Source organism: Leptodactylus fuscus, chromosome 3 (assembly GCF_031893055.1).
Source record: "Leptodactylus fuscus isolate aLepFus1 chromosome 3, aLepFus1.hap2, whole genome shotgun sequence".
NCBI lineage: Eukaryota > Metazoa > Chordata > Amphibia > Anura > Leptodactylidae > Leptodactylus > Leptodactylus fuscus.
In genome coordinates this window covers 103,280,746-103,352,834 of record NC_134267.1, presented here as the reverse complement: position 1 = coordinate 103,352,834, position 72,089 = coordinate 103,280,746, and the positions used below count along the sequence as shown (strand labels likewise).

The 72,089-nt window shown below is 44.2% G+C and overlaps 1 protein-coding gene across 1 annotated transcript; it reads right to left on the bottom strand.

The window, feature by feature from the left end:
* Nucleotides 1–25,241: 25,241 nt before the first annotated feature.
* Nucleotides 25,242–70,843, bottom strand: LOC142197638 (amine sulfotransferase-like). The gene is made up of 6 exons (XM_075268107.1): nucleotides 70,684–70,843; nucleotides 65,543–65,751; nucleotides 47,695–47,821; nucleotides 43,860–43,954; nucleotides 26,796–26,976; nucleotides 25,242–25,372 (listed from the first exon to the last, which is right to left on the bottom strand). Exons 1-6 carry the CDS (start codon nucleotides 70,841–70,843, stop codon nucleotides 25,242–25,244), a joined length of 903 nt encoding a protein of 300 aa, XP_075124208.1.
* Between the last annotated feature and the right edge of the window lie 1,246 nt (nucleotides 70,844–72,089).

Below are 72,089 nucleotides of genomic sequence, written 5' to 3'. Positions count from 1 at the left end.
TAGTGTGTTAGTGACATGCATTAATGTTGCTTCGACTTTAAACAGCAAGACATGAAACGCAGACACAGACAAGCTGCAGTGAGAGGAAATCCCTTCTCCCCCTCTGCAGAAGTTAACTCTTCAACAAAGAGGTGAAGGAGACCAGGACAAACAGGTCAAACAAAAATGAAAAAAAAAACCTGAATTTATTCAAAAACAAATATTGGAGAGTGTTCTTAATGTCTTGGTGGCAAGTTTACTAATAAAATTTTCTTTTGGCCAGATGCCAAAAGACCACACCTAAATTCAGGCGACTCTCATACCCTCACATAGTCTCATTCAAGGAGTCTTAACGTCCATGAAACAAACAACATACGATCATACAATAAATAGAACAAGAAGTCAAGAAGATACCTTATCTTATACAATAGCAACAACTGATTTTTTTTCCCTAATTGGCAACAGCACAAACAAACACGCACTACTCAACTCAAGTCTGTAAGTATAATTTTTCCACCTTAAATCAAAACAGCAATAGCCAAATCAAACAGTTAACTCCTTCCTGCTGTCAAGACAAATTAATCAATCTACATAACATAACTTCTAAACCACTTCTGATCAACATACAGTACATGCAACCACATCCCACAATAATATACAATGGTACCAAAATATGTTACAGACAAACAGAGGACATACAAGAATAAAAGAGACAGATAGAACAAAAGATATACATCAGAGTATACAATCCACCTGGGGTGAATGCCTTGTGGTCCCTCCAATGAACTGATAGGAGCAGTACTCTCTACCAAAGGAAAGCACAGTGGGGCATTGCCCTCACTTACCTAGGATATATGCGTTCCTCTGACAGAGAAGCACCCCCTCAACACCCAGTCCACAAAAGGGTTAATTGGCATGCCCGCATTCTCCACCAAGTTGATAGAGTAGTCATTTATCTTACCCCAGGACCGACCACGTAGACCGTATAATCAGACATTAAAGACAGATACATGAGTTAGACTTCTGTGTGTCCGGACAGAGCTCTGCCAAGTTCCACCTAGATTTGGTTTATTTTATAGTAAGTATTATCATTGAGAATTAACCAATACAAAAATATATCAGAAATCAACCAATCAGATTAGATCAAAATTCCACCAATACAGTTATGTCAACAATCCTAAATTGTCCAATCATATACTGACAGATACAAGACATCCTAAAATAGTAATATATACGTGACTGGTCAGGCATCATGCAACCTGGCCAAAAATACATTCTTTTAATATTACGCAAAGAGGAAATTTGGGGGCTTTCCACTAAGTCTGGTTTCTATCTAATTGTACTGAAAATGATACATATTAACAGTTCTTTCCTGATTTCCGAGAAATGAAAAATACAACAACATCTGAACATCTAGTATCCTCAGGGGTGAACCTGCCCCTTTCGCCGCCCGAGGCGAACGACAGAAAGCCCCCCCCCCCGGAGGAGGGGGAGGAGCAGAGGGGGCTTGGTGACGCGAAGGGGGCGGGGCTTAGTGGGAGAGGACCTGCTCTGTGCCTGAGCTTGAGGGGAGGCCGCTGGAGCAGCGCTGCTCCAGCGGCCTCCCCAATCCACCGTTCGGTGCTAAGCCAGTCCAGGACAGCTTGTCCTGGACTGGCTTAGGTAAGCAAAAATGCCGCCCTCCCTGGGGCCCTGGCATAGCGCCGCCTGAAGCGGTCGCTTCAGGTCGCCTCATGGGAGGTGCGGCGCTGGGTATCCTGTTGCTTCACAATCTGGCTAACTAACCGGTACAAAGGTTCAGTTGTGGGTTAAAAATGGATACTACAGACAAAATAACTGCTGTGTGTACCAATAAGAATACACATCAGTTGAACTACTCTAACAACTCCGTGGTTAATCCCGCAGCACTTTAGCGCGGCGTTTCCGGCCTGTGGGGCCTTAGCTTATGCTTCTCCCTTCTGCTCAACTTACTTCTGCCTTTGGCTCTTAAAACCGCAGCAAAATCTACAACAAAAAAGCAGGTTTTTTTTGCAACATTGGTCCTCAGTCTAATTTTATATACCGCCAATATTAATCTAGAAATATGCAATTAAATATTGTGAAAATACTAAAACATCAACACACTTAGTTCACAAACTGAACGAATAAAAATTAAAGCAAACTTATGACAATGTCTAAATATCAAATAAATGTAAAATACTACAATACCTAGAACATCTATTTAATATTCCATACAATGGAAACTGGAAAAAAAATCAGAATAAGGTGGAATTAGAGAAAAACTACATGTGCACCACTTTCTTACAGGACTTTGTTTTTACAGCGTTCACTGTGCTGACAAAATTACATGTCACCTGTATTCTATGGGTCAATATGATTGCTGGGATATGAAATTAATATAGTTTGTTTTCATTATTTAATGCCTTAAAAAAAATCCAAAAATTTATTGCAGTTGATATGTTCTGTCATATTCTGACATCTGTAACTTTTTTATATTGCTGTGTACAGGACTGTCTAAGAATCTTTTTTTTTGCAGGACCAGTTATACGTTTTATTTAAGCCAATTTTTTTGAATGTTTGATATGTGGACTGCTCTTTATTCAAATTTTTATGAGAGGAGAAACCACAAAAAACAGCTATTTGTTTTTTAAATTTTTTACAACGACATTTACCATAAAATTATTTTTATAAGTTTGTAGACCAGGCATTTTTAGACACAAGGATACCTAATGTGTATATGCATCAAATCAAATCAAAGAAGCTTTATTGGCACGTCTGAATAGATATTTGGCATTGCCAAAGCAAGTAAAGTAGGAGAGTTGGGTTTGGGGGGGTGGGGTAGATGATTTGGGGTCTAATAGTCTTTGGGGTCTCATCTTCTCCTTAGTCGGTGGCAGCTGGACACGTATTGGGCAGCGATCCCCACACTTGACTCCTCTTCTCCCAGTAGGATGTAGAATTTCTTCTTCTCATCATCCAATCAGATTAAAACAAGTCGGAAGAGCTTTATTGGTGCCAGAGGGAATGGTTGGTATGCCGGGGGGTGTTGGGACATGTGGGGGTGGGTAATTGGGGGGGGGCAGAAATGTCCAGGGGTGAAAGGGTGATTAGGGGTAACAGTCCATGGGCATTCATCTTATCCTCATTTGGTGACAGCTGGACACATATTGGGCAGCGATCTCCACAGTGGACTTCTCTTCTCCCAGTAGGATGTAGAGTTTCCTCTTCTCGCCTGCAGCTGTGAAGTCTGGGATGTGGGCAGAGAGTCTTTGGAAGTACACGGCCCTCACAGCTGAGTATTTGGTGTAGTGTAGCAGGAAGTGAGCCTCGTCTTCTAGGGCTCCTTGGTCGCAGTGTTGGCACAGTCTGTTCTCCCATGGCTTCTACGTCTGCCTGTGTCACCCTGTTTCCATCTCCAGGCTGTAGGCACTCAGTCTGTACCGGCTCAGGGCCTGTCTTTGGTATTTTTTCCAGGTAGGTGGCCATGGTGTAGTCCCTTTGCAGTGATTGGTTCACAGTGTGTTTGTTGGAGTTATTTATTGTGCTTCTCCAATCCTCGATGTACCGCTCTTTGTCGCTCTCAATGGCCCCTTTTATTTGAGCCTTGTTCAGGGCATGTTGGGGGTTCTGGCTTGTCAGGTGGATGATTCTTGGTTGGGGGAATCAGGTTTGCTCAGGGCTCTGTTGCTCAGCCAGGTTTGGTTTTGGTAAGAGCCAGGACTACTGTCCTGTATGTGTGACCAGAATGATAGTGCCCTCTTCTGCATGGTCAGCCATAGGGGGAGCTTGCCTAGCTCTACCAGGCATCCCATGTTGGAGGTGCTGTGATGGACATGGAGGAGGTACTTGCCGAACTCTAGGTGGAAGGTCTCTGTTGGGCTGGAATCCCACTTTGACTGGTCTGGGTAGGTGGCTGGGCCCCAAAACTCACTGCAATAGAGAAGGATCGGGGCGATGACTGCGTCAAATATCTTCAGACAGAACCTCACTGGTAGTTTGAGGTGGTACAGTTGCCTTCTGATGGCATAGAAGGTTCTGCAGCCTTTTCCTTTCAGGGTTTCTATTGCTGCTTTGAAGCTCCCTGATTGGCTGAGCTCCATTGTGGAGCAGATTGGACTGTCAGGGATCTTTCACTATTTATATCACACAGTATCTGTTTTATAGCAGACATGTGATATTATCACAGGTCATAATAGCATTGCATGGTCACTATAAAACTGTGCGATGTAAATAGTGAACATTAATTGATCAAAATTGTACCAAATGCAGTAAAAAGTTGTTTGTATCATTAAAATCTCTGCAAAGCCCCATTTACACAACCGTATTTTGCTGGTCGTAACTGCGCACAAGTGTGGATCCATACAGTATTAAAATTAAATTGCTGTGTTGGGTGTTGAGTTGCAGTTTAAGCACTCGGTCTCTAAAAGGTTCACCATCATTGGTCTAGCATATGACAGTTGCATTTGTTTAAGTTGCCATAATGCCATATGTTTTAGGGCCCCTTCACACGGAGTAAACGCGCCGCGCATTGTGGCGCGTTTACGGCGCGTGTACGCCGCGTACACGCGCCGTAAACGCGCCACAATGCGCGGTGCGTTTACTCCGTGTGAAGGGGCCCTTACTCAGTATGACTCCCTTTGATTAGTGTTCATGCACATGGCTTTTTTGTATATTACCGCTGGAGTTACCTCTGACGAAGCCCTGATAAAGGCGATACTGGTGGGGACAGCTCCTACACTTCCTTAGATGTATATCTGACAGTGTTTACTTGGAATGATGAGACGAAGCTAACGGACTGGGTGCGAATGGGTTTGGAAGAAACAAGGGAAAAGGGGGGTAACAGATCAAGAAATTAAAGGAATCATTGTTATCTACTCACTTGGTGCTTATACTTTAAAGCCGGGGTCCTCAAACTTTTTAAACAGTGGGCCGGAGGCAGAGCAGGTCGCACAGACATCAGGAGCGGTGCCCTCCAATAGGTAAAGTGAAGTGTGCTCCATGGCCTGGCCCGAGCTCCCCAGGAGCTTCATTATAAATGCACGCCTGCCGGCGTTGTCAGCGGGGCCAGACAGAAGTGCTTGGCCGCATGTGGCCCGCGGGCCGCAGTTTGAGGACCCCTGCTTTAAAGTGTGTGCAGACCCTTCTATCTATATATGCCTTTTCTCCCATTTACGATATGGGCACCTGTCATAGTGCTTTGGTATGCTTCTATCCTTTGACACTATCACACATGCTTAGGTGTCTCCAGTTCTACCCATGACCCCTTCCTTACCTAAGCTACTGGCGCTCATTACACTGTACCCTTCATATCATACAGGCACGTGCCTTCAGTTTTAGCACACAGTCACTTTGGATCTATACACTTGTGCGTTTGCACAAGCTCTATCCCACTGGCCCCATCTTTTTTTCCACTTTTCCCCTTCATGATTTGACCAGAATTAGCACTGGGAATTGCTGTCATTGAATTGTGCAAATACCTTCACGTGGACACCACGTCTCAGTAAGTAAATTCAATTAACATATACTGCTGCTTTTTACTTAACACACTTGAGGCTGATGAGTAATGCTTTTTTATTCTATGTCTAGCATTCTTAGTATTCTTTTTTATGTGTATTTTTGTGTTTACTTAAAGGGGTATTCCCACGTCGCATACTCACCAGTCTTCACTGCTGTAAAATCTTCTTTCTTCCTGGTTTTTTGCATCATTTGGTGGGCGGGGTTTCACATGCAACCTGCCGTTTAGCTCCGCGCCCAAATTAGCGTGTAGCTCCGCCCACCCATATTGGACTATGAAGTACAGGCAGGAGCAACTCCATTCTGTGTTACATACAGAGACTGCCTGTCTCTGCCATAATGAACACAATTGAATTAGCTAGCCTGATAGCTGGGAGAACAGAAGACGTTCAGAAATGAATGTAGCTCCTCTCCCCTACCTGAGTGCAGGATGTAGGTCATGTGGTGTAGACACAGGAATAGCTAGATACACAGGCTTGCTCCCTGCACTTAGCTCCTCCTCCCTCCCCCCCTGAGAGCAGGCAGCTACATCACTTGACTTTTGAGCAGATAGGTAAAGGGCTGTGTCAACAATGAATTGAATAAAGTAAGATAGTGGACAAACAAAGCAGTTTTGCTGAAGCAGTGTATTTAGGAAAAGTCTTACATCCACATTAACAAGTAGTATAGATAGGATCCTTGTGATGGGACAACCTCTTTAAGACACACCCTGTGGGTGTATCCCAGTTTGTCATTTACTATTTAAAACTGTCTTGGACTACTATGCACTATGCCTATCTACTATACACTTGAAAAAGGTGCAGCTTTGAGCCTCATAATCCTTAAATGGAAGAAGTTTGGGACTACCAGAACTCTTCCTAGACCTGGCCGTCCAGCCAAACTGAGCAATCGTTGGAGAAGATTCTCTGGTCTGATGAAAAGAAGAATTAACTTTTTGGCGTTAATTGTAAGTGGTATGTGTGGAGAAAACCAGCCACTGCTTATCATCTGCCCAATACAATCCCAACATTGAAACATGGTGGTGGCGGCATCATGCTATGTGGGTGTTTTTCATCTGCAGGGTCAGGATGACTGGTTGCAATTGAAGGAAAGATGAACGCGGCCAAGTATAGAAATATCCTGGAGGAAAACCTCTTCCAGAGTGCTCTGGACCTCAGACTGAGCCGAAAGTTCACCTTCCAACAAGACAATGACCTTAACCCCTTAAGGACCAGGCCATTTTTTGGTTTCGCATTTTCGTTTTTCCCTCCTCACATTTCAAGAGCCATAACTTTTTCATTTTTCAGTTCACAGAGTCACATGATGGCTTATTGTTTGCGGGACAAATTGTACTTTGTAATGGCACCATTCAATATGCTGTGCAATGTACTGTGAAGCTGGAAAAAAATTCAGAATGAGGTGCAATTGGAGAAAAAATGCATTTGCGCCATTTTCTTATGGGTTTAATTTGTACAGCGTTCACTGTTTGGTACAAATGACATGTTACCTGTGTTCTACGTGTCAGTACGAACGCGGTGATACCAAATTTATATAGTATTTGAAATGTTTTGATACTTTTAAAAAAATGATAAACTTTGCAAAATAGAAAAAAAAAATTGTGTCATCATGTTCTAACACCTGTAACTTTTTCATATTTCCATGTATGGAGCTGGTTGTGGTGTCTTTTTATGCGGGACAAGATGACGTTTCTATTGATACCATTTGGGGAAAGATCTGATGGTTTGATCACTTTTTATTCAATTTTTTATAAGAGGCAAAGTGTTGAAAAAAATGCTTTTTGGCTGTTTTTATTTTTTTTGCCGCTACGCCGTTCGCAGTACGGGATAAATGTTTTAATATTCTAATAGTTCGGGCATTTTGGAGCGCGGGGATACCTAATATGTTTATGTTTAATGTTCTTTAATTACTTTTATAGCTAATCTAGGGAAAGGGGGGTGATTTGAACTTTTATATTTTTTTAATTTTTTTAATACTTTTAAAAACTTTTTCTTTTCTTCTGTTACATTTATGATCAGACCCCTTAGGTACCTTGAAACCTAGGGGGTCTGATCGCTCATACTATTCACTGCAATACTACAGTATTGCAGTGAATAGGAAAATCTCAGGACTTCTATTAGACGATGCCTCTGGCATCGTCTAATAGATCTAGTGCAGAGACAAGCCTGGAAGCCTTCAATAGGCTTCCGGCTGTCATAGCAACGGATCACCGCCCTATTGTGACATTCAGGAGGGCGGTGATCGGCGAAACATGGCGGCGCCCATGCTGCCGGCGCCGTTTACACACTGCGGTCACGTTTGACCGCAGTGTGTAAAGGGTTAACAGCAGCGATCGGCTCGGGCACCGACCGCTGCTGTTAGTGGCAGGTCCTGGCTGTATTATACAGCCGGCATCTGCCGTGTATGGAGCGAGCTCAGCGTCGTGTAGGAGGGGGCTACTGTAGACTTTCATGCTGTGTGGGTAGGGGGCTACTGTGGACCATTTTATGCTGTATGGGAGGGGGCTACTGTGGACCTTTCATGTTGTGTGGGAGGGGGCTACTGTGGACCATTTCATGTTGTGTAGGAGGGGGCTACTGTGGATCTTTCATGCTCTGTGGGAGGGGGATACTGTGGACCATTTCATGTTGTGTGGGAGGGGGCTATTGTGGACCATTTCATGTTGTGTGGGAGGGGGCTACTGTGGACCAGTTCATGTTGTGTGGGAGGGGGCTACTGTGGACCAGTTCATGTTGTGTGGGAGGGGGCTACTGTGGACCAGTTCATGCTGTGTGGGAGGGGGCTACTGTGGACCAGTTCATGCTGTGTGGGAGGGGGCTACTGTGGACCAGTTCATGCTGTGTGGGAGGGGGTTACTGTGGACCAGTTCATGCTGTGTGGGAGGGGGCTACTGTGGACCAGTTCATGCTGTGTGGGAGGGGGCTACTGTGGACCAGTTCATGCTGTGTGGGAGGGGGTTACTGTGGACCAGTTCATGCTGTGTGGGAGGGGGCTACTGTGGACCAGTTCATGCTGTGTGGGAGGGGGCTACTGTGGAGTATACAGGTATAATCCTGTGTGGGGGCCACTGTGGGCCAGATTGTACTGTGTGGGGGGCCACTGAGGGGCAGATTGTACTGTGTGGGGGGCCACTGAGGGGCAGATTGTACTGTGTGGGGGGGCCACTGAGGGGCAGATTGTACTGTGTGGGGTCCCCTCACTATGTATATCACACAGTATTTGTTTTATAGCAGACGTGAAATTAGTACAGGATGTAATAACATTGCACGGTAACTATAAAACAGATCCTGTGCGATGTAAATAGTGAAAATTAATTGTTTAAAAGTACAGAATGCAGAGACCTTTACCTTTCAGTACAAGATCTGTAAAGCCCCAGTCACATGACTGTAATTTGTGGGTCCGCAATTGTGGACCCACAGAGTTTTAAGGTTAAATTGCCGTGTTGGCACTCCGTGATAATTTATTTGGTTTTGGGTTGCAGTTTAGGCACTCGGTCTCAAAAAGGTTCGCCATCACTGCTGTAGTGGATGGTGAGATATGGAGCCTGAAAGTCAAAAGCTCTAAACATTGTTACCCTTTTGCTTGTCTGTGTAGTATATGTGTAATGTCCCAGAATGGCCATTATCTCTGTATACATTGGGCCTTCGTGTGCCACTGGCCAATTCTTTGCATAAGGATATTAATTAGTGCTGTCACATAAAATAATAGAGTGCAATGACTTCCTATTGACATTACATTATACTACATTAGCTTGAAAAAGGTTTATTGTGTTGCTGCCACCTAATGACCAAAATGACATATTGATCTGTCACATGATCCTTCCAGCTAATGGCATCTGCTGATGCCTCTGAAGGTTCTAGAATCTGCTAGATTTGCCCTCCGCCCTCCTAAGGAGAGTGTGAGGTTCCTTCAGTAGTGAGTAGACAGAACAACATGGCCTCATCATCTCTCCCCTCAGAGGATGAGCCCCTCAGACTTCTACTCTGATTCTACTTGCTACTCTGCTCCTCCATTGTATTGTTCAGCTGCCAAGTCTTCTCCAGTAGCCCCGGCTGAGATCCTACTAATATTATAAATGTGAAAGTTTTTGGATGTTTGGATGTTTTTTCCTCAATCACGCTAAAACGGCTGGACGGATTTCCCTAAAATTTTCCAGAAACATAGTTATTCCTTGCGATTGAAACCTAGGCTACTTTTCATGCCGCTAAACAACATGGCTCCTTAGCAGGACAGTCCCAAAAGTAGGACTCCTAGCCCCACACACACACTTCCTTGCATTTCCGGCCCCAAAATACCTCCACACTCCATATTGTTGCCTCTACGGTAGCCCTAACCCCACTCCATCACATTTACATGTATTTCCACACCTTACACACTCACATAACCCCAAAAACAAAGGTCCCACTCTGCCACCGCCATCTTCTCTCATCAGCCACGTGCCACCGCCATCTACTCTTATCAGCCGCGCGCCACCGATTGGCCACTCACACCAACTGCACTTCACTGATTCACTGATGACGCCACACGCACAGTTCCCGCGCAGAGCCCTCACACAGTCTGGCCCGCACGGCACACATCAGACCGCAGAGCGCACACACAGTCTGGCCCGCACCGCCACTCAGCCCCGACCCGGCAACTTTCCATTTCAAGTTTACCATCTACCACCTGACCTAAAAAAAAAAAAATCCAAAAATACAAAGATTTCTATAGCAAGATTTCTCAAATGCTCTGACAGTTTCACATGTCTGTCTCCACCCAATTCTCCAAACACCGCAGACGAAGTCGCGGGTAAAAGCTAGTGTTCTATAAAGAGTTGCATCCAAAGGTCAAATCTGCTAACCACTGATCCTGAGGATGACCTGTGCTGGATAGCTGCTGTGTTCAAGAGTCCTTTGTAATTCTTTGTAAGACTTGGGCAAGCTACTCTCCTGTCAACCAGTCCACGCCAGAAAAGCATCTTGCTCTCACAAGTATTTCTGAGCCAGAGGAGATAATCCTATGTCCAGGGCCCCTTTACCTGCTCCAGATCTTTAATGGTTCTGCCAGCCTGGGCACTATACTGTCTACAGCCACATCTCCATGCTGAGCCAAGGCGTGAAGGCCTTTTCTAGGCAGAAGTATTGTACTTAGACTGTGTATTTCCTTAATGGTCATCACCCCTAGTAACAGAGTATATTGTCTGTTCCAAGCAGAAGTTAGCATAGGAGAGTGTGAACAGACCATTGCACGTATCTTTCACTTTTGTACCACTTATTGTCCTGACATCTGAAGTGACTTTTCCTCTGCACATCTATATCTGGATTACAGTTGTTTTATTTGCCTGCACATAGCCCATGGGTATCTCAGAGGAATTTAGGGTTGTGGGACACCAAAAACACTAGGGTTGCATATACTCTGCCACGTGACTCTATATACCCAGCCAGCCTAAACGGTGTTACCCCTGCTTACCACATATGCGTGACGTGCTGTAGGCATGTAGTATGTTAGCGATGTATAGGAATTCCAGAGCTTTGACTCTGTGCTGAAACCAAACTCACTGGGTATTCGATTTATATCTGAAATCCAGGCAGAGACAATTACTTTCTTGAACCTGATAATCTTAAAAATTAATAGTGGCAAACTAAACGCAACAATAGATAAAAAAAACTACAGTTACGAATATTGAGGATGCAGCACAATTATAACAATATAGTTGATTTTTTTTTTATCGGAAAGTGAGAGAACTTACTGACAGATTTATTGAAGAAGGCTATCCCAGGTCAGCTCTCAAAAATTCTTATCAACAGGCAAGAAGCATAGAAACATATTCTGTGTATCTAAAACACTGGGACCAGATTTCAACTTGCCAACCTTAAAGGGGCTCTATCATTGGGAAAAGTCATTTTTAACTAAGCCTTTAGAAAGGCTATTCCACACATACCTTTTGTATGTATATCGCCTCTTTAGTTTTTGAATGGGCCCGTTTTTATTCATATGCTAATTAGCCTCCAGGGTGCACCCGGAAGTCTCACCATGCACCCTCTGCTATTCTCTGCTATGTGTGTGAGAGCAAGGAGATGAATCATCATTATCATCAGCCTCTCTGCTCTCATACACATAGCAAAGAATAGCAGAGGGTGCACGATAAGGCTTCCGGGTGCATGCTGGAGGCTAATTAGCATATGAATAAAAACAGGCTCATTCAAAAACTACTGAGGCGGTTTACATACAAAAACTTGTAGGTTTGGAGTTGTTGTCCTGCTGCAGAATAAATGGGGAGCCTGCTGCGATTCCCTCCTGCTTTTGTGTGTGCTCAGCAGGGATAGGAAGAGCCAGTCATGTGTAAAAAAAAAAAAAAAAAAAAAGTAGCTATGCCTACCAGTAGTCACTGATAACTCTACTTATGATGATCAATAGCAGCTTGGGATGTTTTGAGAGTAAATCCTATCATAAGTAAATGTAATAGGACATTATACTGTGTGGAGGGACTACTGTGCAACATTATACTGTGGAGGGGCCACTATAGGACATTATACTGTGTGGAGGAGCTACTAAGGGACATTATACTGTGTACAGGGGTTGCTATTGGCCATTATAATGTGTGAAGGGGCTGGTATACTGTGTGGAGGGGTCGCTACAGGACATTATACTGTGCAGGGGCCACTATAGGACATTATACTGTGTGGAGGAGCTAGTAAGGGACATTATACTGTGTGAAGGGGCCGGTATACTGTGTGGAGGGGTCGCTACAGGACATTATATTGTGGGATTATTAATGTACGGGTTGAGGGTGGGGTTAGCAGTGTAATGGGTGGGTTTAACTCTGCAGGGGCTGGGTTAAGTCAGCTGCTGGCTCTCAAACAGGATCCAACTCCCGTTGTTCGGTTGAAAGAACTGACTCAAAATGACATATCACTACTTCACTAAGTACAAAGTAGAAGATAAGCTCTTCCTCCTGTTCAGTTTTTTTGACAATAAATGAACCACTGGAAAATAGTTGATCTTAAGGACATTTTAATGTAACTACTAGAGATGAGCGAACAGTGTTCTATCGAACACATGTTCGATCGGATATCAGGGTGTTCGCCATGTTCGAATCGAATCGAACACCGCGTGGTAAAGTGCGCCAAAATTCGATTCCCCTCCCACCTTCCCTGGCGCCTTTTTTGCACCAATAACAGCGCAGGGGAGGTGGGACAGGAACTACGACACCGGGGGCATTGAAAAAAATTGGAAAAAGTCATTGGCTGCCGAAATCAGGTGACCTCCATTTTAGACGAATAGTGGATTTCAAATCCGGGTCATATGAGAATGTGAACTTTGTGACTATGAGACAGGGATAGCTGTACAGACAGGGATAGCTAGGGATAACCTTTATTTAGGGGGGAATGTTATTAAAAATAACTTTTTGGGGCTCTATCGGGTGTGTAATTGTGATTTTTGTGAGATAAACTTTTTCCCATAGGGATGCATTGGCCAGCGCTGATTGGCCGAATTCCGTACTCTGGCCAATCAGTGCTGGCCAATGCATTCTATTAGCTTGATGAAGCAGAGTGTGCACAAGGGTTCAAGCGCACCCTCGGCTCTGATGTAGCAGAGCCGAGGCTGCACAAGGGTTCAAGCGCACCTTCGGCTCTGATGTAGGAGAGCCGAGGGTGCACTTGAACCCTTGTGCACCCTCAGCTCTGCTACATCAGAGCCGAGGGTGCGCTTGAACCCTTGTGCACACTCTGCTTCATCAAGCTAATAGAATGCATTGGCCAGTGCTGATTGGCCAATGTATTCTATTAGCCTGATGAAGTAGAGCTGAATGTGTGTGCTAAGCACACACATTCAGCTCTACTTCATCGGGCTAATAGAATGCATTGGCCAGCGCTGATTGGCCAGAGTACGGAACTCGACCAATCAGCGCTGGCTCTGCTGGAGGAGGTGGAGTCTAAGATCGCTCCACACCAGTCTCCATTCAGGTCCGACCGTAGACTCCGCCTCCTCCGGCAGAGCCAGCACTGATTGGCCGAAGGCTGGCCAATGCATTCCTATGCGAATGCAGAGACTTAGCAGTGCTGAGTCAGTTTTGCTCAACTACACATCTGATGCACACTCGGCACTGCTACATCAGATGTAGCAATCTGATGTAGCAGAGCCGAGGGTGCACTAGAACCCCTGTGCAAACTCAGTTCACGCTAATAGAATGCATTGGCCAGCGCTGATTGGCCAATGCATTCTATTAGCCCGATGAAGTAGAGCTGAATGTGTGTGCTAAGCACACACATTCAGCACTGCTTCATCACGCCAATACAATGCATTAGCCAGTGCTGATTGGCCAGAGTACGGAATTCGGCCAATCAGCGCTGGCCAATGCATTCTATTAGCCCGATGAAGTAGAGCTGAATGTGTGTGCTAAGCACACACATTCAGCACTGCTTCATCACGCCAATACAATGCATTAGCCAGTGCTGATTGGCCAGAGTACGGAATTCGGCCAATCAGCGCTGGCCAATGCATTCTATTAGCCCGATGAAGTAGAGCTGAATGTGTGTGCTAAGCACACACATTCAGCACTGCTTCATCACGCCAATACAATGCATTAGCCAGTGCTGATTGGCCAGAGTACGGAATTCGGCCAATCAGCGCTGGCTCTGCTGGAGGAGGTGGAGTCTAAGATCGCTCCACACCAGTCTCCATTCAGGTCCGACCTTAGACTCCGCCTCCTCCAGCAGAGCCAGCGCTGATTGGCCGAATTCCGTACTCTGGCCAATCAGCACTGGCTAATGCATTGTATTGGCGTGATGAAGCAGTGCTGAATGTGTGTGCTTAGCACACACATTCAGCTCTACTTCATCGGGCTAATAGAATGCATTGGCCAGCGCTGATTGGCCAGAGTACGGAACTCGACCAATCAGCGCTGGCTCTGCTGGAGGAGGCGGAGTCTAAGATCGCTCCACACCAGTCTCCATTCAGGTCCGACCTTAGACTCCGCCTCCTCCGGCAGAGCCAGCACTGATTGGCCGAAGGCTGGCCAATGCATTCCTATGCGAATGCAGAGACTTAGCAGTGCTGAGTCAGTTTTGCTCAACTACACATCTGATGCACACTCGGCACTGCTACATCAGATGTAGCAATCTGATGTAGCAGAGCCGAGGGTGCACTAGAACCCCTGTGCAAACTCAGTTCACGCTAATAGAATGCATTGGCCAGCGCTGATTGGCCAATGCATTCTATTAGCCCGATGAAGTAGAGCTGAATGTGTGTGCTAAGCACACACATTCAGCACTGCTTCATCACGCCAATACAATGCATTAGTCAGTGCTGATTGGCCAGAGTACGGAATTTGGCCAATCAGCGCTGGCCAATGCATTCTATTAGCCCGATGAAGTAGAGCTGAATGTGTGTGCTAAGCACACACATTCAGCACTGCTTCATCACGCCAATACAATGCATTAGCCAGTGCTGATTGGCCAGAGTACGGAATTCGGCCAATCAGCGCTGGCCAATGCATTCTATTAGCCCGATGAAGTAGAGCTGAATGTGTGTGCTAAGCACACACATTCAGCACTGCTTCATCACGCCAATACAATGCATTAGCCAGTGCTGATTGGCCAGAGTACGGAATTCGGCCAATCAGCGCTGGCTCTGCTGGAGGAGGCGGAGTCTAAGATCGCTCCACACCAGTCTCCATTCAGGTCCGACCTTAGACTCCGCCTCCTCCAGCAGAGCCAGCGCTGATTGGCTGAATTCCGTACTCTGGCCAATCAGCACTGGCTAATGCATTGTATTGGCGTGATGAAGCAGTGCTGAATGTGTGTGCTTAGCACACACATTCAGCTCTACTTCATCGGGCTAATAGAATGCATTGGCCAGCGCTGATTGGCCAGAGTACGGAATTCGGCCAATCAGCGCTGGCTCTGCTGGAGGAGGCGGAGTCTAAGATCGCTCCACACCAGTCTCCATTCAGGTCCGACCTTAGACTCCGCCTCCTCCAGCAGAGCCAGCGCTGATTGGCCAAATTCCGTACTCTGGCCAATCAGCACTGGCTAATGCATTGTATTGGCGTGATGAAGCAGTGCTGAATGTGTGTGCTTAGCACACACATTCAGCTCTACTTCATCGGGCTAATAGAATGCATTGGCCAATCAGCGCTGGCCAATGCATTCTATTAGCGTGAACTGAGTTTGCACAGGGGTTCTAGTGCACCCTCGGCTCTGCTACATCAGATTGCTACATCTGATGTAGCAGTGCCGAGTGTGCATCAGATGTGTAGTTGAGCAAAACTGACTCAGCACTGCTAAGTCTCCGCATTCGCATAGGAATGCATTGGCCAGCCTTCGGCCAATCAGCGCTGGCTCTGCCGGAGGAGGCGGAGTCTAAGGTCGGACCTGAATGGAGACTGGTGTGGAGCGATCTTAGACTCCGCCTCCTCCAGCAGAGCCAGCGCTGATTGGTTGAGTTCCGTACTCTGGCCAATCAGCACTGGCCAATGCATTTCTATGGGGAAAAGTTAGCTTGCGAAAATCGCAAACTGACAGGGATTTCCATGAAATAAAGTGACTTTTATGCCCCCAGACATGCTTCCCCTGCTGTCCCAGTGTCATTCCAGAGGTGTTGGCATCATTTCCTGTGGTGTCATAGTGGACTTGGTGACCCTCCAGACACGAATTTGGGTTTCCCCCTTAACGAGTTTATGTTCCCCATAGACTATAATGGGGTTCGAAACCCATTCGAACACTCGAACAGTGAGCGGCTGTTCGAATCGAATTTCGAACCTCGAACATTTTAGTGTTCGCTCATCTCTAGTAACTACGTATTTTTTCATTACAGATTTGACAGTACAATATTGGCTCTCTTGATACACATATACAACATCTAAAAGGTGAAGCCTTATGTAAAGTTATTTGTTCTATATAAATTGGCATTTTGTACACGCATGTATTATAAAGTGGTCTTCAGTGTAAAATGGGAATTACACATCTTTTTTTTATTAAGGACTGCATAGGTGTAACATCTCTGCCTGTTCAGGTCACTGCGCCACCCTCTGCTCGCATGTGGCGGTGCAGGAGGCGTGTGCAGTTTAGTTCCTTGCTTAGAGTTTTTGGATACACTGTGAACACGGCTCTAGTTCTTTAATTGAATTTACACCACACCCATCTTCTGCCCTTGTCTGCCTCTGTCCATGAAGTAGTTAAATTTGGTCCTGCCCTGTGATTGACAGCCTGCCTTCCTGTCAGGTCCAGGGCGGGTTCATCCAACCCTATTTAGTCTTGGCTCACATGCACACTGGTGGCTGTTATTGCCTCGTGCTTGCTGGCTTTCTCTTGCTGTTTAGTTACTTGTATTCTTAATCCTGACCTTGGCTCTTCCTATTGACTACTCTTTTGGACTTCGATTTGACACTGCATTGCTGGACTGTTACCGAACCCTGGCTAGCTGACCTCGCTTTGTTGTGTTCGTCTAGTCTGCGTTTTGTGTGTCACATATATAGGAAGGGATCGTCTCCAAGTTGCCGCCTATTACATAGGATAGGGCCTGGCAAGAGGAAGGGACAGTGGGGGGCTTCAGCTTAGGGCTCACTGTCTCTTGTGCCCCTTCCTCCAGGATTCTCCAGAAGCTACTGGAGAATTGTCATCTAGCAATTCCATAACAATAGGGGACATAAACTGATCTAATTCACCTTTGCCTATTTTCTTGTCTTAGATTGTGCTATCCATGGGAAGGACACTCATATTCATGGGGCACTCTGCTGGCACTGAGCAGAGCCTGTTTGTTTTTAAGGGACTCACTATGATGGAGGAACCTTGGCTGTTAATGTGACCTATACGTGTACACAGGTTTACAAATCCAAATTGGCTACCATTATGATATAGTAATCCTGGTAGGCAATTACAGTGGGGCAAAAAAGTATTTAGTCAGTCACCAATAGTGCAAGTTCCACCACTTAAAAAGATGAGAGGTGTCTGTAATTTACATCATAGGTAGACCTCAACTATGAGAGACAAAATCAGAAAACAAATCCAGAAAATCACATTGTCTGATACTATTTGGCATTGAGATCCAACTGCAGATCTCAATTCCTGACAGCGTTTCAACAGTGATTTGCTCCAAAACTGTACATCCAATCATCGAGTTCTTGATCATTTTAAAGATGGGATTCTCCTCTTTAAAATGCAATTGAAAGCATCAAGATATGTTGATGCAGTCCAAAGATATAGAGCTCCAAAGTGTCCCCCCCCCTCCTGTCTAAGCAAGCAATTTGCGATCTAACAAGAAAGGAAGAGGGACACGGAGCAGTGCAGCAGAGAGAGAGAGACAGAGGGTAAGATCTGACTCTCTGCATAACTTGTATGTGACAGCAGGAGGGGGTGGCAGGGACTCTATTGTCCCTATTAACCCTTCTCCTGCCAATCAGAGCGTATACTATACATTTGTCTCTGATTGTCACATACAGTTATAATGTAATTCCCCCCTGAGCTTTACTAGTGGGGTATTCTTATGTTATACCTCCTGAACATAAACCAACAAACCAGAAAAGGAACTACAGGAATGACGTATAAAAATATAAATTTAATTAGACAACGACAAGAACACATAACACTAATAAAAGGTGACTAATCACCAATTACCATCAATTGACCTTGGGCACATGGGTGGTAAAATATGGGTAAAGACACCATAGAGGGAATAAGAAGTACAATAACATATATAGAGATCAATAAGGAGGCTAATGTACCAAGCAGTCTCCTATAACCATACTAAATATCAGCATATAAAGAACTTACTGCACAAAATACTATATTACACAAAAATAGTGTTATAGCTCCCCCTAGTGGGGTGTCTTGGAATGACACCGAATATATATATATATATATATATATATATATATATATGTATATATATATTAGCTTTTACCCGCGACTTCGTCCGCGGAACCCTGACCCCCTGGGGGACGCACCTGGAGCGGAGCGCAGGCTTGTTCCTTTGTCTTGTGTCCGCAGCGGGCGCTTCCTACAACTGAGGGTCCATGGACCCTCGGGGCCAACCTTGCGGCCCGCTGGAACTGTTTACCTTCTCTCCTTCCTGGCGCCCGCAACCCCCCTTTCTCCCTACCCGCTTCCCCTTGGGGTTACTTCTTCCAGCTACCCCGTGCCCCTTTGTTCCCCAGGAACAGGCCCCCTTCCCCCCCTAACACCATGCCCCCTTCTTCCGTGTTACCTACTCTGGGCCCCCTTTTTCCCCCTTCCTCATGCCGCCTGTCCCCGTGTTACCGACCCCGTGCGGCCCGCTGGAAGTGTTTACCTCCTCTCCTTCCTGGCAGCCGCCACCCCCCTTTCTCTATACCCGCTTCCCCTTGTGGTTACTCCTTCCACCTACCCCGTGCCCCTTTGCCCCCCAGGAACGTGCCCTCTTCCCCCCCTAGTACCCGCGACTTCCTCTGCGGAAGGGTTCCTGGTTTGTGCGACCCACCTTCAGCGCAGGCTGTGGCTCCCCCATGGTGTCCCTTTTGTAACCCCCCTCCTCCCTTTGTTTTTCCAGGGCCCCCCCCTCCGACCCCCTCTCTCTTCCGCGGCACCCCAGATTAACCTTGCCCCCCCTTTTTCATGCAGTCCCCCCCTCCTATGACCCCGCACCTGTGGGGCACCCCTTGTACCCCCAACACCCCCCCCCCCCCGTTCTGCGGCACCCCAGATTAACCTTCCCCCCCTTTTTTATGCAGTCCCCCCCATGGCCCCGCACCTGTGAGGCACTCCTTGTACCCCCAACACCCCCCCCCTGTTCTGCGGCACCCCAGATTAACCTTGCCCCACCTTTTTCATGCAGTCCCCCCCTCCTATGACCCCGCACCTGTGAGGCACTCCTTGTACCCCTAACCCCCCCCCCCATTTAGCAGGCCCCCCTCCCTAAAATAGCCTAACTCCACTGGCATGACATGTAGTGCCCTGGTGTGGAATGATGGTGTGCGAACGCAGACATAGTGTGGCTGAGCGCTAGATACCTGACTGACCTGCAGACTCTGTAGGCCGCAGGCGGTGCGGGACAGCAGGCTTTCTTGACATCGGCGCAGGCGAGCCTGTCCCTGTCCGCAGCAGCATAGGGTGATCTGGCGGCGAGCCCTGCATGTCTCCCTGGTGCACAGCCGTTACAGAGCGCACAGCGACGCCATGTTGGTTTGTTTGCTGTGCGCCCGATAGCTCCGCCCACACAGAGCAGCGCCAGCCAATGAGGTGAGCGGATGAAGGGCCTGGGATGACGTCATCTCAGGTCCTGCAGCTGAAGTGTCTGGGATGACATCTCAGGTCCTTGAGCGAATGCTGAATTGAGAATCACCGTCGGCGGACGTGAATTCCGGTGGAGTACGGGGATACGAAGTAGCCTATTGTTCAATCTGGGACCCAAGGTATGTATGTGTTAAATTTCAGGTAAATTTGTTTGCCTCTTTAGGCGTGATTGAGGAACAAACATCCAAGCATCCAAACACACAAACATCCAAACACACATACTTTCACCTTTATAATATTATTAAGATATATACTGTATATATATATGTGTGTATTACATATACGGTGTAGTCTTATGCAAATAGCAAATGCAGTAAAGAGAGAGTGGGATGCTGAAAAATATGCAGTACCTCCTAATTTATAAGTATTGCCCCATATCCGGAAGGGAGAAGTGTAGGTCTAAGTGACTCACATGTTAATAATAGCCATACCAGAATCACTAAATATAAATCAAATGGTGAGCTTACCCATACTGTCAGAACAAGTGTTCCCCACAATAAAAGTGCCCACGTGCAGCAGAGAGAGAGAGACAGAGGGTAAGATCTAATGCCCATATCTCTGGACTGCATCAACATATCTTGATGCTTTAAAATGCATTTTAAAGAGAATCTCATCTTTAAAATGATACCAGGGACTTGATGATTTTACTTAGTCTTGGAACGATTCACTGTTGAAAACACTATTTGGCATTGAGATCCAACTGCAGATCTCAATTCCCGACAGCGTTTCAACAGTGAATTGCTCCAAAACTGTACATCCAATCATCGAGTAAGATCTGACTCTCTGCATAACTTGTATGTGACAGCAGGAGGGGGGTGGCAGGGACTCTATTGTCCCTATTAACCCTTCTCCTGCCAATCAGAGCGTATACTATACATTTGTCTCTGATTGTCACATACAGTTATAATGTAATTCCCCCCTGAGCTTTACTAGTGGGGTATTCATATGTTATACCTCCTGAACATAACCAGGAAGTTTGTTGGCACTGTGACCTAGACGTTTACCATTGTCTAGGTCGCAGAGCCAAAAAAAAAAAGTCGCACCAAACACTTACACAACATATACATAAAGTCGCAAATAAAGTTTACATTTCACCCAATCCCTGTCCTGTCTATACCTGAGCTTTCTACAGTAAAATACGTCTCTAGTGATATCCGTTACACACTAAAATAATAGTAATAATGATTATCACTAGAGATGAACATATAGATTGCTAAAATTATTATAGGGGGATGGAAAATTAACATTTTATGTTTATATACGTCAGGTGGTTGGTAACTATGGTTTCCTGACTATGTGTTCTAGGCGGAATGGATTATTGAAGACATGGGACGCCGTTAGAGCGCTTAAATGCTTGAAAACAACGGATACTGGTATTTTGAGTGTATTTCTTTATATTTGAAGTTGGATTTGTTATTGATGTTAGGTAAATCTATTTGTTTAATCTGATTTAGTTTATAGTGTTTTGTGTATATTTGCTTGAGTAAGTATTTTTCATATCATTATAGCATTGCAGTTAGATTATATTGTGTTGCATGGATTTGTTTATTATATTGTATGTTATTTATAGTTTAATTATATGTTTATAATTTGTATATGTATATTTGTGTATTTGTAATAGAAAGGGTTAACAGAAAGAGAGGAGTGGTCAATTTAGGTGTTTCTATTTATACGTACCTTTTAACTTGTAGCAGTAGGCCATGAGGAAGGGACACGCTCTGTCCAGAAACGCGTAGCCTTTCAAAATGCTTTGACTTTTTTGTCTACTCCATGTTACTTTGTAACATTTTTATTTTTTTGGACCCAAGAATAAAAGTTATGTTTTAAGAAATTTTCTGACGTGATACCTGGTTTGAAGCTGGATTTTACACCATTTAAAACCTTCATTGTTCACTGGTTAAAGTCCCACCAGTTTCCGGGCTTCCTAGGACCACGGTAATATACAACATTTATATATGCTTTGGTGAGCTGGATCTGCAACTTTCAAGTATCCCAAAAAAAAAAGTTGCACCAAACACTTACACAACATATACATAAAGTCGCAAATAAAGTTTACATTTCACCCAATCCCTGTCCTGTCTATACCTGAGCTTTCTACAGTAAAATACGTCTCTAGTGATGTCCGTTACACACTAAAATAATAGTAATAACGATTATCACTAGAGATGAACGTATAGATTGCTAAAATTTTTATAGGGGGATGGAAAATTAACATTTTTATGTAAAGTCCTATTTAATTTGCATGCACAAAATGGGATGGCGCATTTCTGCGATTTTGGCGATTCTTTAACACCCGCCCCTGTAAATATATACATGTGTGGTATGTATGAACTCCTCACATATTGCAGTTTTATGGACAGTACATTATGTTTGCAGAAAGGGATTTCTTGAGCCGCACTTTAGTGGCAAATTTGAATTTTTGCGCAATTTTTGCTAGCAATCTCTGTTTGCGGCAAAGTTGAATGAAGGTGGTTGTATGTATAAACTATTAAATTGTGTTTTTATATACGGTATGCTGTGTACTCTGAAAAAAGTTAGATTTTGGTATCACAGTCACAGTTTGGTAGGTGCAGTATAGCTTTTTAACATATTAGTGAACAACAGCAAAATCCTGCTTGTCTTCTGTATTCGTGTTTTTGGGAGTCCGAGCTCTTGTTGTAGTTGATGTTTGCAGTACATATAGTATATATACACATTGTATACACCATAAGCTATTATTTTAAAAGTATTTTGTATATGAATCTGAGATTGAACATGAGTTTTAGGTGCAAATATGTGTTTGTGTATTTTTTCAAAAAATTATTTGTGTTGGTCGCAAAGTTGCATGAAGGTGGATGTGGCTATCGATGACCCATTAAGACATTTGTAATCTTCAGGTTGTCTACTTTCAAAAAATATATAGGGTTTAGGGGTTCACTTACTTTTCATGGTGTGTAATCCCTACATTTTATAGGATGATACTTTTTTAACATTTCCAGCTTCAAAGCAGAATTTTGTTCCTTCCAGTTCTAGCGATTTTCTGAAGACACGTGCATGCGGGTTCAGGCCATAGTGATATGTATGAACTCTGCACATGTTGAACTCTTATTTTTAGGAGGTTTGGTGCATTTAATTTTTTGTTTGGTTTCCGCTTTTAACAACTAATATACATTTATTTGCATTTTTTCATAAAAAATTCACTTTAAATCAAAATTGCATGAAGGTGCCTGTTCGTATACAGTACCAAGTGGCATTCTGACAATGCTGCAGGTGTCTACTTTAAGAAAATATATAGGTATGGGGGGGGTTGGATGCTTTTTTAATGTTGCAATTTAGGTTTGATTTGTCCATCTCAAAACTGTGAAAATTGCTCTGGCTACTGGAGGTGCAAAATTTCCAGAGACCCTTGGCAGCGAAAAGGTTAAGCTGAAATCTTGGAAATTGAACCTATATAGAAAATTAAAAAGTCACATATACATATTTGTACAATAACATTGGACAAGAAATAACTAGAGATGGGCAAAAAGATTCCTTACAAATGGTTGCTGCAAAATACATTGCATCGTGAAAATACAGAGGAGACACTGGTCTGTTATGTTGGCTAGGTTCTTGTATCATCTGACATCACTTGACATAATATAAGATTTTAGCTGATGCTAGGTTCACACCTGCGCTCGGGTTTCCATTCTTCAGGTCCGCTTGGGGACCTGAAAAACGGAAACCCAATCCACTTAAAAAGCATTTACCTATGGATCCCTTAGACTATAATGGGGTCCGCTGAGTTTCTGCCCTGATCCCACCCAAAAAATGTGGAGAGAAAAGTCTTGCAAGCAGGAAGGGGGACAGAATTCCCCAGTGGAACCAAGTGCTTGTGTGAATCCAGTCTGAGGAAGTCGGAGCCAGTTTAGGATGTGTTCAAGCTGAGAGAATTATCATCACCGCTGCATGATCCAAAACAATGACTCAGTTTTGCTACTGGAAAACAGCAGCAACAGTGCGATATAATAGGAGGAGAAGTGGAACAAAGTTTCATTAGATTTAATCAATTATAGGTAGTGAAATCATAGGAGTGGAGAAAGGGAGAATTTCTGTGCTATGATTCCGTGACAGTGGAAATTTGAATATACACATCAAGTTTCATATATACTGGACAGTTAACCCTTTCATTGTCAATAATCTAATTTGTTAAGTCTTTTTAGTAATAGAAGGTTTGTTTGGTTTTTTTTAAATACAGTGTCAGATTGATCTGTGACTGTCCACTGTTAGGGGGCAACTGCCTCTGGATATGTTGTCATAGTCCAAATTGGTGACGCAATCATGAGTACTTGTAGAGCAGACAGAAAAACACTCAAGTATTGTAATCAGAATTTTCCAAAGTTTATTACATATTACTTAGCTTTTATAGAGAAATAATGGTTGTATGCTAATTTAGGCATAACAAACTACATCATATAGAAATATCAATTATCAGTGGTCAAAGTACAAAATGGGCATTTACAAACTAGGAATACGTGTATAAGCAATACATGAGTTAACACATGGTTGTCTGTGTCATCCATTTTAGTGTGTAAATGTGTTAGCACAGTCTGATGAAATGGATGCCATGACCTTCCAGGTTTCATGCTAATGGATGACAGACAAAACAAGAGATTATAACTGACTTCATATCTTGTGAACTTTATGCGTCTTGTTATGGCCATCAAGTATTGCGATGTACAAATATGGTAACTTGCATCCGCCAGCATGTAGTATGGAGGGGCAGCGAAAAACTGGTTTTAACTAGATATATTCTAATACGCACATAGACACAAAGATCAACACATTTAGTCAAAATATAAGCCTCAGGGTTACTGGGGAAGCCTCTTATCTGTTACTTCTGGCTATACGCTCAGGGTTAGTGGTTAGTTTTATTTTTCTAAGGAACTGGAATTAACCCCTCACACCACAGAGTATATTACATTGTTTATACTGACAAAGTCCTGTTAGTGAGAAATGTTTAAGGGTTTTTTATTTTGGGAAATAGTGTTTGTTTTTTTTCATTAAATAACTGCAAATTACTATATTAATGGCAAAAAACATAAACAAGCTCACTGACACAGCCTGTTGTAAGTATGGTTAAGGGTTTTTTGTTAACCAATATACATATATTTTTTGTATAAAGAAAAAAAATAAACAAACCCCCCCCCCACAAAGTTTCAGAATTGTTGACAATCACAATTATATAAGCAGTGTGGGAGGTAACAGCAACACTAGTTTGGTTTTGGTGGCACTGCCAGTGGCTGCAAGATTGCTGTGCTTCCTGAAAATGAAGATGAAGTTTTAGACTTAGCTCGCTCATCTTAGTTACAGAAGGATATTGTATCTGATAGTAATGATAAAGTAATAAGATTGCTTTCCATGGACAATGCTAATTGTTAAAAAAAAAAAAAAAAAAAAAAAATTATATATATATATATATATATATATATATATATATACACAGAAACCCTTTACATTACTAAAACCTCAAGACCAAATGGAATTCTAGGATTCAGCTTCTTCTTTGATATTCCAGCAAAACTTAATTGGTAGATCTCCCATCTTCTCCTTGTACATTTGATCCAGTTTCTCACTTTGCGCCACAGTCATGATATTTTTCCAGTCACCAATTGTTCCTACTCAAGGGTATAGAGAAATAATGAGTAAGATTTATTGGAACAAAGCAGAACATAATAGGGAGGGAAGTTTTAGAGTAAAAGGGTAGCAATATCTGCCAAAAGGTCATTATTGATATTTCTAAAATATATATTTATCTATTTTATCTTTTATGTTTTAGACACTCTAGGGCAGGGGTCCTCAAACTTTTTAAACAGTGGGCCGGAGGCAGAGCAGGTCGCACAGACATCGGGAGCGGAGCCCTCCAATAGGTAAAGTGAAGTGTGCTCCATGGCCTGGCCCGAGCTCCCCAGGAGCTTCATTATAAATGCACGCCTGCCGGCGTTGTCGGCGGGGCCAGACAGAAGTGCTTGGCGGGCCGCATGTGGCCCTCGGGCCGCAGTTTGAGGACCCCTGCTCTAGGGGCTCTGCTTATTAATACATACACTGCATTGCTAATGTTAATTCATCTACTTCTATTACAGCCTACATTAGAATCACTGTAATGACTGGCCTGAAAGCCTAGAGTAGGCTCCCAGTTGTCATGGTAATGGGTCACCATAACCCTTATGCATTTCGCCTATCTAATAGGTTCATCAGACGTCAGATACTGCAGACAAAATAAAGTGTAAGACCTACACTTTATTTTATCTGCAGTATCTGACCTCTGATGGACCTTTTAGATAGGCGAAATGCATAAGGGTCATACTAGTTTAGGACAATAGCCTAGCCTCCAGCCTATATCAGATGGCTTGTTTATCAGGAGACCTCGTACCTGGGCTAAATTCCTGGGGGTCCTCTTAGGGACACTTGTGACTGGTTTGCTATACAGTGGGCTGATTTTAATTGGTTGCTCGCTTTATAATTTAGGGGTCTTGATTTAAGGAAAAACAATATATGAACCAGCACTTATTCTTTTTGACACGTTAGGGTAAGGTCACACGGAGTAACGTGCCGCGTGATGTGGCACGTATACGGCGTGTGAGACTTTGTGGGCCGTATACGCTCCCATTGATTTCAATGGGAGCCTGGATCGTATACGCCGCGTTATTTTGCGGCCGCAAAATAACGCGACGGTGTCACATATACAAAGACAGAGAGGCTGGAGGGATTCCCATCTATTGACTTACCATATAATCCCCTTAAAGAAGATGTATAAATTATTCCATTAATGATATGTAGCTACCCACTTCATTCATAGAAGTATCCATAAATGTATTATCATAGGAGTCAGTCTGTGTTTGGTTTAGTTGTTTGCATGGACCCTGTGTAGCAGCGCATACTATGGCTATGGCTATGGTTGTGTATCATGAACCTATAAGCACAGGCTCATAAAAATCTGTGTATGTTTTTCTATGCATTACTGTGTCTCCTTAGCCTTTGCCTTCCTGGCAGGTGTATCTGGGACACTAAACCACCAGCAAAACTTCAGTACTACTTTACCTTTACGTAGATAACTTCCTCTACTGTGGTCTATAATATCTTCGGGAATAAATGAGTAATTAGCAAGTGGATCTTCTTTCATATTCTTAAAACTTGCTTTTTCCAATACAATGTCTATTGCTTTTTCATCAAGTTTTATATCCACAAATTTGCATATTTTCAGCACAGCAGATCGTAGGTCCTAAAATGAAAGCACATATGAGCTCCCACAATGCACACAAAGAGTAGGAAATGTTTGAGGTTTGCAATGTCATACGATAACCAACCTCTTTCAATATGTTTGGTGCCAATTGCTATTTGTTACTAAGAACAGAGCCAAGACTAGCATTAACCCTTAGACGCACCAGGATGTACAGTTACGTTCTGGTGTGCGTGAAAAAACATGACAGCCACACTAGCTGCTGGGTCTGCTCTGTTTCATACAGCAGGGACTTGGCAGCATTGACCGTGATCAGAGATGACCACGGCATCACGGTTACTTTCACTTTCAATTTTATTTTCGGTAATGGGATAGTACTGTTAGGGACATTAAGGGGTCCCCATGATAGAGTATGTTGCTGAGTTCCAAATTAAATATCAGGCCTGAAGTAATTACGCCCATTATCAGGTCTGGAGAAGCCACACACACACAACTGATGGTGTATCAAGTGAGTTCTAATTTAATGGTGCACAAAGGTGGTTTAAATACAATACAGACAAGAGCAGGTTGGACTATTCTAATAACATAACATGGTTGGCATAAAATGATTGGTTATAAGATAAACCTGGCACATGACTATTGGCTGAGGCCTTATGTATTTTGCATATCATTACAGCTTAATGGACTTTGTACTTTGTCCTTAAACAAAGAAAGTTTCAAAAACACTTATGTGTGAACTAGCAGCTCACACTATGTCTATATGCATATATCATGGAAACAGAGATAAGATGTCATGTTGGTGCTAAATGAGTCTCAGTGACCTCCATATACCATGAAGATAAGATATACAAATAGCCAGCTGCGACTTACTTACACAGTTTATGTGTGAAAGGTTACAAGATGACTGACAAAATACAAAGATGGAGGATTTGACTCTAACATTCCCCCATTTTGAGATGGTTGAATACAGGAATCCATATTTAGGTACTTCAGTGACCTAATGTCTACTGCCGGACTTTACCAGATTCCCCTCATATGCTCCTGTATTCTAACCTAATCTCAATCATAGTTCTGGCCTTTTATATCTTGGTCTGCTCATCCTTTTGTATATGTTTTGTATTAAACAAACAAAATGAACATAAGATTTTTACTACAACTTGCTGATATTTACTTGTTTATACTATGTATCGTTCCTAAAATATGAAGTGGTATCTTCTTAACTATATACCTCAAACATTTCCTGTTGCGTCAAAGAAACAGCTATATATGACATGACTTAGGCTAATATGGGGTTATGAGGACATATCCTACAATCTGACACATTCAGATCTTCGATCAAACTCATATGATGTTTAAGAAACTTATTGTCCCACTTCATTGTTAAATGTTCTATGCAGGCTTATCGTCAGGACCATCTGTAACAGCATTATCAGGAGAATCTTCATCGCTTTGTGTGTAGAGACTTTCTTGCAATATGAAGCATGGATACAATTAGGCTCTCCTTCAAATTTCACAGAAGGACTGGTTATCATCAGCATTTGGAAGGGACCATCAAATCTTGTCTCCAAGGTTTTTCTCACGTGTCTCTTTATCACCATCAATCTCTTGGTTCAAATGAATAGGTCCCGCCCACTAACTTAAAATCTGAGAAGGAGAGAAAACTCAAAACTATACATTAGTCAAATGTTTTTGCCAATACATCACATAGTCAGTCAGTACACCATACCACATCTGTAGGAGTTGCCAAGAATACAACCCTCAAAGAAAGTTTGACATGGGCTAAAGCCAATTCTTCTCTTAGGAGGGTACCTTACAGAAAATACCAATACAAGTGACACACTACTTCTTCAGTAGCCGTCTATCTGCAGCCCCGTTTGTGATGGCTTTCTTCACCAGATATGCCTCAGACTTTTCTGAAGATAGATAACTATACACACAAGCACGTACTTATACCATCTCACCTTTAGTAACTGCATATAGTTAACCTGCAATCTCTGGAACGGGTACAAGGGCTCTGGGCCTGGCTCTGAGAAACTTTTCACTTTTTGGCCTACTTTGCATTTAACACATGCCATGCAGTGTCTGTAGTGATGTTAAATCCTGCAGCCGCCCATCCTCTGCTCACCAGGTCACACATGGCTACTTCTAAACACTGCTTTATGCCATCAGTGGGGACAATGCACTCAGTAAATATATTCTCTTACCACCGGAGATCAGGACTTGTACATCCTCTTTTACTGTAGTCCTGGACCATTTTTGGTGCCTCAGTGTTGTAAAACCTGAAAAGAGAGCTAAAAGGGGGGTTTGGGTCGAGTATAATGACCAATTATCAGTAAGGCATATCCCCTAGGCCTCTGCAACTGGGTTAGTGGCAGTGTCTGCCCACAAGTTACCTCTACTTTCCTTCGTATCAGCCTTAGTGTGTGTCCTGACTTTTGACTATACCCACCTGTGTGGGGGCAGCAGGGTCTATCACTACCTGAACAGCATGGAAATCCTTTTAAGCTTAACATTGACCCTACAGAAAGCTCTCGCTTTCCAGATTGGACCATAGTCCCACTATATCAAACACCTACCCTCAGACATTGTACCCTGTCTCAGTGATGGCTTCTAGTTCAACTTCATGAGCTGAGACCCATACAGTTCTATAATGGTTCTACTTGTGCTTGGTTTTACCCTTGGTTTACCTCATATTCAGTGACCATGACATATCTGGTGCAGAATCCACCATCATTCCCAAATCGAGAATCATCTAAAATAAAAGAACTCTCATCAGAGTTAACAATAGATTCATCATTTATTAACCAAATCAGCAAAAGTAAAATTAATTTTAAGTTATCTGACTCTCCTTACTCCTCCCCTGAAACTATTGTTAACAGGTTAGAAGGGACTTGTAGTGCAGCACAGAATGCAAAGCTTACATTAGAAGACATAGATAAGACACACTGCAGCCTGAGATATCCAGCCATTGTCATCTTTGTTTCCAATACAAGATTTATTACCCCTTGTCTTATCATGGAAGCAGCTGCGCTGACTCTCCCCACACTTGTCATAGCTGTAGTACTACATATCCCAGCAGACTTATTTATACAATCCCAAGTAAATTCAGTTCTTTAAAGCTTCTAAACACTCCAGAAATTCATTGAGGTAAGTAAATACTCAAAATATATCAGCCATTACAGAGCAGATATGTGAGTGACTTCTGATTTACTTAGACAGCTATCTAACACCTTGTCGCAAACAATGACCCAGAAACACCACTTTAACTTTGTAGAACTGCAATTTATCTTTACCTGCGTGTACATATTAGGGGATTCTGTGCCCCTTGTGGCAAGATAGTTCACATGTATTGCCTACCCCTATGGGGCCTAATCCCATATCAGAAAGAACATCTGAATAACTTTTTCACACAATAAATCCCGATTGTTAACATTCATGAATTTATAGTATAAACCCATAACAAATATTTATGTTACAAGTGTAAAGCCCATGTGATATATTTGAAACACATACGCACCAATACACACTGAGTACATAATACATGTACATGGTATATCAAGTACATCTCATTTACACCAGAACACACATATATGTATTCAACAATGGAAAGAACTTTTATGCCTCCCTTTCATATCTACTTGTCACCACCCTCTGTGGTTATCAGCATTCAATATCTGCTTGCTGTGGAGACTGAAAATGTAACAATACAGACATGGACAAACAGAACATGTACACATAGCAGACACATGTAACATGTACATATAACTGACACACATATATGGGCCCATTCACTTTTCTGAACCTTCCATATAAACATGCAACGTCACACTGGAGCTCCAGACAGAACAAAACAAATGTCAATTAAATCAAAAAGAACTTGTCTGAACTAAAATAAAAATATTCATATATTTTGTACCGGGATATCACTTATCGTCTCGGGACGGCTTATTCCTACAAATAGGCACAGAGTTAGTTATAATTCCTGCGCAGCTAAATATTGAGGAGAAAACAAACCAAAACATGTAAATAGTTGCCTTCATCTTCTTACCAATTTGCATATTACTATAAAATAAACATAATAATGTTGATCTCATATTTATACCATTTATCCAATTTTTAAAAACATTACCATGAGGGGAGCATTCTCAAAATGGGAAACCTTTCCTGAATAAAAGGACACTATAGACATTCTAGAAATAACTTAATGTCCACCCCCAAGCCTATATACACACATATGTGTATACACATACCTACACTTAACCTGCAGTATCCTCACCACAAAACATATCATGTTTCCACTTTCCACTAACCAACAAACTAACAACACAATGCTAAGTGCCAAGCACATTAACCCTTTAGCTGGACTGTCAATGGATGCTCACTATACATTTCCTTACACTCAAAGCCTTTGTCCTTCGCTTAGGACACCAGCAATCTCTAGCCAAGTGTCCCTGGTTTCCACAATTAAAACACTTCCTGGTTACCCTCTATCCCTGTATCTGTCCTGCCTATTCTCCATTGGTAACTCCTGCTCTTTTAATTTTTTTTTTTTTTTTTTTTTTTTTTCTTGAGCGGCATCTTCTTCTCTCTCTCCCATTCCTATTAGTTCATATGGGGGTATACCCTACCTCAGAGGGTCCCTCCCCCATAATAGCTGATGGCCAGTCAGCCGTGAGCATCCCACTCCTCTAGGGCAATTAAGACAATAGAGGGTCACTTTTGACTCACCTAGTGGGACCTCCCAAACAGTCACTCTGTTTTCATTGAACTAATCTCTAATGTGCATGTTCTGGCGTAGTGCTCAGGGCAAAACCCTCATTTGGTTTCCACAGACTTCACTTTGTCTGTGTCCCTCTATCGAACACCCCTGAATCATTGCACATACTTACTCAGATTCTACTCAGTCCTTAGTGTCCAAAACAAGGACTTTTCAATCACTCAGTACTTCCACTCTCGCAACTCTAGGGATTAAGGATGAAGAATAACTCTCTCTTCTGCACCGCTTTTTACACTCTATAACAGATGTAGCAACCAAATGACAGCATGGACAGTAGACAAAGAATGAGGTATAACATTTCCCACCCCACTACAGACAACATACTATTCAGGTTCTTGCACACTATATAATATGGCATCGATTGTTATAACATATGCAGCACTAATCTTCACTCACCGACACACAGGATCCGGGACACGTAGGAACTCAGATTAGTTATTTGGCAAGAAAAGGACTTACCGTTACAGCGCCGTTTTATTCATCTGAGGTCCTCCGGGCCCGTCTCCAAATCGGTTGGCGAGTGGATCAGTACACTATCGGCTGCACATTAAACGATTATCGATGCCCCACGATGGGCGTCAGGTTCTGTTAGGGACATTAAGGAGTCCCCATGATAGAGTATGTTGCTGAGTTCCAAATTAAATATCAGGCCTGAAGTAATTACGCCCATTATCAGGTCTGGAGAAGCCACACACACACAACTGATGGTGTATCAAGTGAGTTCTAATTTAATGGTGCACAAAGGTGGTTTAAATACAATACAGACAAGAGCAGGTTGGACTATTCTAATAACATAACATGGTTGGCATAAAATGATTGGTTATAAGATAAACCTGGCACATGACTATTGGCTGAGGCCTTATGTATTTTGCATATCATTACAGCTTAATGGACTTTGTACTTTGTCCTTAAACAAAGAAAGTTTCAAAAACACTTATGTGTGAACTAGCAGCTCACACTATGTCTATATGCATATATCATGGAAACAGAGATAAGATGTCATGTTGGTGCTAAATGAGTCTCAGTGACCTCCATATACCATGAAGATAAGATATACAAATAGCCAGCTGCGACTTACTTACACAGTTTATGTGTGAAAGGTTACAAGATGACTGACAAAATACAAAGATGGAGGATTTGACTCTAACAGTACCCCCGCGGCGTGATCACGAGAAGTGTCCGGTTACCAAAGCAACTTATCATACAAAAATCAAGCTCTCATATGACTATAACTGAGAAAGTTATGAGTTTTGAACAGTATGAGTAAAAAACGAAAACACAAAAATTAAAAATGTCTGCGTCTCCTAAGGGTTAAAGAATAACGAAACCATTACATCTTTGGTATTATAGAACACAGAAATTTGCTTTGGCTGTCATATGCAAGAGGAGATATTCATTTTCCATGTGACAGTATGGTTGCAGTTCTACCTATGTTATAACACAGACAGGATCGGGAGCTGCTGCAGCTACATCTATATATCCCAGTTTAGGCTAAGGCCCCACTGGGCGGAAACGCAGCAAAAAAACACAGCGTAAAAAACCACAGAGAAAACGCTGCGTTTTCTGTCGTGGAAAAAATGCACATATACATGCGTTTTCCATCGCGTTTTTCAGTTTTGTGCATATGAGTTCTCTGAGTTTTTCATCGCGTTTTTGCTCGAATTAGCCTTAGCCTCAACCAAGCAAAACAGTGAGTTTTTGTCTGCAGATTTTGATGCTTTTCCGCAGTGTTTTTGCGGCGTTTCCGTAACACATTTATCATGCTGCGTTTTTGCTGCGGTTTTCACACTCTCCATAGAAATCTATGGAGGAAAAACTCTGCGTTTCTGCAACTATAATTGACATGCTGCGTTTTTCAAAAAGAATCGACAAAAATATCAGTCTATATACAGTATGCGTAAAGCCAGTAGAGACATAGCCCAAAAGACTTGCAGCTGGATTTGCAGCAAAAGACTTTACTTACTTTTGTAAGCCACTATAGCCCAGTAACTAAATTTCAGGTGTAACAGTGCATATAGCACCTTGAAAATGTGCATTGGAAAGAACAAAGAGTGGGGGAAAAAAAAGGTCCTAATATGGATATTACATGAACCTACTCTAGTTAGCTCATTTTACTTAATTCTGCAAATATCTCTATTCTATATTCTCCTCTCATTACATAAAATATACTAATTACTAGAGATGAGCGAACACTAAAATGTTCGAGGTTCGAAATTCGATTCGAACAGCCGCTCAATGTTCGTGTGTTCGAACGGGTTTCGAACCCCATTATAGTCTATGGGGAACAGATACTCGTTAAGGGGGAAACCCAAATCCGTGTCTGGAGGGTCACCAAGTCCACTATGACACCACAGGAAATGATGCCAACACCTCCGGAATGACACTGGGACAGCAGGGGAAGCATGTCTGGGGGCATCTAACACACCAAAGACCCTCTATTACCCCAACATCACAGCCTAACAACTACACACTTTACACACTCAATACCACCTCTCTGACAGTAGGAAAACACCTTGAAACATGTGTATTTGGCACTTGCAGTGAGGAGAGCTTGTCACCAGCAGTGAATTTGGCCCTTGTAGTAAGTTGAGGTTGGCACCAACATTTGTTTTGAAAATCAGGGTGGATTGAGCCTCTAACCAGCAGAGTTTGGGCAAATTCATGGTGGAGGGAGCCTCTAAAAACCCCAGTTTGGACCAATTCATGGTGGAGGGAGCCTCTAAAAACCCCAGTTTGGACCAATTCATGGTGGAGGGAGCCTCTAAACAGCCCAGTTTGGACCAATTCATGGTGGAGGGAGCCTCTAAACAGCCCAGTTTGGGCAAATTCATGGTGGAGGGAGCCTCTAACCAGCCCAGTTTGGGCAAATTCATGGTGGAGGGAGCCTCTAAAAACCCCCGTTTGGACCAATTCATGGTGGAGGGAGCCTCTAAACAGCCCAGTTTGGGCAAATTCATGGTGGAGGGAGCCTCTAACCAGCCCAGTTTGGACCAATTCATGGTGGAGGGAGCCTCTAAAAACCCCAGTTTGGACCAATTCATGGTGGAGGGAGCCTCTAAACAGCCCAGTTTGGGCAAATTCATGGTGGAGGGAGCCTCTAAAAACCCCCAGTTTGGACCAATTCATGGTGGAGGGAGCCTCTAAAAACCCCAGTTTGGACCAATTCATGGTGGAGGGAGCCTCTAAACAGCTCAGTTTGGGCAAATTCATGGTGGAGGGAGCCTCTAAAAACCCCAGTTTGGACCAATTCATGGTGGAGGGAGCCTCTAAAAACCCCAGTTTGGACCAATTCATGGTGGAGGTAGCCTCTAAAAACCCCAGTTTGGACCAATTCATGGTGGAGGGAGCCTCTAAACAGCCCAGTTTGGGCAAATTCATGGTGGAGGGAGCCTCTAAAAACCCCCAGTTTGGACCAATTCATGGTGGAGGGAGCCTCTAAAAACCCCAGTTTGGACCAATTCATGGTGGAGGGAGCCTCTAAACAGCCCAGTTTGGGCAAATTCATGGTGGAGGGAGCCTCTAAACAGCCCAGTTTGGGCAAATTCATGGTGGAGGGAGCCTCTAAAAACCCCAGTTTGGACCAATTCATGGTGGAGGGAGCCTCTAAAAACCCCAGTTTGGACCAATTCATGGTGGAGGGAGCCTCTAAAAACCCCAGTTTGGACCAATTCATGATAGAGGGAGCCTCTAAACAGCCCAGTTTGGGCAAATTCATGGTGGAGGGAGCCTCTAAACAGCCCAGTTTGGACCAATTCATGGTGGAGGGAGCCTCTAAACAGCCCAGTTTGGACCAATTCATGGTGGAGGGAGCCTCTAAAAACCCCAGTTTGGACCAATTCATGGTGGAAGGAGCCTCTAAAAACCCCAGTTTGGACCAATTCATGGTGGAGGGAGCCTCTAAAAACCCCAGTTTGGACCAATTCATGGTGGAGGGAGCCTCTAAACAGCCCAGTTTGGACCAATTCATGGTGGAGGGAGCCTCTAAAAACCCCAGTTTGGACCAATTCATGGTGGAGGGAGCCTCTAAAAACCCCAGTTTGGACCAATTCATGGTGGAGGGAGCCTCTAAAAACCCCAGTTTGGACCAACTCATGGTGGAGGGAGCCTCTAAACAGCCCAGTTTGGACCAATTCATGGTGGAGGGAGCCTCTAAAAACCCCAGTTTGGACCAATTCATGGTGGAGGGAGCCTCTAAACAGCCCAGTTTGGACCAATTCATGGTGGAGGGAGCCTCTAAACAGCCCAGTTTGGGCAAATTCATGGTGGAGGGAGCCTCTAACCAGCCCAGTTTGGGCAAATTCATGGTGGAGGGAGCCTCTAAAAACCCCCGTTTGGACCAATTCATGGTGGAGGGAGCCTCTAAACAGCCCAGTTTGGGCAAATTCATGGTGGAGGGAGCCTCTAACCAGCCCAGTTTGGACCAATTCATGGTGGAGGGAGCCTCTAAAACCCCCAGTTTGGACCAATTCATGGTGGAGGGAGCCTCTAAAAACCCCAGTTTGGACCAATTCATGGTGGAGGGAGCCTCTAAACAGCTCAGTTTGGGCAAATTCATGGTGGAGGGAGCCTCTAAACAGCCCAGTTTGGACCAATTCATGGTGGAGGGAGCCTCTAAAAACCCCAGTTTGGACCAATTCATGGTGGAGGGAGCCTCTAAAAACCCCAGTTTGGACCAATTCATGGTGGAGGGAGCCTCTAAACAGCCCAGTTTGGGCAAATTCATGGTGGAGGGAGCCTCTAAAAACCCCCAGTTTGGACCAATTCATGGTGGAGGGAGCCTCTAAAAACCCCAGTTTGGACCAATTCATGGTGGAGGGAGCCTCTAAACAGCCCAGTTTGGGCAAATTCATGGTGGAGGGAGCCTCTAAACAGCCCAGTTTGGGCAAATTCATGGTGGAGGGTGCCTCTAAAAACCCCAGTTTGGACCAATTCATGGTGGAGGGAGCCTCTAAAAACCCCAGTTTGGACCAATTCATTGTGGAGGGAGCCTCTAAAAACCCCAGTTTGGACCAATTCATGATGGAGGGAGCCTCTAAACAGCCCAGTTTGGGCAAATTCATGGTGGAGGGAGCCTCTAAACAGCCCAGTTTGGACCAATTCATGGTGGAGGGAGCCTCTAAAAACCCCAGTTTGGACCAATTCATGGTGGAGGGAGCCTCTAAACAGCCCAGTTTGGACCAATTCATGGTGGAGGGAGCCTCTAAAAACCCCAGTTTGGACCAATTCATGGTGGAGGGAGCCTCTAAAAACCCCAGTTTGGACCAATTCATGGTGGAGGGAGCCTCTAAAAACCCCAGTTTGGACCAATTCATGGTGGAGGGAGCCTCTAAACAGCCCAGTTTGGACCAATTCATGGTGGAGGGAGCCTCTAAAAACCCCAGTTTGGACCAATTCATGGTGGAGGGAGCCTCTAAAAACCCCAGTTTAGACCAATTCATGGTGGAGGGAGCCTCTAAAAACCCCAGTTTGGACCAATTCATGATGGAGGGAGCCTCTAAAAACCCCAGTTTAGACCAATTCATGGTGGAGGGAGCCTCTAAAAACCCCAGTTTGGACCAATTCATGATGGAGGGAGCCTCTAAACAGCCCAGTTTGGGCAAATTCATGGTGGAGGGAGCCTCTAAACAGCCCAGTTTGGACCAATTCATGGTGGAGGGAGCCTCTAAACAGCCCAGTTTGGACCAATTCATGGTGGAGGGAGCCTCTAAAAACCCCAGTTTGGACCAATTCATGGTGGAGGGAGCCTCTAAACAGCCCAGTTTGGACCAATTCATGGTGGAGGGAGCCTCTAAAAACCCCAGTTTGGACCAATTCATGGTGGAGGGAGCCTCTAAAACCCCCAGTTTGGACCAATTCATGATGGAGGGAGCCTCTAAACAGCCCAGTTTGGACCAATTCATGGTGGAGAGAGCCTCTAAAAACCCCAGTTTGGACCAATTCATGGTGGAGGGAGCCTCTAAACAGGCCAGTTTGGGCAAATTCATGGTGGAGGGAGCCTCTAAAAACCCCAGTTTGGACCAATTCATGGTGGAGGGAGCCTCTAAAAACCCCAGTTTGGACCAATTCATGATGGAGGGAGCCTCTAAACAGCCCAGTTTGGACCAATTCATGGTGGAGAGAGCCTCTAAAAACCCCAGTTTGGACCAATTCATGGTGGAGGGAGCCTCTAAACAGCCCAGTTTGGACCAATTCATGGTGGAGGGAGCCTCTAAAAACCCCAGTTTGGACCAATTCATGGTGGAGGGAGCCGCTAAACAGCCCAGTTTGGACCAATTCATGGTGGAGGGAGCCTCTAACCAGCAGAGTTGGTGGAAATCAGGGTGGAGGGAGCCTCTAACCAGCAGAGTTGTGGGAAAGCAGGGTGGAGGGAGCCTCTAACCAGCAGAGTTGGGGGAAATCAGGGTGGAGGGAGCCTAGTATTAGCAGAATTGTGCAACGCTTATGGTGGATGAGTATGAGGATGCGGAGGAATTGGAGAGGTTGAGTACAGACATGGAGTTTCATGTTGGGGTGCTTTACACAGGTGGGCCCAAAAATGAAGGCTCTATCCAGTGGTGGTTCATTTTTATCAAAGTGAGCCGGTCGGCACTCTCAGCTGACAGACGGGTGCGCTTGTCAGTGATGATGCCGCCGGCTGCACTGAACACCCTCTCAGATAGGATGCTGGCGGCAGGACACGACAGCACCTCCAAGGCATATAGGGCAAGTTCAAGCCACAGGTCCAACTTCGACACCCAATACGTGTAGGGCGCAGAGGGGTCGGAGAGGACAGGGCTGTGGTCGGAAAGGTATTCCCGCAACATGCGCCTATACTTCTCACGCCTGGTGACACTAGGACCCTCCGTGGCGGCACTTTGGCGAGGGGGTGCCATCAAGGTGTCCCAGACCTTAGACAGTGTGCCCCTCGTTTGTGTGGACCGGTGAGAACTTGGTTGCCTACTGGAGGAACTGCCCTCCCTGCCGCCAACGTCACATGCTGGAAACATCTCCATCATATTCTGCACCAATTGCCTGTGGCAAGCATTGATGCGATTGGCCCTCCCCTCTACCGGAATAAAAGACGAGATGTTGTTTTTATACCGGGGGTCAAGGATAGCAAAGATCCAGTACTGGTTGTCCTCCATGATTTTGACAATACGCTTGTCGGTTGTAAAGCACCCCAACATGAACTCAGCCATGTCTGCCACAGTGTTAGTTGGCATGACTCCTCTGGCCCCACCGGAAAGTTCAATCTCCATTTCCTCCTCATCCTCCATGTCTACCCATCCGCGCTGCAACAATGGGACGATTCGAAGTTGCCCGGAAGCCTCCTGTATCACCATCACATCATCGGACAACTCTTCTTCCTCCTCCTCCTCCTCCTCCTCCATTAAACGCAGTGAAGCGGACAGATGTGTGGACCTACTCTCCAGCTGTGATGGATCGGATGCTATCCCTAACTCCTCTGTGTGATCTGAGTTATCCCTGATGTCAATCAGGGATTCTCTCAGAACACACAAGAGCGGGATTGTAAGGCTCACCATCGCATCCTCAGAGCTCACCCTCCTTGTGGACTCCTCAAAGACCCGTAGGATGTCACAAAGGTCTCTCATCCATGGCCACTCATGGATGTGAAACTGAGGCAGCTGACTTAGTGGCACCCTAGGGTTTTGTAGCTGGTATTCCATCAAAGGTCTCTGCTGCTCAACCACTCTATTCAACATCTGAAACGTTGAGTTCCAGCGTGTGGGGACGTCGCACAAAAGCCGGTGTTGTGGCACATGCAGGCGTTGCTGGAGAGATTTTAAGCTAGCAGCGGCTACTGTCGACTTGCGAAAGTGGGCGCACATGCGCCGCACTTTCACCAGTAGCTCTGGAACATTGGGGTAGCTCTTTAGGAAACGTTGCACCACTAGGTTGAAGACGTGGGACAGGCATGGAACATGTTGGAGTCCGGCAAGCTCCAGAGCTGCTACCAGGTTCCGGCCGTTATCACAAACGACCATGCCTGGGCCCAGGTGCAGCGGCTCAAACCATATTGCCGTCTCATCGAGGAGGGCATCCCTCACCTCGGAGGCAGTGTGCTGTCTGTCCCCCAAGCTGATCAGCTTCAGCACAGCCTGCTGACGTCTACCAACGCCAGTGCTGCAACGTTTCCAACTCGTAGCTGGGGTCAATCTAACAGCGGAGGAGGAGGCGGTGGCGGAGGAGGAGGCGGTGGCGGAGGAGGAGGCGGTAGAGGAGGAGGAGGAGGGGGGTGTTCTTCTCGTGTCCCTGCCAGGAATGTTAGGCGGGGAGACGAGGTACACCGGGCCAGTTTGGGAAGCAGTCCCAGCCTCAACTACATTCATCCAGTGTGCCGTCAGTGAAATGTAGCGTCCCTGTCCGCATGCACTTGTCCACGCGTCGGTGGTCAAGTGGACCTTTGTGCAAAGCGCGGAACTAAGGGCCCGCCTGATGTTGAGTGACACGTGCTGGTGCAAGGCGGGGACGGCACACCGGGAGAAGTAGTGACGGCTAGGGACGGCATAGCGAGGTGCCGCAGTTGCCATCAGGTCCAGGAAGGCAGGAGTTTCAACAAGCCGGAACGCCAACATCTCCTGGGCCAGCAGTTTAGCGATGTTGGCGTTCAAGGCTTGCGCGTGTGGGTGGTTAGCAGTGTATTTCTGCCGCCGCTCCAATGTCTGAGAGATGGTGGGTTGTTGTAAAGAAGCGCCTGATGGTGCCTTTGATGGTGCAGGAGAAGGAGATAAGACAGGAACAGGGGAGGATGAGGGAGAAGTCAACAAAGTGGCGGAGGCAGATGAAGTGGTGTCCTGGCTCGTCCTCTGGAGTGCATCGCCAGGACAGTCAGCAGTGGCAGAGGCAGAGGCAGTGGCAGAGGCAGTGGCAGTGGTGTGAACGGCAGGCGGCCTTTGTCCTGCCGTTGCTGCCTGCCACTGATTCCAGTGCTTGGATTCCAAATGACGGCGCATTGAAGTGGTGGACAGGTTGCTCTTCTCAGAGCCCCTAATCAATTTCGAGAGGCAAATTGTGCAGACAACACTATATCTGTCCTCGGCGCATTCCTTGAAAAAACTCCACACCTTCGAGAAACGTGCCCTCGAGGTGGGAGTTTTTCGGGGCTGGGTACGAACTGGAACATCTTGGGAGATTCCGGGTGTGGCCTGGCTTCGCCTAAGCTGCTGACCTCTGCCTCTGCCTCTAGCTACCCTTTTTGGTGCTGCACTTGCCTCAACATCCACACTACTTTCCCCGCTTGACATCCCCCCTGTCCAGGTCGGGTCAGTGTCCTCATCATCCACCACTTCCTCTTCCAACTCCTGTCTCATCTCCTCCTCCCGCACAATGCGCCGGTCAACTGGATGCCCTGACGGCAACTGCGTCACATCATCGTCGATGAGGGTGGGTTGCTGGTCATCCACCACCAAATCGAACGGAGATGGAGGAGACTCTAATGTTTGAGCATCTGGACACAGATGCTCCTCTGTTAGGTTCGTGGAATCGTGACATGGAGAGGCAGGTTGAGGGACAATGAAAGGAGCGGAGAACAGCTCTGGGGAGCAGGGACAGTTGGGGTTATTGTTCTGTGAAGCTTGGGAATTTTGGGAGGAAGGAGGACAAGACTGTTGGGTAATAGGAGGAGAGGAGGCAGAGTCTGACTGGCTGCTGGACAATGTGCTGTAAGCGTTCTCTGACAGCCATTGCAAGACCTGTTCCTGGTTCTCGGGCCTACTAAGGTTTGTACCCTGCAGTTTAGTTAATGTGGCAAGCAACCCTGGCACTGTGGAGTGGCGCAATGCTTGCTGCCCCACAGGAGTAGGCACGGGACGCCCTGTGGCTTCACTGCTACCTTGCTCCCCAGAACCATTCCCCCGACCTCGCCCACGGCCTCGTCCACGTCCCTTTCCGGGAGCCTTGCGCATTTTGAATTCCCAGTTAGAAATTGGCACTATATACCAGTAGCAAAAATTGTGGGTGCACGTAACCCCAATATATTCTTTGAATTCCCAGTCAGACAATGGCACTATATACCAGTAGTAAAAATTGTGGGTGCACGTAACCCCAATATATTCTTTGAATTACCAGTCAGAAACTGGCACTATATGGCAGTAGCAAGAAATGAGGGTATTTGTAACCCCAATATATTCTTTGAATTCCCAGTCAGAAACTGGCACTGTATACCAGTAGTAAAAATTGTGGGTGCACGTAACCCCAATATATTCTTTGAATTCCCAGTCAGACAATGGCACTATATACCAGTAGCAAGAAATGAGGGTATTTATAACCCCAATATATTCTTTGAATTCCCAGTCAGACAATGGCACTGTATACCAGTAGTAAAAATTGTGGGTGCACGTAACCCCAATATATTCTTTGAATTACCAGTCAGAAACTGGCACTATATGGCAGTAGCAAGAAATGAGGGTATTTGTAACCCCAATATATTCTTTGAATTCCCAGTCAGAAACTGGCACTGTATACCAGTAGTAAAAATTGTGGGTGCACGTAACCCCAATATATTCTTTGAATTACCAGTCAGAAACTGGCACTATATGGCAGTAGCAAGAAATGAGGGTATTTGTAACCCCAATATATTCTTTGAATTCCCAGTCAGAAACTGGCACTGTATACCAGTAGTAAAAATTGTGGGTGCACGTAACCCCAATATATTCTTTGAATTCCCAGTCAGACAATGGCACTATATACCAGTAGTAAAAATTGTGGGTGCACGTAACCCCAATATATTCTTTGAATTCCCAGTCAGAAACTGGCACTGTATACCAGTAGTAAAAATTGTGGGTGCACGTAACCCCAATATATTCTTTGAATTCCCAGTCAGACAATGGCACTATATACCAGTAGCAAGAAATGAGGGTATTTATAACCCCAATATATTCTTTGAATTCCCAGTCAGACAATGGCACTGTATACCAGTAGTAAAAATTGTGGGTGCACGTAACCCCAATATATTCTTTGAATTCCCAGTCAGACAATGGCACTATATACCAGTAGCAAGAAATGAGGGTATTTATAACCCCAATATATTCTTTGAATTCCCAGTCAGACAATGGCACTGTATACCAGTAGTAAAAATTGTGGGTGCACGTAACCCCAATATATTCTTTGAATTCCCAGTCAGACAATGGCACTGTATACCAGTAGTAAAAATTGTGGGTGCACGTAACCCCAATATATTCTTTGAATTCCCAGTCAGACAATGGCACTATATACCAGTAGCAAAAATTGTGGGTGTATATAGCCCCAATTCTATTGCTAGGGGACTTGCAGGGTATTTCTGAGGTGAAGGTGGGGGGGCACACCGTTGGAACGGTGATTTGGGGTGTATATATGGGGTATACGGGAATACACTGTCAGTGTGTTCCATTCAGGATCCTGGGAAAGCTGGGTTGCGGCGATTGAGCCCGTCAGTGCCACGTTACACTGACAAGCTTCTCCCTGGAATTGAAGTTATATGTAAGCCCAATATATTCTTTGAATTCCCAGTGAGACAATGGCACTATATGGCAGTAGCAAAAATAGTGGGTGTATATAGCCCCAATTCTATTGCTAGGGGACTTGCAGGGTATTTCTGGGGTGAAGGTGGGGGGGCACACCGTTGGAACGGGTATCGGGGGTATATATCGGGTATACGGGAATACACTGACAGTGTATTCCATTCAGGATCCTGGGAAAGCTGGGTTGCGGCGATTGAGCCCGTCAGTGCCACGTTACACTGACAAGCTTCTCCCTGGAATTTAGCTCTTACAAGAGCTGTTGGTTGTCTTCTCCTTCCTATCCTAGCCTGTCCCTGCCTACCCAGAATCTAAGCCCTAGCTAGCTGGACGGAAACCTCCGTCCTCGGTGAATTGCAAGCTCAGAATGACGCGAACCTGGGCGGCGCTGTTCTTTTAAATTAGAGGTCACATGTTTTCGGCAGCCAATGGGTTTTGCCTACTTTTCTCAACGTCACCGGTGTCGTAGTTCCTGTCCCACCTACCCTGCGCTGTTATTGGAGCAAAAAAGGCGCCAGGGAAGGTGGGAGGGGAATCGAGTAATGGCGCACTTTACCACGCGGTGTTCGATTCGATTCGAACATGCCGAACAGCCTAATATCCGATCGAACATGAGTTCGATAGAACACTGTTCGCTCATCTCTACTAATTACCTTTTTCATTTCCTCATATGTCAAAAAAAGAATGTTGAAATCTTCTTTATGGGTGTACCAACCTCTCACATGATCAAACCACGAGCCACCTATCACTGTAAGGTAAAATAAAATTTAATGTAGTATTATTAACCCGTTTCCAAATTTTATTATGGCATACTGATGTTAATACTCAGGACTAGAGATGAGCGAACAGTGTTCTATCGAACACATGTTCGATCGGATATCAGGGTGTTCGCCATGTTCGAATCGAATCGAACACCACGTGGTAAAGTGCGCCAAAATTCGATTCCCCTCCCACCTTCCCTGGCGCCTTTTTTGCACCAATAACAGCGCAGGGGAGGTGGGACAGGAACTACGACACCGGGGGCATTGAAAAAAATTGGAAAAAGTCATTGGCTGCCGAAATCAGGTGACCTCCATTTTAGACGAATAGTGGATTTCAAATCCGGGTCATATGAGAATGTGAACTTTGTGACTATGAGACAGGGATAGCTGTACAGGCAGGGATAGCTAGGGATAACCTTTATTTAGGGGGGAATGTTATTAAAAATAACTTTTTGGGGCTCTATCGGGTGTGTAATTGTGATTTTTGTGAGATAAACTTTTTCCCATAGGGATGCATTGGCCAGCGCTGATTGGCCGAATTCCGTACTCTGGCCAATCAGTGCTGGCCAATGCATTCTATTAGCTTGATGAAGCAGAGTGTGCACAAGGGTTCAAGCGCACCCTCGGCTCTGATGTAGGAGAGCCGAGGGTGCACTTGAACCCTTGTGCACCCTCAGCTCTGCTACATCAGAGCCGAGGGTGCGCTTGAACCCTTGTGCACACTCTGCTTCATCAAGCTAATAGAATGCATTGGCCAGCGCTGATTGGCCAATGTATTCTATTAGCCTGATGAAGTAGAGCTGAATGTGTGTGCTAAGCACACACATTCAGCTCTACTTCATCGGGCTAATAGAATGCATTGGCCAGCGCTGATTGGCCAGAGTACGGAACTCGACCAATCAGCGCTGGCTCTGCTGGAGGAGGCGGAGTCTAAGATCGCTCCACACCAGTCTCCATTCAGGTCCGACCTTAGACTCCGCCTCCTCCGGCAGAGCCAGCGCTGATTGGCCGAAGGCTGGCCAATGCATTCCTATGCGAATGCAGAGACTTAGCAGTGCTGAGTCAGTTTTGCTCAACTACACATCTGATGCACACTCGGCACTGCTACATCAGATGTAGCAATCTGATGTAGCAGAGCCGAGGGTGCACTAGAACCCCTGTGCAAACTCAGTTCACGCTAATAGAATGCATTGGCCAGCGCTGATTGGCCAATGCATTCTATTAGCCCGATGAAGTAGAGCTGAATGTGTGTGCTAAGCACACACATTCAGCACTGCTTCATCACGCCAATACAATGCATTAGCCAGTGCTGATTGGCCAGAGTACGGAATTCGGCCAATCAGCGCTGGCTCTGCTGGAGGAGGCGGAGTCTAAGGTCGGACCTGAATGGAGACTGGTGTGGAGCGATCTTAGACTCCGCCTCCTCCAGCAGAGCCAGCGCTGATTGGCCGAATTCCGTACTCTGGCCAATCAGCACTGGCTAATGCATTGTATTGGCTTGATGAAGCAGTGCTGAATGTGTGTGCTTAGCACACACATTCAGCTCTACTTCATCGGGCTAATAGAATGCATTGGCCAATCAGCGCTGGCCAATGCATTCTATTAGCGTGAACTGAGTTTCCACAGGGGTTCTAGTGCACCCTCGGCTCTGCTACATCAGATTGCTACATCTGATGTAGCAGTGCCGAGTGTGCATCAGATGTGTAGTTGAGCAAAACTGACTCAGCACTGCTAAGTCTGCATTCGCATAGGAATGCATTGGCCAGCCTTCGGCCAATCAGCGCTGGCTCTGCCGGAGGAGGCGGAGTCTAAGGTCGGACCTGAATGGAGACTGGTGTGGAGCGATCTTAGACTCCGCCTCCTCCAGCAGAGCCAGCGCTGATTGGCCGAATTCCGTACTCTGGCCAATCAGCACTGGCTAATGCATTGTATTGGCTTGATGAAGCAGTGCTGAATGTGTGTGCTTAGCACACACATTCAGCTCTACTTCATCGGGCTAATAGAATGCATTGGCCAGCGCTGATTGGCCGAATTCCGTACTCTGGCCAATCAGCACTGGCTAATGCATTGTATTGGCTTGATGAAGCAGTGCTGAATGTGTGTGCTTAGCACACACATTCAGCTCTACTTCATCGGGCTAATAGAATGCATTGGCCAATCAGCGCTGGCCAATGCATTCTATTAGCGTGAACTGAGTTTGCACAGGGGTTCTAGTGCACCCTCGGCTCTGCTACATCAGATTGCTACATCTGATGTAGCAGTGCCGAGTGTGCATCAGATGTGTAGTTGAGCAAAACTGACTCAGCACTGCTAAGTCTGCATTCGCATAGGAATGCATTGGCCAGCCTTCGGCCAATCAGCGCTGGCTCTGCCGGAGGAGGCGGAGTCTAAGGTCGGACCTGAATGGAGACTGGTGTGGAGCGATCTTAGACTCCGCCTCCTCCAGCAGAGCCAGCGCTGATTGGCCGAATTCCGTACTCTGGCCAATCAGCACTGGCTAATGCATTGTATTGGCTTGATGAAGCAGTGCTGAATGTGTGTGCTTAGCACACACATTCAGCTCTACTTCATCGGGCTAATAGAATGCATTGGCCAATCAGCGCTGGCCAATGCATTCTATTAGCGTGAACTGAGTTTGCACAGGGGTTCTAGTGCACCCTCGGCTCTGCTACATCAGATTGCTACATCTGATGTAGCAGTGCCGAGTGTGCATCAGATGTGTAGTTGAGCAAAACTGACTCAGCACTGCTAAGTCTGCATTCGCATAGGAATGCATTGGCCAGCCTTCGGCCAATCAGCGCTGGCTCTGCCGGAGGAGGCGGAGTCTAAGGTCGGACCTGAATGGAGACTGGTGTGGAGCTATCTTAGACTCCGCCTCCTCCAGCAGAGCCAGCGCTGATTGGTCGAGTTCCGTACTCTGGCCAATCAGCACTGGCCAATGCATTTCTATGGGGAAAAGTTAGCTTGCGAAAATCGCAAACTGACAGGGATTTCCATGAAATAAAGTGACTTTTATGCCCCCAGACATGCTTCCCCTGCTGTCCCAGTGTCATTCCAGGGTGTTGGTATCATTTCCTGGGGTGTCATAGTGGACTTGGTGACCCTCCAGACACGAATTTGGGTTTCCCCCTTAACGAGTTTATGTTCCCCATAGACTATAATGGGGTTCGAAACCCATTCGAACACTCGAACAGTGAGCGGCTGTTCGAATCGAATTTCGAACCTCGAACATTTTAGTGTTCGCTCATCTCTACTCAGGACTATAAAAGTACTGTGTATCAATGCTGAAGGCACACTTGCTGTATCTGCTAGATCACGTCTGCATTCTGGCTTTGTAATACAACTGAGAGTAGACTCTGATTGTGGGCATTAGCCCGGGTCTCCGCTGTACATTACAGTGGACACCCGATAGCTATGGCAACTTCTCTGCAGCAGAGCGGCTGCTATCATCTTTACTGACCCAGCATCCAACATAATAGCAAGTCGGATGCCAGGATGGGTTTGTGCAACCAGGACAAACCCAGAGCCAACAGCACTGCCCCACTCCTGCCAAATGACATGGGTTTGAAAAATGCCTGCAGGTTACCGTTTCTTGCCCAGTTTCGTGCAGGAAACGGAAACCTGCATAACGGAAACCTCGGACGCAGATGTGAACAAGCCCTTAGAAGTATGTTTAAACTTTCTTTTTTTCATACGACATAAAAAACAGTAGTTTTTACTCTTTTACCTCTTCCTTCCATGTAGATGTTGAAAAATGATTCCCAATCAATCATACAATCTAATTTGCAAAAGAGTTTGATGAAGTGGTAAAAGGAGACCGAGACATCTTTTGGGTTCCGACACACATATATAATCTGGAACAAAACAATTTTGTAATTAACAACTTATATATATTAAAGATTCAGAAAAGTGAGATGTTGAGAATCACCAAAGTTCACTTTGTAGTGAATAGGCACAAATTGCTTCCTTATAGAACAGGGAGTTCATAAAGATTACCAGGCCCATTTTAGCGACGCTAGCAATAAAGAAAAGGTGGGCACAGCTATTATAACTCTGTAGACGTATTAGGGGTTGAAGCATTGTATTGTAGAGTTACTGACATAAGGCTGTTTCCTGGTGGATTTATGGTTCACATGTGCATTGCATCCTCCACCAGATTCCTTATATTTGTTATAAAAACTTTGCCGACTGCAGCCCTAATTTTAAGATGAGATCAGATAATCCTTTAATAGTCCCAAAGTGGAGAAATTTCAGTATGTTACAGCAGCATAGTAATACAGATACAGGATAATACACAGTAATGTATTACAGACGTAGACACACATATGCTGAGAAGAGAAGATATACTAGGAGTCCATAGCAGCGAAGAAACAGAAGAAGAAAGAAGGAAGACTTCATAGTCATAATAATTAGTTTTCTGTACAGAGTGATCTTTGCTTGGTCTGATGTAGATTATGCAGCCTGATCACGGTTAGAAGGAAGGACTTGCGATAGCGCTCCTTCTCACACTTGGGGTGAAGCAGATGGTCACTTACAGTGCTGTCAAGTGCCATCAAGATCTCATACATGGGGTGGGATTTATTCTCCCACATGGAGCTCACCACGGACAGTATCCTTCTGTCACCCACCACCTATACTGGGTCCCTTTTGATCAGCCTTTCAAGTCTATTTCTGTCCCTGGTTGATATACTGCTCCCCCAGCAGGCCACACCAAAAAAGGTGGTTGAAGCAATCACAGAGTTGAAGAAGGCCCTAAGAAGTGGCCCCTGGACTCCGAAGGCCCTCAGCCTCTTGAGCAGGTAGAGTCTGTGCAGCGCCTCCAGGTGGTCAGCCCAGTCTAGTTTATTATTGAGGAGCACACCCAGATACTTATAGGTCCTGACTATCTCAATGCATGTCCCTTGGATCTCCACTAGGGTCGGAGCACTTCTCCGTTTACTAAAGTCCACCACCATCTCCTTGGTCTTCCCAGCATTAATCCTGAGGTGGTTCTGCTGGCACCATTCAACAAAGTCCCAGTTTATGTCTCTGTATTCCCTATCGTCACCATCAGTGATAAGGCCTACTATTGCAGAGTCATCGGAGTACTTCTGTAAGTAACAGCTGGATGAGTTGTGCCTAAAGTCAGCAGTGTACAGTGTGAAAAGAAATGGGGCAAGAACTGTACCTTGTGGTGCCCCGTTCCACAGATCAGTGTCAGACACACAGTCCTGGGCTCTCACATACTAAGGGCGGTTTGTCAGGTAGTCTAGGATCCAGTTGGACAGGTGATGGTCCACACCACCAAGGTTCAGCTTCTCCCTCAGTAGCCCTGGCTGAATGGTGTTGAACGCACTGGAGAAATCAAAGAACATTATTCTCACAGTGTTCCCGGGTTTCTCCAGGTGAGAGAGAGCTCTGTGAAGAAGGTGGATGATATTGTCATCTACCCCAATGCCCGGCCAATAGGCAAACTGGAGGGGGTCCAGAGCGGAGCTCACTAGGGGGCGTAGGTGTGTCAGGACCAGTCTCTCTAGGACCTTCATCAGGTGGGATGTCAGTGCTATAGGTCGGTAGTCATTGTAGCCCATCGGGTTGGGTTTCTTTGGGACTGGTACCACACAAGATGTCTTCCACAGTTGAGGTACCACTCCCAGCTTTAGACTCATATTGTACATGTGTGTAATGATACCACCCAGCTGGTCACCGCACATTTTAAGAACTCTTGCGCTTATTCCATCAGGTCCTTGTCTGCTTTAATCCTCTTGATTTCCCTACACACCTGAGACTCCTTGAGGATCAGATAGTCAGATTGCAGTTGACTGCAGGTCGGTGGGGGTTGGGTCTTGGTGTGTGAGAGGAGGGGGGTGTTGACTGACATGCTGGTGAAGGGAGCCTTCGCTTGGAGTCAAATCTATTGAAGAATAGATTAAGCTCGTTAAGCCACTTCCTGTCACCTACTATCTGCGGGCCAGCCTTTTGTTTGTGTCCAGATATAGCCTTAAGACTGTCCCACACTTTCGAGATTCTACCCTCCCCCATCTGTAGTTTTTATCTTCCACCTGTAGTTGGCTTTCCCTTCTCTGATCAGTCGTCTCAGCTGTTTTTGCACCTCCCCCAGGCCATTTTTGTCCCCAGACCTAAAGACTCGCTTTTTTTTGATGATACAAGCACTTAGGATGATAGTAATGATGGTGATGATACATGGACTTGGGGACGGTCATCACATCTATATGACCACCCTACCCCCGCATTTTCTCCTTGAGAAGAGCTTTACTCTCAGAGTTGATCCATGGTTTGTTATTGGAGAAACACTTCACCTTTGTAGTTGGTACAGTGCTGTCCACACAGAAATTAATGTAGTCCGTTATGCAGTGTGTGAGTCCCTCAATGTCACCTGGAAATGAGTCTTGAAACACTTCCCATAATGTTGTATCAAAACAGTCCCTCAGAGTCTCGACACTTTCCTCTGACCAAATTTTCACTGTACGGGTAACCGCCGGTTCTCTGCGCACCAGTGGAGTGTAAGTGGGTTGCAGATGTGCCAGGTTGTGATCCGATCTGCCTAGGGGAGGTAGGGCAGATGAGTTATATGCATCCCTTACACTGGCAAAGAGCAAGTCCAGCGTTTTGTTGTTTCTTGTGTGGCAGGTGAAACCTGGTAGAGTGGATGCTGGAGAAACATGGTTGAAATCTCCCGACACCAGGAGTAGGGCATGAAGGTGAGATGATTGCAGCTCGTTCACAGCAGCATGTAGCACCTCACAGGCAGAGTCCGCTTTAGCAGAGGGGGGAACATATGCAGCTAGTACGATAACATGTGATAGTTCCCTTGGCAGGTAATAAGGTCTCATGCTCACGGCTAGTAGTTCAATATCTTTTTCACACGATTGTTTCTTAACTACCATATTTCCTGGATTACACAATCTCTCATTCACAAATATTGCAAGCCCTCCTTCCTTTCGCTTACTGCTCTCCATCGTCCGGTCCGCACGAAGAAGTTTGAAGCCACGGAGGCAAGTGTGCCCGGAGTGATTTCAGTAAGCCAAGTCTCTGTAAACAGCATCATACTGCACTCACGAAACTCCTGTTGATGCCTGGTCAGTGCTGTCAGTTCATCCATCTTATTCACAATTGATCTCACATTCCCCATAATGATGGCTGAAATCACATGCTTTTTTCGCTTGTTTCAATATACCGACTCTTTTTCCACATAGGCCACTGTTGATTTTGGGTAATTCAGTTTGCTTGCTATGTCCCTTAATGATTGAGCATTTCTGTGGTACCCCACAATTACCCCTTCCTCAAAATCGGACAACTCTGCACAATGCCAATGCTAATGCCAATGCTGTTTCCTATTCAATGGCGGAAGGCGTGACGTACATCACAACGGCAGATATCTTCATTTGCATGGTATGCTGTGCCGCTTCTGCATTTTCTTTACTATATATATATATATATATATATATATCCTATTAATATTATAAATGTGAAAGTTTGTGAGTTTGTGGGCTTGTGGGTTTGTGTGTTTGGATGTTTGCATGTTCGGATGTTTGTTCCTCAATCACGGAAAAACCGCTCCACCGATTTGGCTGAAATTTTCCACAAACATAGTTAATACACCCGATTAAACAATAGGCTACTTTTCGTCACAATAGCGCACATACGTTTGTGCCAGGACCCCCACAAAACCCAAACTCACACCACCATCTCTGCAATCTCACACACTTTGGACCATAGCAAGCCACAAAATTCACATTACCCCCTACAGCCTCGCCCCTAACCCCACACAATCACATATACATATACTTTACCACTTTGCCCCTCACCTTAACGATACTCCAGGAGGCTCTCTTTAACGCTCCGGAGCAGCCATGTTTGCCGACCCCCACCGCTCTGACTATCCGTGACACCACCCACCCATGTCAATACCCCTAGGCGGTCTAATAAATGCAAAAAAAAAGTTTAAAAAAAGTAAAAAAAATATAAAAAAATAAATAGAAAGGATTAAAAATTCAAATCACCCCCCCTTTCCCTAGAACACATATAAAAGTAGTTAAAAACTGTGAAACACATACATGTTAGGTATCCCCGCATCCAAAATCGCCCGCTCTACAAAGCTACACAAATATTTTTCCTGTTCAGTAAACGCCGTAGCGGGAAAAATGGTCAAAAATCCCAAACCGCCATTTTTTCACTTTTTTTATTCTGATAAAAATTTGAATAAAAAGTGATCAAAGCAATAACATTTCCCAAAAATGGTAGAACTACAAAGTACAACCGGTCCCGCAAAAAAAGACGCCCTATACATCCCCGTACATGCACGTATAAAAAAGTTATGGCTGTCGGAATATGGCGACTTTTCAAAAAATACTTTTTTAACACAGTTTGGGATTTTTTTAAGGGGTCAAAATGTAAATAAAACCATATAAATTTGGTATCCCCGTAATCGTACCAAAACACAGAATACAGGGGACATGTCATTTTGGTTGCATAGTGAACGCCGTAAAACCAAAGCCCGTAAGAAAGTCGCAGAAATGCATTTTTTCTTCAAATCCTCCCCATTCTGAATTTTTTCCCTGCTTCCCAGTATATAGAATAAATAATGGTGGCATCATGAAGAAAAATTTGTCCCAGGAAAAATTAAGACCTCATATGGCTCTGGGAGCGGAGAAATAAAAAAGTTATGGGGTTTAGAAGGAGGGGAGTCAAAAACGAAAATCAAAAAATGCCATCGGCGGGAGAGGGTTAACTTCAAATACTTCTGTCCCAATGTCACTATGTAAAGTTTCTCACAACACCGTATAGCAGCTCAAATACAAAGTAACTTCAACACAAAAGTCTCACGTATTCTCTGAATTACAGAAACAACAAGATACAAACTTACATTTCATATCCCATACCTTATACACACTACAAAAACCTTACCCGCGCCTGTATATACCCACTGCTACAATCACCGCAGACGAAGTCGCGGGTACCAGCTAGTATATATATATACTAGAGGGAGGACCCGGCTTCGCACAGGTATATTACATTTTATGTTTGTGTAGTGGCCCCATAAGAATTGTCCAATTTTGCACTGATGTATATTGTATGTTGTTTCTGTGTATGTCCATAAGCGTCATGTGATTATGTGTATCTCATTTTGAATGTCAGTGAAAAACCTGTGATACCTGGAGTAAAGCTGTATCTAATCCTTCCCCGTGTAGTACTGTGTTTAGATGCAAGTATCCAATCCTTGTTGGTGTGGTACTGTGTGCAGATGCACATATCTAATCCTACCCGTGTGGTATTGTGTGAAGAGGCGCGTATCTAATCCTACAGCATGTGGTACTGTATGCAGACGTGTGTATCTAATCCTATGGCGTGTACAACTGTGTGAAGATGCATTTATTTATTCCTCTGGCGTGTGGATCTGTAAGCAGACGCACGTATCTAATCCTACGGCATGTGGTACTGTGTGCAGACCTGCTTATCTAATCCTCTGGTGTGTGGAATTGTGTGCAGATGCATGTATCCAATCCTCTGGCATGTGGTATTGTGTGCAGACGCATGTATCCAATCCCCCGGCGTATAGTACTGTGTGCAGACGCGCGTATCTAATCCTCTGGCATGTGAAACTGTGTGCAGACGCACGTATCTAATACTACAGCATGTGGTACAGTGTGCAGACATGCGTATCTAATCTTACGGCATGTGGTACTGTGTGCAGATGTGCATATCCAATCCCCTGGCATGTGTTACTGTGTGCAGATGTGCATATCTAATCCTTCCCCGTGTAATACTGTGTGTAGAAATGCATATCTAATCCTCTGGCGGTGGTACTATGTGAGGACGTGAAGACATGCGTATCTAATCCTTCAGCATGTGTAACTGTGTGCAGACGCGCACATCTAAACCTCGGTCATGTGGTACTGTGTGCAGATGCACGTATCTAATCCTCCCCTGTGTGGTATTGTGTGAAGAGGCGCGTATCTAATCCTATGGCATGTGGAACTGTGTGTAGACGTGGGTATCTAATCCTACGGCATGTGGTACTGTGTGCAGACGCGCGTATCTAATCCTATGGAATTTGGTACTGTGTGTAGACGCGCGTATCCAATCCCCCAGCATGTGGTACTGTGTGTAGACGCGCGTATCTAATCCTCCCCCGTGTGGTACTGTGTGCAGACGCGCGTATCTAATCCTCCCCCGTGTGATACTGTATGCTGAGACGCGTATCTAATCCTCCCCCGTGTCATACTGTATGCTGAGACGCGTATCTAATCCTCCCCCGTGTGATACTGTATGCTGAGACGCGTATCTAATGCTCTGGCTTGTGGTACTGTGTGCAGAGGCGTGTATCTAATCCTCCAAAGTGTGGTACTGTATGCAGACACACGTATCTAATCCTCCCCTGTGTGGTATTCTGTGAAGAGGCGCGTATCTAATCCTCTGGTGTGTGGTACTGTGTGCAGACGCGTATCTAATCCTCCCCTGTGTGGTATTGTGCGAAGAGGCACGTATCTAATCCTGCGGCGTGTGGAACTGTGTGCAGACGTGCGTATCTAATTCTACAGCATGTATTACTGTGTGCAGATGCGCCTATCTAATCCTATGGCATGTGGTACTGTGTGCAGACGCGTGTATCTAATCCTTCGGCGTGTGGTACTGTGTGCAGACGCGTGTATCTAATCCTCCCTGTGTGGTACTGTGTGCTGAGATGCGTATCTAATTCTCTGGCTTGTGGTACTGTGTGCAGAGGCATGTATCGAATCCTCCAAATTGTGGTACTGTATGCAGACACACGTATCTAATCCTCCCCTGTGTGGTATTGTGTGAAGAGACACGTATCTAATCAAACGGCATGTGGAACTGTGTGTAGACGCGTGTATCTAATCCTACGGCATGTGGTACTGTGTGCAGACGCGCGTATCTAATCCTCTCCCTGTGTGGTATTGTGTGCTGAGACGTGTATCTAATTCTCTGGCTTGCGGTACTGTGTGCAGAGGCATGTATCTAATCCTCCAAAGTGTAGTACTGTGTGAAGAGGCGCGTATCTAATCCTATGGCATGTGGAACTGTGTGTAGACGTGGGTATCTAATCCTACTGCATGTGGTACTGTGTGCAGACGCGCGTATCTAATCCTATGGAATTTGGTACTGTGTGTAGACGCGCGTATCCAATCCCCCAGCATGTGGTACTGTGTGTAGACGCGCGTATCTAATCCTCCCCCGTGTGGTACTGTGTGCAGACGCGCGTATCTAATCCTCCCCCGTGTGATACTGTATGCTGAGACGCGTATCTAATCCTCCCCCGTGTCATACTGTATGCTGAGACGCGTATCTAATCCTCCCCCGTGTGATACTGTATGCTGAGACGCGTATCTAATGCTCTGGCTTGTGGTACTGTGTGCAGAGGTGTGTATCTAATCCTCCAAAGTGTGGTACTGTATGCAGACACACGTATCTAATCCTCCCCTGTGTGGTATTCTGTGAAGAGGCGCGTATCTAATCCTCTGGTGTGTGGTACTGTGTGCAGACGCGTATCTAATCCTCCCCTGTGTGGTATTGTGCGAAGAGGCACGTATCTAATCCTGCGGCGTGTGGAACTGTGTGCAGACGTGCGTATCTAATTCTACAGCATGTATTACTGTGTGCAGATGCGCCTATCTAATCCTATGGCATGTGGTACTGTGTGCAGACGCGTGTATCTAATCCTTCGGCGTGTGGTACTGTGTGCAGACGCGTGTATCTAATCCTCCCTGTGTGGTACTGTGTGCTGAGATGCGTATCTAATTCTCTGGCTTGTGGTACTGTGTGCAGAGGCATGTATCGAATCCTCCAAATTGTGGTACTGTATGCAGACACACGTATCTAATCCTCCCCTGTGTGGTATTGTGTGAAGAGACACGTATCTAATCAAACGGCATGTGGAACTGTGTGTAGACGCGTGTATCTAATCCTACGGCATGTGGTACTGTGTGCAGACGCGCGTATCTAATCCTCTCCCTGTGTGGTATTGTGTGCTGAGACGTGTATCTAATTCTCTGGCTTGCGGTACTGTGTGCAGAGGCATGTATCTAATCCTCCAAAGTGTGGTACTGTGTGAAGAGGCGCGTATCTAATCATACGGCATGTGGAACTGTGTGTAGATGCACGTATCTAATCCTACGGCATGTGGTACTGTGTGCAGATGTGCATATCTTATGCTTTGGTGTGTGGAACTGTGTGCAGATGCGTGTATCCAATCCTTTGGCATGTGGTACTGTGTGCAGACGTATGTATCCAATCCCCCGGTGTGTGGTACTTTTTGCAGACGCGTGTATCTAATCCTTCGGCATGTGGAACTGTGTGCAGAAGCGCGTATTTAATCCTCTGGTTTGTGGGACTGTGTGCAGACGCATGTATCTAATCCTATGGCGTATGATACTGTGTGCTGATCTGTGTATCTAATCCTCTGATGTGTGTATCTCAGTTTGGATATCAGTGTTGGGTTGTGTATGTGGAGTGACTGTGTGTATTGCAGTTGGAATATGAGTGAAAGACTTGCAGGTTTGTATTGGCTAAGGGGGGGGGGGCACTGTGTTTGGAATGCTGTATCTCAGCATCGGTACGTCCGAGCGAGTTGGAGTCTCGTCTTAAACCTTCCCAGATACCTGAAGTATCTCTGTACCAAATTTGGTGAAGATCGGTCCAGTCGTTTGGTTCGCATTAGAGAACAGACAGACAAACAGACAGACGGACGGACAGACAGACAGAAATTCATTTTTATAATATAGAGAGATATTATAAAAATGAATTTCTGTCTGTCTGTCTGTCCGTCTGTCTGTCTGTTCTCTAATGCGAACCAAACGGCTGGACCGATCTTCACCAAATTTGGTACAGAGATACTTCAGATATCCGGGAAGGTTTAAGACAAGACTCCAACTCGCTCGGACGTACCGATGCTGAGATACAGCATTCCAAACACAGTGCCCCCCCCCCTTAGCCAATACAAACCTGCAAGACTTTTACTCATATTCCAACTGCAATACACACGGTCACTCACACATGCACAATACAACACTGATATCCAAACTGAGATACACGCATCAGAGGATTAGATACACAGATCAGCACACAGTATCACACGCCGTAGGATTAGATACGCGCCTCTTCACACAATACTACACAGGAGAGGATTAGATACGCGCGTCTGCACACAGTTCCACACTCCAGAGGATTAGATACGCGTGTCTGCACACAGTTGTACACGCCATAGGATTAGATACACGCGTCTGCACACAGTACCACATGCCGTAGGATTAGATACGCGCATCTACACACAGTACCACATGCCGTAGGATTAGATACGGGTGTCTTCACACAGTACCACATGCCGTAGGATTAGATACGCGCATCTACACATAGCTCCACACGCCGAAGGATTAGATACGCGCCTCTTCACACAATACCACACAGGAGAGGATTAGATACGTGTGTTTGCACACAGTACCAGCCTTTGGAGGATTAGATACATGCCTCTGCACACAGTACCACAAGCCAGAGAATTAGATACGCATCTCAGCACACAGTATCACACGGGGGAGGATTAGATACACGCATCTGCACACAATACCACATGCCGGGGGACTGGATACGCGCGTCTACACACAGTTCCACACGCTGTAGGATTAGATACGTGCCTCTTCACACAATACCACACAGGGGAGGATTAGATACACGTGTCTTCACACAGTTGTACACGCCATAGGATTAGATACGCGCATCTACACACAGTACCACATGCCGTAGGATTAGATACGCGCGTCTACACACAGTTCCACACTCCAGAGGATTAGATATGCGCATCTGCACACCTTTGTACACGCCATAGGATTAGATACACAAGTCTGCACAGAGTACCACATGCCGTAGGATTAGATACACGCATCTACACACAGTTTCACACTTCAGAGGATTAGATACGCGTGTCTGCATACAGTACCACATGCCGTAGGATTAGATACGCTCGTCTACACATAGTTCCACACGCCGAAGGATTAGATACACGCCTCTTCACACAATACCACACAGGGGAGGATTAGATACGTGTGTGTGCAAACAGTATCACACTTTGGAGGATTAGATACATGCCTCTTCACACAGTACCACAAGCCAGAGAATTAGATACGCGTCTCAGCACACAGTATCACACAGGGGAGGATTAGATACGCGCGTCTGCACACCGTACCACACGGGGGAGGATCAGATATGTGCGTCTACACACAGTTCCACACGCCGTAGGATTAGATACGCGCGTCTACACACAATACCACACAGGGGAGGACTAGATGCACATGTCCTCACACAGTTGTACACGCCATAGGATTAGATACACGCATCTGCACACCATACCACATGCTGTAGGATTAGATACGCGCATCTACACACAGTACCACATGCCGTAGGATTAGATACGCGTGTCTGCACACAGTACCACATGCCGTAGGACTAGATACGTGCGTCTACACAAAGTTCCACACGCCGTAGGATTAGATACGCGCCTCTTCACACAATACCACACAGGGGAGGATTAGATAAGCGCATCTGCACACAGTACCAAATTCCGTAGGATTAGATACCCACGTCTACACACAGTTCCACATGCCGTAGGATTAGATACACGCCTCTTCACACAATACCACACAGGGGAGGATTAGATACCTGCATCTGCACAGAGTACCAGACGACCGAGGGTTAGATGTGCGCGTCTGCACACAGTTACACACGCTGAAGGATTAGATACGTGTGTCTGCTCTAAGTACCACACGGGGGAGGATTAGATACGCACATCTGCACACAGTTCAACACGCTGGAGGATTAGCTACGCATGTCTTCACATAGCACCACCGCCAGAGGATTGGATACGCGTTTCTACACACAGTATAACACAGGGAAGGATTAGATATGCGCATCTGCACACAGTACCACACGCTAGAGGATCAGATATGCACATCTGCACACAGTTCCATACACCGGAGGATTAGTAACGCACATCTGCACACTGTACCACATGCCGTAGTATTAGATACACGCGTCTGCACACAGTACCATACGCCGGGGGATTGGATACGCACGTCTGCACACAGTTTCACTTACTGGAGGATTAGATACGCGCCTCTTCACACAATACCACACAGGGAGGATTAGATATTAGATATGTGCATCTGCACAAAGTACCACACCAACAAGGATTGGATACTTGCATCTAAACACAGTACTACACGGGGAAGGATTAGATACAGCTTTACTCCAGGTATCCATAACAACTGATCACAGGTTTTTCACTGACATTCAAAATGAGATACACATGATCACGTGATGCTTATGGACATACACACAAACCACATACAAAATACATCAGTGCAAAACTGGACAATTCTTATGGGGCCACTACACAAACATAAAATGTAATATGCCCGTGCGAAGCCGGGTCCTCCCTCTAGTATATATACAGTATATATATGTATAGCGACGGTAAGAGGGAGCAATTTTTGTAGCTCACAGTTCTGTACTTGCATTATTTCAACACTCCCACTGCTTGAGCCAAAATTCTGATGACTCTAAAGTAAGGAATTATTTAATTAATCTTGTAAACAATAACCACAAGAATAGTTTAAGGTTAGGTTCCACAGAGACTCTGTCACAGAATCCGCCGAAAATTAGTGGAGAGAAAAAAGTCCTGCACGGAGGACTTTTCTCTCCTCAGGTTTCAATATGAAAAGGCAGAAACCTGACAGAAATGCAGCAGTTCCCATTATAGTCTATAGCAGTGATGGCGAACCTATGGCACGCGTGCCAGAGAGGGCACGCAGAGCCCCCTCTGCTGGCACGCGTGCTGTCGCCCTGATCGCTCACTAACGGCGAATCCGATGCAGGATTCCCCGTTAGTGAGCGATCGCTGCCTTCAGCTGGTTGTGCAAATGCGCATCCAGCTGAAAGCTGTCAGTGTAGCTCAGTGTAGGCCACGCGTACTACGCGGCCTACACTGACTACAGAGTGTGACCTCTGAACAAGCGCGGGCGTGATGACGTAAGTCATCAGCGCGCGCAGTGAACAGAAGAGAGAACACCCGGCAGCTCTTCAGGTAACTATATTGTGTTTGTTTGCACTGTCAGGGGAGGGGGGGCAACGGTAGACATTTCATGTTGTGTAGGAGGGGGCTACTGTAGACTTTCATGCTGTGTGGGTAGGGGGCTACTGTGGACCATTTTATGCTGTATGGGAGGGGGCTACTGTGGACCTTTCATGTTGTGTGGGAGGGGGCTACTGTAGACTTTCATGCTGTGCGGGTAGGGGGCTACTGTGGACCATTTTATGCTGCTACTGTGGATCTTTCATGCTCTGTGGGAGGGGGCTACTGTGGACCAGTTCATGTTGTGTGGGAGGGGGCTACTCTGGACCATTTCATGCTGTGTGGGAGGGGGCTACTGTGGACCATTTCATGTTGTGTGGGAGGGGGCTACTGTGGACCATTTCATGTTGTGTAGGAGGGGGCTACTGTGGATCTTTCATGCTCTGTGGGAGGGGGCTACTGTGGACCATTTCATGTTGTGTGGGAGGGGGCTATTGTGGACCATTTCATGTTGTGTGGGAGGGGGCTACTGTGGACCAGTTCATGTTGTGTGGGAGGGGGCTACTGTGGACCAGTTCATGTTGTGTGGGAGGGGGCTACTGTGGACCAGTTCATGCTGTGTGGGAGGGGGCTACTGTGGACCAGTTCATGCTGTGTGGGAGGGGGCTACTGTGGACCAGTTCATGCTGTGTGGGAGGGGGCTACTGTGGAGTATACAGGTATAATCCTGTGTGGGGGCCACTGTGGGCCAGATTGTACTGTGTGGGGGGGCCATTGAGGGGCAGATTGTACTGTGTGGGGTCCCCTCACTATGTATATCACACAGTATTTGTTTTATAGCAGACGTGAAATTAGTACAGGATGTAATAACATTGCACGGTAACTATAAAACAGATCCTGTGCGATGTAAATAGTGAAAATTAATTGTTTAAAAGTACAGAATGCAGAGACCTTTACCTTTCAGTACAAGATCTGTAAAGCCCCAGTCACATGACTGTAATTTGTGGGTCCGCAATTGTGGACCCACAGAGTTTTAAGGTTAAATTGCCGTGTTGGCACTCCGTGATAATTTATTTGGTTTTGGGTTGCAGTTTAGGCACTCGGTCTCAAAAAGGTTCGCCATCACTGGTCTATAGGGTCCACAGGTATCTGCTGCGTAACCACTGTTTTAGCAGACGGACGGGAGCCAAGCACTAGTGTGAACCTACCCTTGGCTGCTATATTTCCAAAGGTGAAGGTGTAAGCTATGCTGGAGGAGAAGATGCCTGGGGGGGGGGGCATAAATAATCTAGAAGGGAAAGATAGTGTATAGTTATAGTGATTGGGTCCTCTACTTTTTGATATGTTTATTAATGACCTAGTAGAGGGTTTACAGAACAAGGTTTCCATATTTAGAGATACTACAAAATGTAAAATAATAAAAACTGAGGAGGATAGAATGTTACAATATTGGCAAATGAAGAATAATGTAATTTTATGCATTTTAGTCAAAGAAATAAAATGTATTATTACCGGTATGTTCTTAAAGTCGACTTTTTATGTCCTCACTGATGTGCGGTATTATATATCGCTACAAAGCCGACAGTGTGCTGAATTCAGAGCACTCTCGGCTTTCCCAGTATGTGCCCCATTGATAGAGATATCAGTACCGTTAATTTCAGCACTAATATCTTCCCGCTATCAAAAGGGCAGGCCTTGCAACTAAGCATTTTCGGTGGGAGGTAAGGAACGCCCCCTCTAAGAATACTGTCAGGGGGGCTTTCTTCACAGCCCAGTGAAGACGCACTGTCTGCTCCCTTGCAGTATATAATACCATACATCGATAAGGACCTGAAAGGATCTCTTTAATACTATTTTGGTAAGGCTGCCACTGGCAAAGACTTGGGGATTTTGGTGGACAGTAACCTTACCTTTACCGATCAGTGTCAGGCAGCTGCTGCTAAAACAGATAAAATTACACTAAAAGTTGCATAGATGCTCTATACAAATCACTATTTTGACCGAACATAGACTATTGTGCACAAGAAGGACATAACTGAACTAGAGAGAGTGCAGAGAAGGGCAACCAAAATAATTAGGGGAAAGTAGATAGGAGTCCGAAATTGATAAGTAAATTTGGGGTTATTCAGTTTAGTAAAAAAGGCGACAAATGGGAGACCTAATAACAATGTACAAATACAGGAAAGATTTTTTTTCCCTGACATGGGGCAATTGGTATCTCTATAAGGTTATAAGTTGGGCTTGATGGACTTTTGACTTCATCCAACCCTACTGATTATATTAATTAAAGGGTTATCTTCTCCTGCACCCAAGGTGGGATATACGGAAGTAATCGAGCAGTGCAAATCTATGCAGAATTTCTGGTGGATGGGAGCTACAGGAACTCAGTTTTGGTGAACCTGTTTGAAAGTACATTTGGATTCACCAAAGTTGAGCCTACACCAATGCAGTAAGGTGGTATGCACATGCCTTAGTTAATTTGCTGTTCTCCTCTTGGGACAAATGAACAGTTGTGAATTTGCCCCTTGTAAGGAATGACAGTTCCCTAAAAACAGTTGTGTAGATAGTCAGGGGGTTTGTTAAGTCACTGTTCGCACTATGGGAGACACAGCTTCAGTGCACTGTGATATAGGATACCTTACTCTAGCTGCTGTTATTCAGGTTGTGTTGCATATTCTATTGTGTTAGCAGTGCATAGCGCTTCACCACTGTTGACCAGCTCGATGCCTGTAGAAGCTGTAGTGACCAAACAGGATCAAAAAGGAAGTGCCCACCGCACAAAGAACAGCAGAACAGGAGAAACGTCCAAAACTTCTCTGATCGAAAAGCAGAGCTTTTATGACTTGTACTTGGCTAGATTTTAGGGTATAATATATTGGATAGCTGTCATTAAGGTATTTGGAGAATCCATGTGAAAATACTTTCAGTTGTATAATTATTTTCTGCCTGGGGGAACAGTATTCTGCTTTCCATACTTTTCTACTGTTTTCTTCACCTTGTTTGACCTATTTGCAAGGCAAGTTGTAGCTTTTTTGGTGTCATTTTTGACTTCATGAGTCTAACCCTTAGTCTAATTTCAAAGTGTTTTACTTCACTTCTACATTTCTTTCTGTTTAATGTTTCAAAAACTGGAACAGGATACAGTTCACCTAAGTATTTGTGTTTATAACATATTTATCTATCTATCTATCTATCTATCTATCTATCTATCTCCTATCTATCTATCTATCTATCTATCTATCTATCTCCTATCTATCTATCTATCTATCTATCTATCTATCTCCTATCTATCTATCTATCTATCTATCTATCTATCTCCTATCTATCTATCTATCTATCTATCTATCTATCTCCTATCTATCTATCTATCTATCTATCTATCTATCTATACATCTATACATCTCCTATCTATCTATCTATCTATCTATCTATCATCTATCTATCTCCTATCTATCTATCTATCTATCTATCTATCTATCTATCTATCTCCTATCTATCTATCTATCTATCTATCTATCTCCTATTTATCTATCTATCTATCTATCTATCTATCTATCTATCTATCTATCTCCTATTTATCTATCTATCTATCTATCTATCTATCTATCTATCTATCTATACATCTCCTATCTATCTATCTATCTATCTATCTATCTATCTCCTATCTATATATCTATCTATCTATCATCTATCTATCTATCTATCTATCTATCTATCTCCTGTCTGTCTGTCTATCTATCTATCTATCTCCTATCTATCTATCTATCTATCTATCTATCTATCTATCTCCTATCTATCTATCTATCTATCTATCTATCTATCTATCTATCTCCTATCTATCTATCTATCTATCTATCATCTATCTATCTATCTATCTATCTATCTATCTATCTCCTGTCTATCTATCTCCTATCTATCTATCTATCTATCTATCTCCTATTTATCTATCTATCTCCTATCTATCTATCTATCTATCTATCTATCTATCTATCTATCTATCTATCTATCTCCTGTCTGTCTATCTATCATCTATCTATCTATCTATCTATCTATCTCCTATTTATCTATCTATCTCCTATCTATCTATCTATCTATCTATCTATCTATCTATCTATCTATCTCTCTCATGTCTGTCTGTCTATCTATCTTTCTTCTATCTATCTATCTATCTATCTATCTATCTATCTATCTATCTCCTATCTCCTATCTATCTATCTATCTATCTATCTATCTATCTATCTATCTCCTGTCTATCTATCTATCTATCTATCTATCTATCTATCTCCTATCTATCTATCTATCTATCTCCTATCTATCTATCTATCTATCTCCTATCTATCTATCTATCTATCTATCTATCTATCTATCTCCTGTCTGTCTGTCTATCTATCATCTATCTATCTATCTATCTATCTATCTATCTATCTATCTCATGTCTGTCTATCTATCTATCTATCTATCTATCTCCTGTCTGTCTGTCTATCTATCTATCTATCTCCTATCTATCTATCTATCTATCTATCTATCTATATATCTATCTATCTCCTATCTATCTATCTATCTATCTATCTATCTATCTATCTATCTATCTCCTATCTATCTATCTATCTATCTATCTATCTCCTATCTATCTATCTATCTATCTATCTATCTATCTCCTATCTATCTATCTATCTATCTATCTATCTATCTATCTCCTATCTATCTATCTATCTATCTATCTATCTCCTATCTATCTATCTATCTATCTATCTATCTATCTCCTATCTATCTATCTATCTATCTATCTATCTCCTATCTATCTATCTATCTATCTATCTATCTCCTATCTATCTATCTATCTATCTATCTATCTATATATCTATCTATCTCCTATCTATCTATCTATCTATCTATCTATCTATCTATCTATCTCCTATCTATCTATCTATCTATCTATCTATCTCCTATCTATCTATCTATCTATCTATCTCCTATCTATCTATCTATCTATCTATCTATCTCCTATCTATCTATCTATCTATCTATCTATCTATCTATCTCCTATCTATCTATCTATCTATCTATCTATCTATCTCCTATCTATCTATCTATCTATCTATCTATCTATCTCCTATCTATCTATCTATCTATCTATCTCCTATCTATCTATCTATCTATCTATCTATCTATCTATCTCCTATCTATCTATCTATCTATCTATCTATCTATCTATCTCCTATCTATCTATCTATCTATCTATCTATCTATCTATCTATCTATCTATCTGAACTTGTAAATCATGTAGCTTTATTATTCTTGTGTGTTGTTATCAACTCTATATAGAAACTCTACTATTACCTAAGTCATTGAGGTCTTTGGCCATAGCTCCAAAAATAAATGTATTATGCCCCATTATAAGTAAAATGTCCACATACATTATGTAATTATTCATTAGTTATCACTTTTAGAAAATAAAAGATGATTATTGTTTTACAATACTTAAGTGATTTACTTTTCCTTTCTTGAACTTCAAGTCTCTTGGCATTAGATAATACGGTAGGTGAGATGAGAAGAGGCGAGGAGATGGACGACTATCCATATCAATATTGCGAATGTTATAATCAATCCATGGCACTCTTGTCATATTGTCAATATTTTCTGTTCCATTACGATGGCCTTCGTTGAATATTAGGCTTAAAATTTGCTGGGTCCAAACTGTGCCTGCAAAATAATTATCAAGAAATAATAGACAAAAAAACAATAAATACAATGTAAGACTTCACCCGTATATGGTTTACCTGTTTATGGCATTTTGGATGAGATAGGAGTATTCTCTGAATTATACCTTCAGTTGAGTCCATAGGTGCTCATATAGTCAACAAATGCCGAGTTTCCTTTTACCAAATGCTAGGCCAATGATTCTCAAGGAGGGGTATGCCTACTACTCTACTCCTCTACTAGGAACAGAAGATTTAGGCACATGATCCCACTCTTTACTGTATGACTTTATAAGGAGGTTATTCTCCTGCCCTTCTTACTGTCTCTTTAGCTGTTCTTGCTTCTATACAGTGTGCTGACAGGTATTGTGCCTAACCAGGGCTGGACAGTGCTGTTACTAATGTGTCGGTGAAGACGTATATGTTCAACAGTCTTTGTTCCTCATCATCCTACGTAGCTTTTTCTCTGTAAGGGTCCATTCACACAAACTAAACGCACGCTCATTTTTGCATAACACACGTGTAAAGAATACACGTGTAAAAAATGTCATTGAAATCAATGGGAGTCTTATTTTTACACGTGTATTATGCAAAAATGAGCGCGCATTTACTCTGTGTGAATGGACCCTTAAACTAAAAGAGCTTCAGGCAAGTGAAGAGGCAGCCAGGAGAGAAGAAAGGAAAACTGAGGCAGGAATAGTTTGTCTAGATATGGGCAGCTGATGTGGAGATGAGCAGGTATAATAGCATTAAACAATGTTAAACATGCTGTCTAGCATGTCTAGCATGTTTAACCCCTTAAGGATACAGCCCAAAAATGCCTTAAGGACCACACCTCGTTTTTCAAGACTGACATGTGTCACTTTAAATCGCAATAACTTTGAGACGCTTTAACTTACATAAGTGATTTTGAGAATGTTTTCTCATAACACACTGTACTTCATGTTAGTGGTAAAATCTAATCAATGTTTGTGTACTTATTATTAAAAAAAATAGGAAATTTGATGAAAATTTGCAAAAAAATCGCAATTTTCAAAAATGTGAAATGCTCTGCTTTTCAAACAGATACCTATATCTGACAAATACTTTAATAAATATTATGTACCATATCTCTGCTTTATATTGGCATTATCTTTTCATTGTTTTTTAATTTACTTTGGACGTTAAAAGGCTTTGAAGTATAACAGCGATTTTCCAGATTTACCACAAAATTTCCTAAACTAATTTTTTAGGGACCACTTCAGTTACGAAGGGGATTATAAAGGTCTATATAATAGAAACTCCCCCAAATCACCCCATTTTCAAAACTGTACCCCTAAAATAATTCAAAACAGCATTTGGGAAGTTTGTTAACCCTTTAAGTATTTCAAGGAAATTAAAACAATATAGAGGCAAAATTTAGACATTTTATTTTTTTCTATAATACATTCATTTAGACCTAAAATTAACACATTCCCAAAGGGTTAAAGAAAAAAAATGCATCTCAAATGTCATTATGCAATTTCTCCAGAGCACTGAAATATCCAACATGTGGGTGTAAACTGATTTTTGGGCGCATGGAAGGGAAGGAGCAACACTGGGTGTTTAAAAAGCAGATTTTGCTGCAATAATTTTCAGCCACCATGTCTCATTTGCAGAGCCCCTAGAGTACCAATACAAAGAACCCCCCCCCCCCAAAAGGACTCCATTTTGGAAACTACATCCCTCATAGAATTCATCAAGGGGTATAGTGAGCATTTTCACACAAAACCTTTTCACAGATTTTATTAACATTGGGATGGGATCCTATTAATATTATAAAAAGTTTGTGAGTTTGTGGGTTTGTGTGTTTGGATGTTTGTTCCTCAATCACGCAAAACCAGCTCGACCGATTTGGCAGAAAGTTTCCACAAACATAGTTAATACACCCGATTGCGCAATAGGCTACTTTTCGTCACAATAGCACACATAAGTTTGTGCCAGGACCCCCACAAAACCCAAACTCACACCACCATCTCTGCAATCTCGCACACTTTGGACCATAGCAAGCCACAAAATTCATATTGCCCTCTACAGCCTAGCCTCTAACCCCACACAATCACATATACATATACTTTACCACTTTGCCCCTCAGCTTAACGATACTCCAGGAGGCTCTCTTTAACGCTCCGGAGCAGCCATGTTTGCCCACCCCCACCGCTCTGACAATCCGCGACACCGCCCACCCATTCAATACCCCTGGGTGGTCTAATAAATGCAAAAACAAAAACAAAAAAAAGGAAAAAAATAAAATAAAATAATAAAAAGTATTACAAATTCAAATCACCCCCCCCCCTTCCCTAGAACACATATAAAAGTAGCTAAATACTGTGAAACACATACATGTTAGGTATCCCTGTGTCCGAAATCGCCCGCTCTACAAAGCTACACAAATATTTTGCCTGGACGCTTAACGCTGTAGCAGCAAAGATACTGAAAAGTCCAAAACCGCCGTTTTTCCACTATTTTCATCATCATACAAATATCAATCAACAGTGATCAACCCAATAGCATTTCCCGAAAATGCAACAACTAAAAACTACACCCGGCCCTGCAAAAAAAGATATCCCCCGACACAGACAAATAAAAAAGTGACTGCTGTCAGAATATGGCAACTTTTAAAAACAAAAAAATGTCAACACACTACTGGCAGAAAATAACAAAGCATACAATGTCGTATATCGAGGTATATTAACTTCAAATACCTCTGTCCCAAAGTCACTATGTACAGTTTATAACAACACCGTATAGCAGCTCAAATACAAATTAACTTCAACACAAAAGTCTCATGTATTCTCTGAATTACAGCAAAAACAAGATACAAAGTTACATTTCATATCCCATACCTTACACACAGTACGAAAACCTTACCCGCGCCTGTATATACCCACTTCTACAATCACCACAGATGAAGTCGCGGGTACCAGCTAGTGTCAAATAAAGGACTCATGTTTTCATCACATACAGCCTTGGTGAGTGACCCCATTTTTTTCTCTTTTTCTATATATATATTTTTTTATTTTTCTGGTGATGTGGCCATATAAGGGCTTGTTTTTTGCAGGATGAAATGTATTTTATAATGACAACATTTCTGGGTGCCTAAAAACTATAAAATAAAATTTATTAACTCTTTCTTGGTGTATTAAAAACCTCCACAGCAATTCTGGTATTGCTTTTTAACTTTTAATTTTTTTCCATCCAGCGTAGCATATAAGTAACATGTGACCTTTATTCTGCGGGTCAATACGATTACAGCTATACCTCATTTATATTGGTTTTTTTTTTATGCGTTACTAGTTTTGCAGAACAAAAAACAATTTTGGGAAAGAAATCAATTATTTTTTCATTGCCATCTTTTTAGATGTGTAGAATTTTTTTTTACCGGTTGACAGAGTTGATTGAGGGCTTATTTTTTGCGGGACGATCTGTGCTTTTTATTGGTACTGTTTTGGGGTACATGTGACTTTTTGGTCACTTTTTATAGCATTTTGTTAAGGCGAGATCGAAATAAATCATTATTTCTTTGCTTGATTAATTAGTTAATTAATTTATTTATTTTTCATACACTTAACTTCTTTTTTTACACTTTTTTTTTTTTTTTTTTTACTTTTTATTGAAGTTCCTCTAGGGGACCTGAACCAGTGATCCACTGGATCACTGATTCAGCATTATAGACTTGCAATACACTTGTATTGCAGTCTATAGAGGAAGTTAGCTTATGCAGATGCATAGAGTAACTTCCTCCCTTCCTGGCAGGATCAACCAGGTATGTAGAGGCTGCAGACAGCCTGGGGTCACTGTCCAGACCCTGGGCTGCAGATACTTCATATGGACAGCGGTCACTATTGAAAGCCACATCTTAGGGGTTAAACAGCGGGGATCGGTGTTATCACCGTCCTTGCTGTTACAGCGGGAGCCTGGCTGTCAGTTATAGCCGGGCTCCCATGGTAATCGCAGGGTCTCTGCTTCTGAGACCATGCGATCTCCATCACGTACATGCACGTGGGAATGTGGGAACTAACCACATTCCCTGACGTGCCTGTATGTGAAATAGCGCTAAGGGGTTAAAGGGGTTATCCATTTTCTATTAATGATATTCTATCCTTAGGAGAGGACTTCAATATTAGATTTGTGCATAAAATGGTGCAAAGAACACATGCTCAGAACATAAAATCGTGGCAATCTTACTTCTTCAGATCACAATATGGCAGCCACCCCAAATATTCAGTGCAAAAAAATGACAACAATGTCACATGTTTCAGTGTATAAGGTTGAAAACTCTGTGCTAGACAATTGCATTCGCAAACTAATTTTTTTTTAGCAAGCACTACTAGACTTTTCTTTGCAGAAAGTTATTGTATAAATGTATACTGCTTAAGGGTCAGGTGCTGATTTTGACGCTGAATCCGCCTCAAAATCAGCCTCTAAAAAAGCCTCCCAATAGAGTTCTATCGGGAGGCTTTTTTTTGGAGGTTGATTTTGAGGCGGATTCAGCGTCAAAATCAGCGCCAAAAAACTCCATGTGCGCTGACCCTAACATGTGTTTTGACTGTCCATATGCAGGATCAATATTAAATAAAACTGGATCAGTTTCTGTAGGACAGAAAAGTAGGACCTAGCACATGTACAGTCTTTCAGGTGTAGTCTGCCACTTTCATGATATAAAGCAAGTATAGCTATATTGATATAGGTATATACATTTTTGGGAATACATTTCATATAATATTTTATTAATTTAATTTAATTGTATTTAATTTAAATTGCAAATTATTCAGAAGCTTTAACACAAAACTAGCCATCAATCTGCACAGGTTCATCTGCTGTATCACAAGATACCTTAAATGTAGTATGTCTTGGTTTTCTAGGTCACATTTCTGATTCACTCTTATTTATTAGATATTCTAACAGTGGAACTTACCAGATTTTGGATAGGTGACAAGAAACACATCGCTGTCTCGAATCTCCATATATTCTACAGCATCTATAACTTCTGGACTTGTCACGTTCGATATAAAGTATATGCCTTTATGTTTAAATTGGAAAACATTCAGTGCCTTCTCTAGTGCTTGTTGAGCCATTGCAGCTTGCAGGTGATGGATGATCCCTTTAAAATGAAATGATCTTCAAAGTGAACTAACTGGCAAAGATTAGGACTACTGTACAGCAAGTGGTAGAGAAAGACAATGAGTGATCCAGTGCTTCTGTTCCCACATGTTCACTCACTAACAGACTGCCACTCCCTTTTAAGTTTTAATAAGAAAACAACACAATTCCGCAATTACTAACCTATAAAAAAAACCCTCTGATGTTGCAATACCTAGACATGGCCCATGTATGAGTGAGAGAGTCTGTGTAGCCTTCAGTGTAGTAGCATCATGCATCTCTACTGTTTTTGTGAAAAAAATGATTAACTTGTTAGTTCAGCAGTTCAGTCTGACCCCAACTCTGTACTAAATATGCAGGTGCTGTTGAAATGCACTTTGGCTCACTCATTCACATTCAGCATCCGCCTGTACCATTAAAAGAGTTATCCCATCTCAAGGATCCTATCTATACTGCTAGTTTATGTGGATTTAGGACTTTTCCTAAATACATTGCTCAAGCAAAACTGCTTCCCTGTCGTCCGTACCAGCGGCACAATGTGGGGTATTTCTGCCCCTGTGTGCTGGTAGGACAGGCGGATTTTTAATTAGCCAATCAAAAGCGTGGCTGGCCCTATAAGAGGGCACAAGAACCTCCCCTCTGCGTGTGTTTTTTTCTGTCCTGTGTGGTCAAGGACAGGTGGGGAGGACTTGTGTCCTCTTATTTTAGGCTCTATGGGTTACCTACCTTTGGAGCATAATTCTTCTTTTTTCAGTTTCTGACCTTCTTGATTGAAGGTTCCTTCCCCTGTCTGGGAAAAAAAGTTTTTTTTTTTTAGCCTGCGTGGCTCCTTTCCTTCCCTCCTACCTCCCTCCCTCCCTCCCTCCCCTCCTTCTCCCTCTGGCTCACCTGTCAGCACATCTCGTGCTGGTGAGTTGGCCCGGCACTCTGCCGCGGGGCTCTCTCGCTGTCGCTCGCGGACGTGCTCTGCCGGAACTAGGTTCCCGGCGGAGAGTTTCCTGCGTCCGCATTTGCCGGGCGCACACTTCCGGTTGTGCCCGGAAGTATAGCGGCGCCATTGAAAGTCCTGGCGCCGGCGAAGGATGTTTACTCCGGCTTTCTGCTTATTGCAGAATCTAGCCTGCACGCACGTCCGGGCCAGGAATTGAGGGGGTAGGTGCCCCTGCTGGGGCTGTATGAAGAGGGGGGGGTAACCTTTTTCTCTTCCTGGAGGGTACATGT

What these genes read in the sequence shown, in the direction of transcription:
- LOC142197638 (XM_075268107.1), bottom strand. Translation starts at nt 70,843, where the DNA reads ATGGCTCAACAAGCACTAGAGAAGGCACTGAATGTTTTCCAATTTAAA. An exon ending in TGTCACCTATCCAAAATCTG is followed by an intron (nt 65,752 to 70,683) that starts GTAAGTTCCACT and finishes ATTATTTTGCAG; the next exon opens with GCACAGTTTGGACCCAGCAA. An exon ending in CATATGAGGAAATGAAAAAG is followed by an intron (nt 26,977 to 43,859) that starts GTAATTAGTAGA and finishes CTTTCATTTTAG; the next exon opens with GACCTACGATCTGCTGTGCT.